Source organism: Anolis carolinensis, chromosome 1 (genome assembly GCF_035594765.1).
Source record: "Anolis carolinensis isolate JA03-04 chromosome 1, rAnoCar3.1.pri, whole genome shotgun sequence".
Lineage (NCBI taxonomy): Eukaryota > Metazoa > Chordata > Lepidosauria > Squamata > Dactyloidae > Anolis > Anolis carolinensis.
In genome coordinates, this window is record NC_085841.1 from 352,562,158 (window position 1) to 352,634,246 (window position 72,089).

Consider the following 72,089-nt stretch of genomic DNA (forward strand, 5'->3'; position numbering starts at 1 on the left):
TTCTTTATGTTAAACAAGTTCTTCTAATTTTTAGGTGAAATATTTTTTCTTCTATTTCTATTCTGTTGGTTTTCATTCTAGTCTCCGGAGCAGCAAAAGTAAAGCTCACTCCAGCTTCTACCCAAACGCTGTTTTCTATACTGAGCTGAATGGAATGAATCAGTTCTGATATAGCAATACTATATACTGTAGAATTCATGAATTTTGACACCATTTTAACTATAATAGCTCAATACTATGGAATAATGGGAGGTATAGTTTTACAAGTTCTTTAGGCTTCACTGCCTCACCAAACTACATATCCTGCAGTTGAATCAAGACCTATTCAGCAATGTAATTGAAACTTCGTGGAAATTAATGTCCCTCTTGTTCTGAACCCAATCAGATATGTAATGGCCATTTTACACTCTATAATCTGTGCCATCCATAGCCTTATGGTTGATCATATTTGTTGCCTTGATGTGTCATTTTCACCCTTCTCAATAATAGTAATAATAATCATTATGAAAAGGCAATATCCCTAAGAATTCTATGCAAGCATATTATACTTATTATAACAGCCATACTATTTTAGTAGCAATTAACTCATAATGGGAAGGGATATTAAATTTGAAACAGCAAGGCTATAAACCCTGAAGCATAATAGAAACCACATAATTTTCAAGGCTATTTGAACAAGCAAGGCTGAAATAGTGGTTTATTTCTTTTAAAAAGAAACCCCACATTTGTAAATAGTATTAAAAAACTGTTCAGCGGGTATAGTGCATGTTCAGTTCTGAAACATCTTTTTTATGGTGATGGTTTTCTACCTTCTACACATCATTTTAAAGAGGAACAGGAAACACTTGCAAGTGAGTTGAACTTCCAGGTTGAATATGATAATTTGATTTTTCCAAAATAGCAATTATATCACACATTTCTTGCAGCCATGGCATCTGGGAGCTCTGATATGAGTGAATGGTAAATCCATTGTGGATTTTAGACTGAACTTTGAAATGCCATCCAAGGTGTTGAACGTATTATGGTGCTAGGGTTCAGCAACTACAATTGCATGAATACACACACACACTGTGAATCTATATACACACACTATAAAATGAATGCTCCTGGTGGTGGCGCAGTGTGTTAAAGCGCTGAGCTACTGAACTTGCAGACCGAAAGGTCCTAGGTTCAAATCCTGGAAGCGGAATGAGCACCCGCTGTTAGCCCCAGCTCCTGCCAACCTAGCAGTTCGAAAACATGCAAATGTGAGTAGATCAATAGGTACCGCTCGGGCGCGAAGGTAATGGCGCTCCATGAAGTCATGCCGGCCACATGACCTTGGAGGTGTCTATGGACAACGCAGGCTCTTTGGCTTAGAAATGGAGATGAGCACCAACACCCAGAGTCGGTCACGACTGGACTTAACGTCAGTGGAAAACCTTTACCTACCTATAAAATGAATGCAATTTGACACCTCTTTCATTGCTATGGCTCAATGCTATGAAATCCTGGGAGTTGTTGTTTGTTGAGGCAGCAGTACTCTGGACTGTCTTATGAAACTATAGCTTCCACAATTCCATAGCATTGAGCCATGGCAGTTAAGCTGAGTTCATTCTACAGTGAAGATGCACTCTCAGACAGCTCATTTAAAGTTCACGTGAAAACACATTGTTTTCTGACATGACAGCCAATAGCTTTCTACATAACCAAGACAGCACATCAGACTCTGATAATCCTCCCTATAAACAGTGAGTGGAAAGAAATGTGCATTAACTGTTTCTGTTTGTGTTTTATACATTTATTCAGTGGCGGCTAGTAGAGATGTGCTTTCGGGACTTGTTCTGTTTCGTGTTGCGGCTTTCGTTGAGGTCCTGATCCGTTTTCATCTGACTTCCCGAAATCAGGAGGTCAGACATTTGATTTGGTTTTGTTTCTGCTTTGTAGGCTACACACCCAGGCCTTGCAGGGCCTTCAGCTGATCAATCTGAAAGGTAGACTTGGAGCCAATATTGGCTCCTGCCTGCCTTTCACTTCAAGTCAGTTTTTATTTTGTTGGGGGTCTTTCTGTTTTGTGCCATCCGAATGGATGATATGAAACAGAAACACGAATGAAACAAATAAGACATATATCATGCACATCTCTAACGGGTAGCACTTGTGATGGAGCCAGATCAATTCCCATTTGAATACATACATAACAGAACCTTTAAATGAGAATTGGGTTCCTTGCTAGATAGACCTGCCCCATTATATGTCCACACTGTCAGGTATCCATACATACACACGTGTCTACAAAAAGGAGGCATCAGCATGGAGAACTGTACACATATAGCACCTCCCGCGCAAATGGGCCATCTCCCCAGAAGCCTATGGTTCCAATCAAGATATACTACATCCCCAATCCCCTGATCTACATGGTTGTAACTCCATCAAAAAAAGAAAGATAAGATTGATTTGGTAGGACTTGTTTTTGAAAAATAAATCCTGGATCTAAGTAATCACTAAAATATTTTCTAAGTGTGCAGATTTCTTGTTTAATGATCTGTTCTAGCACCTTTCGTGGTACTGACATCAAACTGACTGGTTGCTAGTTGATCAGGTCCTATTCTTCCCTCCTTTTGAAGATGAGAATCATATTTTCTCTCTCCCAGTTTTCTGGGACCTCTATAGTCCTCAAGAATTGTCAAAGGTTATTGCCAGTCACTCATAAGAACAAAGATGCAATAGCAGAAGATATGGCGATGAAATAAACATGCAAGATCACAGAGTCCATTTCTGCTCTTCCATATTGTTGAAAAGGAATTCCACATCTCAGAAAAGTACCATAATTTTATTTCAGTAATTGAAGAAGTAAAAGGCAGGACTGTTTGGAAATGCAGTAGCATCTCACTTATCCAACACTCGCTTATCCAATGTTCTGGATTATCCAACGCATTTTTGTAGTCAATTTTTTCAATACATCTTGATATTTTGGTGCTAAATTTGTAAATACAGTAATTACTATGTAGCATTACTGTGGATTGAACTACTTTTTCTGTCAAATTTATTGTATAACATGATGTTTTGGTGCTTAATTTGTAAAATCATAACCTAATTTGATGTTTAATAGGCTTTTCCTTAATCTCTCCTTATTATCCAACATATTTGCTTATCCAACGTTTTGCCAGACCGTTTACGTTGGATAAGCGAGACTCTACTGTAACTGTCATTTCCGTCAATTCATTACAGAGTTAGCCCTCCATATTCACTGGGGTTAGGAGCACAGGAAAAAATGAAAAACCACAAATACAAACAATAGTATTTTCCTAGGAATTTCAAGGTAAGGAATTTTTACAGCAAGACTGCAGTCAGGTTTCACTGGAAGTTGGCCATAGAAGATCTAAAGATTCCAAAAGAGGTGTTTCCTCTAAGAATCTCTGACTTCTGTGGGAAGTTGACCATAGCATCACACAGAAGGACCTAGAGAGTACATTTTAATCAAATCCATGAATAATCAAATCCACAAATGTCAAGCCTACAGATGTGGGGGGACGACTATACTGCAGCAGCAGCAGCAAGTTATCACAGCCCCATCCATTTGCACTCATTGCTTCAGTCGAGCCCATTTTTGCCTCACAGGGGAACTTCACGTCCAGGGAAAAACCATCGATGGAGGAAATGAAGGTGGTGGTGAAGCCCTCTACTTGCCTCAGGAAGTAGGAGCCTCTGCCAACAGTGCCAACTTAGCTCCAAAACATCAAATCTTTGCGAATCTCTCCAAAGGTTTCAGAGGCTGCTGTTTAGATTCATAAATACTTTGGAAGGTCCCTGTCAAATTAGTAATTCAAAGATGCCTATTAATGAATCATATGAATCTCTGAATTATGAAATGAAGGTCTGAAGCTTTGCACAACCCTAATTCCAAGTATAGCAAACAATAAATTCAGGCAAATTACCAAACTGTTCTGGGAGGAGGCTAGTCTTTTTGTCAAATAAGTATTTTTAATAGTGTCATTATATTATAATAAGCACATGATGTAAAATGGCAATTTTCAGTATCTGTGGTGGAGGCTCCTTCTTTGGAGGCCTTTAAGCAGAGGCTGGATGGCCATCTGTCAGGGGTGCTTTGAATGCAATTTCCTTCTTCTCAGCAGGGGGTTGGAATGGATGGCCCATGGGGTGTCTTCCAACTCTATGATTCTATTATTCTTTCATATTTAATATGAAATCCTTTGCAGCTTTATTAGAGGATAGATCAATAGTGACCTACAAAAGTAGAGGCAGATGTGGAATGTTAGTTGAGCTTATTTTAAAATGTTCTCTAAGAACATCTGCTTTGAAAAATTCCATAGTGGAATTAAGGCCCGATTGGATGTTACATTTTCAAAGATATGATGATAACACTTCATTTTTGAAGAATAAAGATGTCTATCATTCACATTGTGTTATCTTTACTTATGAATTTACTTATGAACATGTTATATAGTTCATATAAAATTCATATCTTGCCTTTCAAAAGGAATTCAGAATATTAATAAGTTGAAAAAAAGAATTAGGGCAAAATCTGTTGTAATGTGTGTGGGACCTACTGGGGAAGAAACATGACATCTAATGACAAATTGGATGTAAAATTGTATTTTCTGTATAGAAAACAAGTTTGTTGTGCAGAAAACATAACTTTCTCTTAAGAAAAGAGCATTTCTGTGCAGAAAGTTGTGCCTTCTGTGCAAAACAAATCATTTGCTTTAGCACTGCTTAATTTCCCCACTGCAAATACTCAGAATTGAGTGAATAAAATGTTAAAATGTTTCATTATCAGTTGAAAAATGAAAGATATGGAAATTTGTACCTTCCTTTTTTGTTCTTCTATTTATTTCCGTTTTCTTGTCTCTGAATGAAATCACATTGCATTGTGCCCTGTCAAGTGTCCATGTGGTTTTTACATGTTATTTGAACTTAGTGAATATTTAATATGCCATTTCCTGACCTCAGGAATGCAGTCTCCAGCTCAGGTAAAGTATCTGGATCAGAACTCTGATTATGTTACACATGGGACTGCTATTTCACTGATACATACACACCTTAGAAATTGCATGTCTCAACTGTACCAGTTTGACAATTTGTTATCCCATGATCATTCTTCCGCATACCCTCATAACTCCACCTTACCACACTTCTTTTGTTCAATATTTTTCATTTTTATTTTAGCACAATTTTACAATTTTGAAAACAAAACAAAAGTCTAAAGTAAATATAAAATATAAAATAAACAGAACATTTGGGAATATTGAGCAGGAGGAGGAAAAGGAGGAGAATCCTGGCACCATTGCAGGGATATTGGCACAAAGGTAGACTGGACCCATCTCACCAAGCTATGTGACGGAAACATTGCAAACTATTGACAGGTTTTATTATAGCGAGGATGGGATAATCACAGGAAGAAGACAGAAAGGCAGCGGGACTCAACAGTGTCATACAATAGGAATCATCATCAAAGGTGACAGTCCAACTTCAATTACCATTTGCCTTCTTTATAAGATAGGTTATTTGGGTTTTGTCTGTCGCTACCAATTCTGTTACTTTCTGATCAAGTTTGTGGCTCAAATATCTTTACCCTTTGAGTTATACCTCAGCATTATGTTTCTTGGTCCAAGGGTGAAAAAGCCCTAGATAGATTTACTGCCCTGTTTCCCCTTCACCTACTTGTCAAGGCCATAGTGATTGAACCAGGGACTTGTAAAACCGCTTCCTATATTTCTTGTGTCATTCCACGGTCAGATGTTGGTGGGTCCCTAATGCTTTCAAAGCATTCATCACCTGCTCTGGGAAATAACCATCAATTTGGATATTTTTTATTAAAGACTTGCATGACCTGACATTGTAATTATAAGGGATTTGGGTTATTTGTCAGGTGAGTGGGAAAAGATGGACATGGAAATATTCTTTTTCATGACATAGGATTATTTAGCTGTCAAAGTACTACTGAGGTTGGCAAATCATGCTGAGTAGGACTGTGGAAACATTCTGTGTTTTTTAAAATTTTGTGTCACAACAACTTACTTCAGCAGCCCATAAATCTTACCAATGTAGTATGCTTGTGGAACTATTTACTGTTTTTCATCCTGTTTAATACTTCCAATGTGAATAAATTTTCCACTGGCTGTTGCTTCCCTTTCTTTGAAAGAAAAAAAAAACATGCAAGTATCCATATGGCTTTTACATGTTATTTGAACAAAGATTTAACATGCCGTTTTTTCATCTCAGGAATGAGATCTCCAGCTCGAGTTAAGTGTCTGAATTAGAATTACACTATACTTCCATTGTAAACTTATTTCCCATGGGTTATGACTTCCCTTTCCTTCATAGAGGAGTAAACCAGGTGATGTTAGTCAGACTGGGATTATGCAGTGAATAGGTCAGTACTATATGCTTCCATAACAGTTACGGTCCATCTTGCCTGTCCGAACATATCTCTCTTTATGAACCAGTTAGAGCGCTAAGATCGGCTGGGGAGGTCCTGCTCTTGGGACTGCCACCTTCGCAGGTGTGATTGGCGGGGATGAGAAACAGGGCCTTCTCGGTGGTGGCCCCCCGGCTATGGAAATCCCTTCCCAGTGAGATTAGATCGGCCTCTCCCTCAAACAAAACTCAAAACCTGGCTATGCGAGCAGGCGTTTGGAGAATGATAGCATCACTGAAGCAGCTAATGACAATCATAGGACTGGCACAATGTTTAAATGTTTCATGTTTATGGTACAATGTTTTGTGTGTAGTTTTTAATTGTTTAAATTTATATTTATACGTTACTGATTTAGCTATGTTTTCTATTGCTTTTTTTTGGCTTCTGCTCAGTTCCTTTGGAGTCTATTGCTCCAAGGGTACTATTGTGCACATGTGTTGCTTTTTGTCATGGCCTTGGGCCCGTACAATAAAATATTTTGATGATGATTTTCTATTGCTTTTATATGTAAATTTGGCATTGAATTTTTGCCATTTTGATATGTTGTACAGCATTCTGAGACCCCCCTAGGGGTGAGAAGAGCATGATAGAAATGCAATAAATAAATAAATAAATAACAAGTCAAATTTGACTTTGTAATTATGAATATTGCATGAAACTATTATTCCATGGCAGCCAGGTGAACAGCAATAGTAGATACATATCAGCATGAGCATCCACATTATTACACCAATCCATAGTCCTGAGGTCGTACTTCCACGTACTCTCATGCATAACCCCACCTTCCAGAAATTCCATTGCCCTATATTTTGTTTAATTATTACTATTTAAGCAATTCCATACTTATGGCAATAGTTAATTATAAAAAGCAAAAAAGAAAAACTAAATTTAAAAAAAAAACCAGCTCTGGAATAGTGAATGAGAAGAGGAAAGGGGAAATGAAGAGAATCCTTACCCCAATGTCTCTTTAGTGCCAGTATGCCATCACAGAGGTGACAAGAACATTGTGGGATTGGCAAATATTGATAAGGTTTGCCCATTAATAGCAAGGGACAGATTAATCACAGGGAGGAGGGAGATCGGCAACAGGATGCATATACCTATGTGCCATAAGGATTGTCACTAAAGGTTTGCCTCCCTTGTGCAATAAAAATACTTCATCACAAAAGGCAAATGCGAGCAATAAAATGTGACATCCATTCTGGGTTAGCCAGTCAGGGATTGTATCATGGAACAAATGAAGCCATTGTGATACATAGCTAATTAGATTTGGCAATTTATCAAAAATAGAGAAATGCATTTCCAGAAAATATACTCCTCAATATAGGTTTTCCAATGTGGCTGAAATTGTACAAACTCTTATCTCCCCCCATGAAACTACTTAGAAAGGAAAAAAAAGGCAGTATATATAAGGAATGTCTATTCAAACCATTTTCTCAATTGCTGTGAACACACGATGTGTGAAAACGCTACAGCAGGAAATCATTTGACTATCATTCATTGCACTGGATTTCGCAGCCAGAAATCACATCAATCGGAAGCATTACAATCCATTATGGTTTTAGGACCACAGGGAAATAACTGCTAGTGAGGGGGAAACATGCTTAGTAAATAAAATTTGAAGGCATCCTCAGGATTGTAAATGGGTTCTCCCCCTCTCTGCCTGTGGAATGGCACAGGGTGATGCCCATTTGCACGGGCTGCCTCTGTTCCCTCCATCATTTTGATTAAGTGAGATCAGAGGTTACAGCGGTTGCCTTTTATCAGCTGCTTATAATCTAGCAATTTGACTACGCTAAAATATTGGATTTTTTTTTAATCTGTAATTGCTCCAATTACTCAGTTCATTATACCAGGTTTTATAGGAGCTGGAGTGAAATAGTCACCGGAGAAGTTAGCAATCAAATTCATTCAACCTCTTTCCTCTCCACTCCATCCCCTTTGCATCAACAGTTTTTAATACCTTTTGCTGTTAAAAAAAATGGGATGGCTCAGCAGTTTCCTCCTCCCTCCTTCCAACACTTTGCTGGAGCTCTTCATTCTTAACATACCAATAAAATGTTGAGCATTGTATAGAAGTTGAAAGTCACCATCAAAGTTCTTTTTAACCCCCCCCCCCCTTCCCCTAGTATCAACTTGAGGAGTGTCTAGCAGTCCAGCTCTGGTGAGAAGCAGATTTTGAACCCTCTCTGGATTCTCTGGGCTGGATCAAAGTCCTTCAGTTCTACCCATCTATTTCCACACAGCTTTCCTTATTCCCTTCATCTTCCTGTTAAGTAGTAGGATGCAGAAAAGTGGAAGATTTTGACATCCCTCTTTCTCTACCACAGAATAAGTCGACCTCTGTTATTGTCTCACACTGTTGATATTTGCTCTGTTTTTGACTTACGTTACACTGTGGATTTGTTGGGTTCCACTGTAACTAGATTGCCTATTTTGGGCAGCATCCTGTTAGTGTCAGATAAACATGTAAATGTGGCTTCCATGCATGCATATCTCTTTTTGGACAGGGTTGTTGTTTATTCGTTCAGTTGCTTCCGACTCTTCGTGACCTCATGGACCAGTCCATGCCAGAGCTTCCTGTCAGCCATCGCCGCCTCCAGTTCCTTCAAGGTCAAGCCAGTCACTTCAAGGATACCATCCATCCATCTTGCCCTTGGTCGGCCTCTCTTCCTTTTTCCTTCCATTTTCCCCAGCATCATGATCTTTTCCAAGCTTTCCTGTCTTCTCATTATGTGGCCAAAGTACACCATCTTTGCCTCTAATATCCTTCCCTCCAGTGAGCAGCCAGGCATTATTTCCTGGATGATGTACTGGTTGGATGTTCTTGGGGCCCAAGGCACTCTCAAGATTTTCCTCCAGCACCAAAGTTCAAAAGCATCTATCTTCCTTCGCTCAGCCTTCCTTATGGTCCAGCTCTCGCATCCATAGGTTACTATGGGGAATACCATTGCTTTAACTATGCTGACCTTCATTGCCAGTGTGATGTCTCTGCTCTTCACTATTTTATCGAGGTTGGCCATTGCTCTCCTCCCAAGAAGTAAACGTCTTCTGATTTCCTGGCTGCAGTCTGCATTTGCAGTGATCTTTGTGGCTAGAAATGTAAATAATAATATAATAATAATTTTATTCTTATACCCCGCCCCATCTCCCCGAATGGATGCGGCTTACATGGGGCCAAGCCCAAATAGAACAATAAAAAACAAAACAATAAAACCAATCAATCAGACAATAAAAGCAAGTCATAAAAAAACCACATACAAGATAAAGTGTTAAAATCATGGATTGGGTTCAAAGAATCTAGGCCAAAGTGCTAAAAGTGCAAATATATCATGTCACCAGGAGAGGGTGGTTACTCAGCTATGATGGCTATAAAGTGCCATTATAATACTGGGGAAGGCATACACATAATGGACAACAGGTCGATCATACAAAGATCAGTCCCCAAAAGCCTCTCGGAAGAGCCAAGTCTCCAGGCTCGTCTGAAAAGAGAGGAGGGTAGGGGCCTGCCTAATCTCCCCGGGGAGCGAGTTCCAGAGCCGGGGGGGCACGATGGAGAAGGCCCTCTCCCTCGTCCCCACCAGCCGTGATTGTGAAGGTGGTGGGAGCAAGAGGAGAGCCTCCCCCGACGAACGAAGAGGTCGTGCAGGTTCATAGGGGGAAATGCGGTCTTGAAGGTAGGTGGGTCCCAAACCGTTTAGGGCTTTGTAGGTGATAACCTGCACCTTGAATTGGGCCCAGAAAATAAATGGCAGCCAATGGAGCTCCTTAAACAGTGGCGTTGAACGTGCCCTGTAATTTGCTCCAGTTAGAAACCTGGCTGCCGAGCGTTGTACTAGTTGCAGTTTCTGGGCCATCTTCAAAGGCAGCCCCACGTAGAGCGCATTGCAGTAATCCAGTCTAGAGGTAACTAAGGAAACTAAAGTCTTTTACTGCCTCCACGTTTTCTCCCTCTATTTGCCAGTTATCAATCAATCTGGTTGCCATAATCTTGGTTTTCTTGATGTTTAACTGCAACCCAGCTATTCTCTGTGCACTAGTCCAAAAGCTTTCCCTACCCAGTCAGGTCCCAGTGGCTGTTGGGTCCCAGTGAGGTGAAGGATGGAGAAACAATTCAGGTGATGAAAATGCAACTGGTCTCAGCCTCAAGGGAAAGAAAAGGAGGATGCATTTCAGCTGTGAGTGAATATTAATTTCTTCCTGCCTGCCTCCAAACGAAAACCTTTCCAATGCTAATTAAGGTGATTAACTGCAACATTCACACTGGCTTCTGACTGACAAAGAGTTCTTCTCACACCCTGAACTTTCTACAGATATATATTAACCTTCCTTGCTTAGTTTCTCCATACCTCACAACCTTTAAGGATGCCTGCCATAGTTGTGGGTGAAACGTCAGGAGAGAATACTTCTGGAACATGGCCATACAGCCCAGAAAACATACAACAACCCTGTGATCCCGGCCATGAAAGCTTTCGACAACACAGAAAACCAGCTTCTTCTTGCTTCTCTAAATTGTCGCCTCATTCCCCTCCCCACCAATAAGCATTATTAATGGTCCCTCCCAGAGTCTGAAACCTACTGCAATGAAAAGAGGACATTGAAATGTTTTTTTTTATCTTTGTATAGTTTTAATTGGTTTGTTTGTTCATCTCCTTAAAGCTCCTTGTGAGCCGGGAGACAATAAATAAAATAAAAGAATAGTTCTATCTGTAGGAAAAAGAGAAACCAAACTGCTGCAATTGCAACCAGTCCACAGTAAGTGGAGTGGAGGGCTCTGCACAACTACATTTCTTCCTTGGCTTTTCAAACCATTTTTGACAAGGTCACATCAACAGCCACCCCTTCGAAAAACAAAAGTCAGGAATTAAACATCGTTGGATACACAAAGACATTTTTCTTGCACGGTCAATCAAGCAACATCCCTCAGCCCAAGCAAGGGGAGGTGGAGCGTGAGGGAATGCCTGCCTCGGTCTTCATTAGGTCCTTCTTTTCTGTTTTGAAGCAGAGCAAATGAGGCGTGTTTGGGAAGTCAGGAGGTCTCCTGCCCTCTTCCACCTGACTGATGCGTCTTAACAGACACGTTGTCTCTAATGGACACCTCTGCTTCCCTTCACAGTCACAAGCCTCCTCCCCACCCATTAGTGCTGGATGGCAGGAGCAGAAATTACTGAGATGAGAAAAGCAATAAAAGGAGAGTTACAAATGGACTCTTTAAGTCATTGTCATGCAGGGTGGTGGCAGCCAGCAACTCCAGAAACCCCTGGTGACTCAGACACCTCAGCCAAGATGACTGCTAAGTGCCTAGACTCTCCCAGACATAGATATGGCAAAGTCTTTGAGTCTCAGGCACTTGCCATTAAAATATTTAATCATTGTTGGATGGCTTTATATCCCAATAAATTCCACATAATTTATCAGTTTAAGAGAGTAGTGATATTCCATCTGTTGCATCAACTATATGAATAAGGGAGTGAAATGAGCATATTTTTTTGTCTCCCACGCCTGAGATAATGCAAGTGACACAACATTTCTAAGGTTGAGAGAAGATCAGAAATATTGGGGAAATCATCAAAAGTCTGTTTCTCAAGAGCTGGGAGACCTTGACAAGACTGCTGAAACAATGAGAATCTTCATAGTCTAGGACTTCTTCTGCACAAAATTGGGAATAGCATGTCTGGTTTCTTGGAGCCAAACACAACATTGTTGGGAAATGCTATTTCCTGGACAGAAAATCTACAGCTGGCCCTCCACATGTGCAGATGTGACTTTTGCAGATGTGATGATTCAATTATTTAATTAATATTTATTTAATTGATGCATTTTCTCTAGAAATTTCTAGGTTCTCCAATGTGACTTCCAATGGAGGACCCGGAGACCTACAGAATCCCTGGAGAACTGAGGGTGCACCCACACTGTAGAATTAATATAGTTTTACCCCACTTTAACTGCCATTGTTGTAGATGACGGGAGAGATAACACCAAGAGAGATCCTTTTGTTGAGGCTGGAAAGGATTTTATTTTATTCAGCTGAAGACTTTGGAAGTGGAATCTCTTCCGAAAGAAAAACCAGAGCCCCGATCAAGGTGTTGACTTGCCTTTTATACATTTTCAGACAAAGAACATGCTTCTACATACATCTCGTCATCAGTATGTCACTTCACATGTTTACATACATGGGCATAAATATGCACAATCAGCATTTTTCTATCTAAGCACTCTAAAAAGCCTGTAGCAAGTCACAGATCCCAAGAGAGATCCATCAAGAGGCCACTCTTGGCCTGTCAAGCTGTACTAGGAACCAATTCACACTGGAATGTATAGAAAACAGGCCCCCCTTCTCCCAACTTGTCCTGTCAGCTTGTGCATCCCTAAAATCTAACACAGAGAGAGTCTGATTTTTCTACATTTCACTGCTTCTAATGTGCATACAATATATGTCTAACAATCCATATTTTTCAGTTCCTCATCACCATGGCCCAATGCTATGGAGTGCTTGGGGAGGAAGAGGAAGGAAGGAAGGAAGGAAGGAAGGAAGGAAGGAAGGAAGGAAGGAAGGAAGGAAGGAAGGAAGGAAGGAAGGAAGGAAGGAGGGGAAAGTGAAAATTTCACAGTGAAGACATTGTGTCTCTGAGATTTCTATATATCCCTTCAAATTCCTATCCAGCTGTTCGCTTGAACAGTTCTTCTACCAAATGGGTATCATGTTGTTTATAAGATGCTCCATATCGTCAAACAGCAAAGCAGAACAATTTGCACTACATAGGGGAAACCTGGGAGGAATTTCTAAAAAGTTGGTAATGCAGCTGTTTCTGCATGTGTCTGATATAGTGTGAACTTCAAACTTACCCAATGTAAAATAGCAGCGGACTCCCCGTGTTGTGTGTGCAGACTATCTCTCTGCTCAGCACACAAGCCACCTGCTGTTTCATGGAGGGGGGGGGGGGCAGTGGGCAAATTGCCACAAAAAAACTGGGGGTATTTCCGACAACATCAGCCGAAGCAACAGCTGCCCTAGGGAAGCACAAAGAAAACTCAAGTATACCAATTACCCATCAGCACCTGCTTTGATTGTCAAAGATGGATTCTACAGTTTGCTCTCTAAAGAGAAAGGGAAACATTAATTGTTCGTGCAATTGGGATGTGCAAATGCTCAGAGTTTGAGCAAAGTTACTTTCCTGAATTCCCCCAGCCAGCATGGCAAAGGGAAAAGGCTATTTCAAGAGCTGCAAAAGAAACCAGGGGAGCAATCTTTGGAGTTCTTGCTCAGCCATTCTGAACACAAATGAAAGTTTTCAAAGGCTGACAGTGTGGTATTTCTTTTTTTATTTTGCTTTTTGGCACCGACATTTCCCTCACTCGATCTTTGGACAAACGACAAGAGAATTAAACATCCTACTCCAGTATAAACACATGGGAATACTCCGTGTGTAGTTCATTTGCAGATGGGGCCTCTGGCAGGCAGCAAGAACGTTCATGGATTTTCAGGCAAGTACATGACTTTAAATAAGATGCCCAGATGTGTTTTACTTCTCCTCTTCCTTTTCCACTATATGCTTTGTTACAAATAAAACTACACATACAAGAAATATATCCAGGAGACTAGTTGCAAGGGGATATTGTTTAGAATCTGTTATGGAAAATCAGATATTCAGCTTCTTGTATCCCATATGGTAGAACTCATTTGTGGCAATTTTCTTATCCATTTTGATGCTGCTTTCATTTTTGGGACTCCATCCTATGCAATCCAGTGATTTCCAGTTTGGTGAAGCCCTTAGGCTTCTCTGTCAGATTGTTTGGGAGCTGTGGTTCAGAGTTTATCCCAGATTATCTGGCAGTGTAGACTCATATAGTCCAGTTCAAAGCAGATAATCTGGGATCGGATCCTGGGAAATAGGGAAGTGTAGATCCCGCCTGTGGCTCTCAAGCTGCTAAGGACTTCGCCAAATGATAAATCCTAGGATTGGGTTGCTGTGAGATTAGGTTGCTGTGAATCTTAGTATTCCTTTGGAAGGAAGGAAGACAGAATGGAGTCAAGTTACCATCAATGTGTAGCCTGCAATTAAGGGCTGTGTGGTGCACTGCTGAGCTCTAATGCAGTGTACGATAACACTTTTCTTTGTTTTGGAGAGAGGAAGAGGGAAGGCAATGGTATCCTTCTAGTTATATACATAGAAGTTGCACTGCTCACAAGGAGTCTTTATTTAATGCACAGTAATTATATCTAGCTGAGGATGGAATAAGCGGAATTGACCATGTGTGATTTTGACACATGTAGTAGTACAGTAAAGCATTGTGCAAAAGTGCATTGCCTTTGTATATTGGATATTGCAATTGAAAGTGCTGGTTGTGACCCATAAAAACCAATAACTCAGATCCAGGCTATCCAGATTTGTATAATCAGGATTATATGCTTAAACTGGATTATACGACAGTGTAGACACATATAATCTAATTCAAAACAGATAATCTGCATTATGTGGCATTATAGCTTCAGCCTTCACAGACACCTTTGGTGGGAACAAGGGGGAAGGCTTTTCTATGGCTACTTCCAGACTTTCTGTCTCTGAAAGCTGAATACTTCTGTGTTGACTTTTTGATTGGAAGTTAAGATTTTTCTATTCCAGTAAACTTTGAGAAATTATTGTTAACAAGAGAAGGGTTTTTGTGGCATTGTCCTATTTTTAGCTTTTGTTTTTTAAATGGTTTAAACTCTGGTGTTAATTTAACACTGATTTAGTCTAAAATTTTGCGTGTGTTTAACTATTTAACATTTATGTGTATTGTAATTTTTCATCCGTAGTAACCTTGCCAAGTCCTGATCTGGGAGAATAAATACAGTGACATATGAATTAATTGGATTGCACAATAATCTTGCACAGTACCCTTTTATCAGCATTTGTTGCACTTCTTTACTCCTCAGTATAGTGGGAAGCCAGTGTGGTATAGTGGTTTAAGCATTGGATTACAAATCTAGAGACCAGAGTTAAAATCTCCACTCAGATATGGTAACCTACTGTGGGAACTTGGGCAAGACACATACTCTCAGACCTAGAAAGCCCCTAGAAATTACTTGAAGGCATACAACAGAAGCAGCAACCGTAACATGTACATAGGGACTATGTAATGGGCCTCCGCAATACCCACAGAATCTCTTAGGATAATTGCAGTTCAGGTATCCTAAACTATTCTTGATCAAGCTGCTTCTTCATTTTCTCTGTATTTCTCCTGTCTGTTTCCTTTGCTCCCAGCTTTACCATCTCATCCTATGCCTTTCCTTTGTTTTCTTATGAGTATCACTGCTCAGTCTACTCCCTCAATTCTTTAAACCAAGTTCTCAGTTCAGATATTAGCCTATGCTTTGTCTCTGGACTGATTTATTCCAGTAGTCCAACTATTTGGACTGGCACAGATTATTTTCCTGCGTGGCCAGCCGCCTGCATGTGGTATGGGGCTCCTTCATCTTGATTATTTTTTATTTTTGTCACATTCATTCCCTGCATTTTCTGCCCTTGAAATGCAATTGGTTCTCTTCCTCCACCTCATCACTACAACGGTGTGAGATAGGTCAGGAAGAAAGAGACAGAGAGACACAGAGAGACTGGCCCAAATGTCAGTGTTATGGCTCAGTGGGAGTTGTGGCATCAATCTCCATATCCATACACCACACCGTAACAACTATCCAGGGCCCCTTCTACACTGCCAGATAATCCAGGTTATCAAAGCAGAAAATCCACAGTATCTGATTTGGACTATCTTAGTCTACACTGCCATATAATCCAGTTCAAAGCAAATAATGTGAATTTTATACAGCTGTGTAGAAGGGGCCCAGGACTGCCTCTTTTCCTCATTCCTCTCCTCCTCCTCTTATAGAGCATAGGACAAGTTTCAAGGAAGTTAGATTTCAATTGCTTTACAAGGAACTTAAGAGCAGTTGGACAATGGAAGCAATTACTAGAGACGTGGTGGTCTACCTTTGGACAGCTTCAAAAAATGACTAGACTGCTATCTGTTGGGGATGTTCTAAGTGCAGTTCCTGTATTGAGCAGGTGGTTGAATTTATGAAGCCTGACTATGGCCCCTTCCACACAGCTGTATAAAGTCCACATTGAACTGGATTATCTGGCAGTGTGGGTTCAGATAATCCAGTTCAGATCAGATATTGTGGATTATCTGCCTTGATATTCTGGATTATGTGGCATTCAATTGGCAATCCAGTAAGCAATGATCGAGATGTTTCACTTGAACTGCACCACACACCAAATTACATTTGCTACTATGATCACTTAGAATCTCCCTTGTTGCATCATTGCAACAAAGATAAAGAAGGAACAGAAAAGCAATAGATGTATAATAGGGCTGTGCAATCAATGAAAAAAATGTTTCAAATTTCTACAAAATTAGGGTGTGCAAGCATTTTGTATCTACAGTGTTTCTAAAGTATCATTAGTATAGATTTTGTTACTATAACGAGAGTAACGAAATTTTGTTACTTTTTCATTATAGTAAATGTGCAAGGGGGAAACATCAGGGTCTCTTTTCCCCCTCATTTTTACAGCTATGGAGGTGAAACCTTTACCACCATTAGTCCACCAAGTTTCAGAATATTTCACTTATCCACAGGGGTTTGGGGAAATTTCAAAGTTTTTATAAATAACATTTTAAAAAAAACTACAAGAGCTATCTCCTTAAATTTTCTATAGAATGACACAAGATAACAGCGGATCACCCCCCGCCCCCAATTTTCAGAAATTGCTATGGAGGGACACATCTCTCCCCTATCGATTGGGGCTTTCTGATGCTAAGCAGAATTCTGGGAAATGTAGTTTAGGGCAGAGCCTTTTGAATTCTTTGGCATAGGGCTCCTTGCCTTCCAAAACTATATTTCCCAGAATTCTGTACTTTCTCAGCCTCTTTCCCAGAGAACTCTGCTTTCGCCTTGCTGCTTCCCTCTCCTAATGGTGAGAGGCCATTAATTTAAAGAGAAAATGCAGCCTTTTGGTTTTGCTTTGCTTGCTTGTACTGAAAATGAAACTGACTTTTGGAGGCTTCCGAGCTTTCCAAAATTCAAACAAAAACGTATTCGGTAAGGGCACAGGCCATGCCCACATGTCAGATATCGCATCGTAAGTATGAATTTGATCCAAATTACGAGGACTAACGATAATTTTGCACAGCCCTAAAGTATAAATAAAACCAGACCATAAAAGGTTACTTTTTCCACCATCAAAAGAATGGAGGGAGGTAAAAAGAAGTCTTGTGACATGTTTAAGACTAACCAATTTGTTTCATAAACTTTCAAAGACTGCAGCACACTTTGTTGGAGGTAAGCAATTGGAGACTCTGGGAGTCTCTTCCAAAAAGTATTCTTCCCCCAAGCACTGCAGAGAACAGCATTCTTCTATACAAACAGCAGCTGGTTCTTAGCAAACAGTTGCAAAACTCAAAACTTCATTCTCCAACCAAATACCTGCAACTCTTTTGCTGTACATATCCATATAGTCAGAAAACTCATTTCAACTGCTAAATAAAAATGACTTGCATTTCAAGGTAATTCATTATAAGAATGGAAAGAATCTTCATTGATTTGCATTTCAAGGTAATCCATAGGAATGGAAGGAATCTTCATTAGCTACAAAAAAGGATTCCAGTTTTTTTTTTTAAACCCTCTGTTGTGAAGAATAGCAGAGCAGTGTTATTTTTCTGTCCCTTTCTTCTATTACTTATACATCCTGAAGATTTTGAAGGAAGTATTCTGGGCAGAAATAAGCCTCTTTTTTCCTGCACAAAAACTGCTTTTTCACAAATAATTTGTTTCTTGCAACAACCAAGGGCCACACTCCTGCATCAGTGTTTATGACATCAAAGGCTATTACACTGATGTAGCTATGAACTTGATATAATACTCAACAATTCTAGTGAATTGCAAGGAGGTATATTGGGGTGCCCCAGTGGCAAAGTGTGTTAAAACACTGAGCTGCTGAACTTGCAGACCGAAAGGTCCCAGGTTCAAATCCCGGGAGCGGAGTGAGCGCCCGCTATTAACTCCAGCTTCTGCCAACCTAGCAGTTCAAAAACATGCCAATGTGAGTAGATCAATAGGTACCGCTCCAGCGGGAAGGTTACGGTGCTCCATGCAGTCATGCCGGCCACATGACCTTGGAGATGTCTACAGACAACGCCGGCTCTTCAGCTTAGGAATGGAGATGAGCACCAACCAGAGTCGGTCACAACTGGACTTAACGTCAGGGTAAACCTTTACCTTTACCTTTACTCCAATATGAGTGCTTTGTGCAAGGTTTCATTACACAACTGGACCCATTGTTCAAATGAGCATATTGCTGGCTCTGTTTGAAGACATGGAGTTATGTCTCTTCTCCACTGTTGAGAAAATGAATGTTGTGAATTGTCACAACTCATCTTTACATCAAGTTGGACAACAGTGGAAGCATAGTGGGCTGTGTTAGACCCTCAAGAAAGCTTGATGGGTTGTGTTCCTCCTATCAACACATCATATATATGTGTGTGTGTGTGTGTGTGTGTGTGTGTGTGCCTCTGCCTCTGCCTCTGCTTCTGCCTCTATATATGCACCAAAATGTAGGGGACATGGGGATATTTTCAATATAGTTTTGGGCCTTCTTGGGCCACTTGAATTCCTAGAACAAGCCTTTTTTAACTACTAGAAGTGAGCAGAAGTTAGATACAGTTTTTAAAAGGCCTGTCCTAAACAAAAATTGTAAATGTCCATCTGTATTGTAACACCTGATGGGATGTGAGCCAATATCTTTCATACAAAGAAAATGTGCTTATGCAAGCATATGTATTTTAAATGTATCTTTATAAAAATATATTTTAATATGTGTATTTGTGATATTTTTACAATGCTTATGTGTTTTAATTATTCTGTAACCCACTCTGAGCCACAAGGAAAAGCGAGTAATAAAATTATTATTAATAGCAGTAGTAGTAGTAGTGAGAAATATGTGGAACCACATAATACCCAGAAAACGCTGGGATTTAATAATATTGGAAGAATACAGCACAGGCTTTTTCTCCTGCAGCAGGGAAAAATACAAAAAATATTATCATAAACATTGTCTTAGAAGCCAAAGGAGAAAGAAGAAAAGTTCAGCCCTTTAAGGGACTTTTTTCCCCGGGCCCCAGTCTCTGGAGAAACTAACAACATTTCTTGGTGCCAAATCTCTTCTGTCCATTTTTTAGTGCTATTCGCATTTTCAGACTTAGAAAATCGAAAGAAAAGCCAGTCTCCCTATTCTTTGTTACTTTTCTCCTCCTCAATTTGATGTAGCAATAAAATTACTTGGCTATAGGAAGGGGAAAAAATCTAGATCTGTCAGGGAAATCACACAACTAAACACTCCAGCCGCTTGCAAAGTTTGCTTCTCTGGTAAGTATTTTGTTCTGCTATCAGATTCCATTACGAGCCACATAGATCCTTGCCTCTCTTGTCAATTTGAGAGAAAGCTGAAAGCTTTAGGGCCTGCTGATCTTGCCAAAGCTTCATTTCTTGCTCTTGGAGCCATTCAAGACTCTTCATTTCATTTCATTGGAAACTTTAGTGGACCCTGGGCCTATTACAGCTCTGCTGTTCTTCTCTGGATCTTATTTCCAGGTCTCAGGAGAACTGGGTTTGATAGCCTTGTCTGATTACAGCATCTTTCACAGCTTTAAAGAATTTGCAAGAGAGGAAGGAGAACAGATGCGGTCCTATCAAAGGATGTGCATGCCACCATGCTCTCCATATTAGATGCACCTGTGTGAATCTTCAGAGTCCCTTTTTTTGACAGGTATGTGCTGATCTGGGGAATGTCTGAAAGCCATAACTCAGTTTGGCCCATCTATAGATTAGTGTTGGGAGGAGCAAATGGTTTTTATCCCAAGGTTCTCCAATGCCAGGATCATGGTACTTGTTTGCTGCACAGAGACACCATTTCCTAGGTAGAAAATAATCTCTCTGCATAAAGGTGGGTTTTTAATAATATAATCATAGTAATAATTTTATGTCTTACCCACCTCTCCTCATGGTGCGAGACAGGTTTTGTGCCATTATTCTTCCCAACAGAGTTTTTTTGAGAACCTGGAGTTCCTTTTCTTAACCTGTAAATAAATACCAATGAAAACTGCTATGTGTTGTCAAAGGCTTTCATGGCGGGAATCACAAGGTTGTTGTGTGTTTTCCAGGCTGTATGACCATGTTCCAGAAGTATTCTCTCCTGACGTTTCACCCACATCTACGGCAGGCATCCTCAGAACCTCAAAACCTCTGAGAATGACTGCCATAGATGTGGCAAAACGTCAGGAGAGAATATTTCTGGGACATGGCCATACAGACAGGAAAACACACAACAAAAACTGCTATGGTTACATTTTATCTGCCAGCTGGATGAGAGCTGAAATCAGTTTTCTGACTATTTGGATGTGTACAGCAAAATAGCTGCTTGTATTTGGAGAATGGAGTTTGACTATTTGCAGCTGTTTGGGAAGAAGCAGCTGCTGTTTGGGAGGAAAATGCTGTTTTCAGCAGAACGTGGGGAGGAATACTTCTTTTTGAACCATGGTTCACATAATCCCCAATAGCTTTCCTCTAGAAAAGTGTGCTGCAGCCTTGTAAAAGTGCATGCTGAAATAGATTGGTTAGTCTTAAAGGTGCCAAAACTGAGACTTAGCAATGCCCATCATTGGTGGTGATGTTACAAGAGTGATATTACAAAGGGAGTCCCTAGAATTATCATTATAGATGATATATCAAGCATCAACCACTGCTGCACAGAGTATAACCTTCAAATAAAAGAACACCAAATCTTAGAAATGAAAACATAGATGTATGCTTTTCAAGGTTCTCATCCTAAATTTCCTCCCCTTCACCCTGATGTCTGGAGAAGGCCTCGGGATCTGGAAATGCTCCTCCTTGAACTAGCCTGCAGACTTGAAATGGAATTAAGGACATCAACAGTCCTGAAATCAGACTTAGCTGTCAGTCTAGTCAGTTTCTGTATGTGGAATGAACTGTGTTTTATTAGTCATTCACTTTATTTATATTCCACCCTTTTTTTGTCCAGGGAGCCAAGACAACTCACAATTTAAAACAAATTCAGTTGAGATAAAAAGCAGGCAATGGGATATCATTACAATAATTCAATTATCAGTGACATTAAAAAACAATTTAAAATATAAACTAAAAAGACAAAATTAAAAACAGTTTTAAAATAGCGAAATTCTCTTTTTAAAAAAGGGCAGGCATCAGCCTTATTATATTTACTTATTATATCTGGCAGTTAATAAGTTACACATCTGCTACAGAAGCAGTTGGATACTTTAGTCTGGCATGAAAGTCTGGACAATAGTTTAAATTTGTGGAAGCAGAGTTATAGATTCAATGCAATTGTGCATGTGGTCTCATCAACCATGCAATCGTGCATTTCATGTTTGCATGTGCAGTTGCAGAAAGTTGGAGTTCACTAGGTGCACAATAGCTATGTAATTTATAAATGTAAAGTTACTCTCCATCTCCTCGGTGCTGGATCTGTTAATCAACTTCACTTAGGATGTTATCATATCATTCAACTTTTCCACTACTGCTGCAATAACTGCAAATTGTGCGATTGTGCTAATAATAATAGTAATAAAAGTAACACGTAATAAATAGCTCATCCGCACAATTGCTATTACAGGGCCCTCTTATTATTATTACAATTGTACAATTTCAGCATTAAAACAAAAAAGACAAAGATATGGATAAAATAAAAAGAAAACAGACAATTTGGGAAGATAGGGAGGGATAAGAATCCCATTCACTGATGTCATATAAATGCCAGCATGTTGGTATAGAAGTGGAAGCAATCCATTGCACAAATGTTAGTGCTGGAAACATAATGGGAGTAGGAGCTATTGATGTGTTTTACATATCAATAATTAGGGATAGGAAAATCATGCCGAGAAGGAAAATAGGGAGTGAGATGTGCATGGCATCATGTGATAGGGTCCATCGCCACATAACCATCATGTGAAAGGAGACTATCACAATAGGCAACATGTAAAGTGGCCATTGCCCAACTGCAATGCCATTTTGCCTGCTTCCTGTGATAAAGTCCTTAGTTCATCCCAACTTTCCTCTCCAAGGATGTACATGGCTCCCTTCTTCCTCCTCTATCCTCACAACATCACTGTGGAAGAGATCAATTTGAGAGAAAGCTAATGGCTCAAGTTGATCCATCTCCTGGCCTAATAGGAATCTGGATCTTCCAAGTACAGTAGAGTCTCACTTATCCAAGATAAATGGGCCGGCAGAACATTGAATAAGCGAAAATGTTGGATAATAAGGAGGGATTAAGAAAAAAAGTCTACGGTATTAAACATAAAATTACATTATGATTTTACAAATTAAGCACCAAAACATCATGTTTTACAACAAATTGACAAAAAAAAGCAGTTCAATACACAATAATGTTATGTAGTAATTACTGAATTTATTAATTTAGCACCAAAACATTGCAACATTTACTACAAAAACATTGACTACTAAAAGGCAGACTGCCTTGGATAATGCAGAACATTGGATAAGTGAAGCTTGGATAAGTGAGACTCTACTATACCATTTTAACGAGTTTCCCAGAAAAATATCGAAAAATCTCTGCATTGTATTGGGGTTGAGTGTTCATTTTACTGTGCATCCACCTATGGGGAATTATTTCTGCTATGCCAAAAGCAGCATCCTTCTAAGCCGGTTGTTTTCAGACGTGGTGTTTGTGATTGTTATAAATGACCCAACATAATTACTTCTCACAAAGGGGAACCCCATATTTGCTGCTAACTACCGATAGAGGCTATACCCCTATTATTTACCAAATGCATCCAGAACATTAGAGTTGGGATACAGAGGATCGGTTGACACATGAGAAGCTGGCAGAATAGGGGAGGTATCCTTTCTGATTTATTCATCAGCAGCCTGTTCTGTGAGCCCAGTGTTCAGGCTTTCTGTTACACCGACACACTTTGCTGCCCGCTATTACACGATTTTGTTTTCAGATTGTATGAGATAAGGTTACTTCGTTATTAATATATGTGTAGCCGTGCACATTTATACATATGCATAAATGTTGTATCGGTGCAAGCACACACAGCCTCTGGAAGTGTTAATAGTTAAGATAAACTAAGTCCATTATCACTGGAAATGACTATTTCTATGACCCTATTTGCAATAAAACCAGATTCAATGATATGAGAAAATTGCTAGGTTTTGGAATAATTGAACCAGGCTATATGAACCCATACAAAGGCATCATTTACAAAGTAGTTTCCTTGTCTCAAGTATTTATTCCTGCAGGAGGAAATGCTCGAGATGAGGAGTTCATACTGTTTATGTTGCTTTCCTATGTGCATTTTAAAAAAATATTGCATAATGTTTCTTGCTAGATTCCTTACAATTGGAAAGCAAAAGAGCGGATGGTGCACTTCAGTGTATTTACAGTCTTTTTTGGGCAGATGTGGAATTATTCATAAATAAAAAGACCGCCCATAATCCTGCTGGAATGCATGCCTATATTCTTCTACAAAAGCAGTTGAACAATTCTGCCCTATGCAGAATGGCTATGTTTCAATTTAGAATTTCAGAAGTTAAGTTGTGCTTGCAGTGCCAATGTGCATGCAGATGTACATGAGATGCCATATATATTACATGAACATGAGATGCACGGAGGTACAAGAAGCACCTAGTATGTGCACATAAGTGAGATGCACACTCAGCCTGTAAATGCCAAAGCATTGTTGAGAGCAACACCATTCCTAGCTCACAACTAATAGCGTGGTTTCCTTCTTCCTAAGGATGTTTGACTCCCACATTACTGATAATCTCTGAACCTGTGGCTGTGTTCCACATCAACCTGGACTTGCTTTATCTCTTGCTACTGACAAGAGATAATAGCAGACGCCCATCCACTCAGTAAAAACAAGACCTGGAGCTCACCGTAGTTCAGGTCACAAACTTATTGCACAATTTAGAATCAGACTAAAGAGATTAGGGAAAACATACAGACCACTTAGATATGATCTCATTAATATTCCTTGTGAATATGCAATGGAGGTGAAAAATAGATTTAAGGGACTAAATAGAGTCTAAGAAAACTATGGCCAGAAGTTTGCAACATTGTTCAGGAGGTAGCAACAAAGTAGGTCCCAAAGAAACAGAAAACCAAGAAGGCATGATGGTTATCTGCTGAAACATTGAAGTAGCCCAAGCAAGAAGGAAAGCAAAAGGAAACAGTGATAGGGGAGATATTCCAAATTAAATGCACAATTCCAGAGGGTAGCCAGAAGAAATAATGAACAAGCAATGCATGGAAGTGGAAGAAGACAATAGAATAGGAAGGACAAGAGACCTCTTTGAGAAAATTAGAAACATCGGAGGTAAATTTCAGGCAAAAATTGGCATGATCAAAAACAAAGATGGCAAGGACCTAACAGAAGCTGAAGAGATAAAGAGAATGTGGTGAGACTATACAGAAGATATGTATAAAAAAGATAATAATATTGAGGATAGCTTTGATGGTGTGGTGAGTGAGGTTGAATGGGCCTTAAGAAGCATTTCTAATAAGAAGGCAGCAGGAAATGATAGGATCCCAGCTGAACTGCTTAAAATCTTGAAAGATGATGCTGCTCAAACTTTCGTACAGTGGCATTTATTTCATATGCCAGTAAGGTAATGCTCAAGATCCTACAAGGTAGCTTCCTGCAATACATGGAGCAAGAGTTGCCAGATGTACAAGCTGGGTTTCAAAAAGGCAGAGGAAGGAGAGATTAAATTGTCAATATCCACTGGATAATGGAGGAAGTTAGAGAGTTTCAGAAAAAAACATCTATTTCTATTTTATTGACTATTCTAAAGCCTTCGACTGTGTGGATCATAATAAATTGTGGCAAGTTCTTGGTGGTATGGGGATACCAAGTCACCTTGTCTGTCTCCTGAGAAATCTGTATAACAACCAAGTAGCCACAGTAAGAACAGACCACGGAACAATAGACTGGTTGAAGATTGGGAAAGGAGTACGGCAAGGCTATATACTCTCACCCTATTCAACTTGTATGCAGAACACATCATGTGACAAGTGGAGCTTGAGGAATCCAACGCTGGAGTTAAAATTGCTGGAAAAAACATTAACAACCTTAGATATACAGATGATACCATTTTGATGGCTGAAAGCAAGGAGGAGCTGGGAAGCCTTATAACCAAGCTGAAAGAGGAAAGTGCAAAAGCTGGGTTGCAGTTAAACATAAAAATGGGCTTGGGCATTGGGTGGGAGACTATGGTTACCTCTTGTAGCTATACATCTAGATCAGGCCTGCACAACTTGCCAGTAGTAAGGGGCCACAATTAAAATAGGTTAAACCTTTTCAAGCCTATGACCTGTGGATAAGTTGAGGGTCATTTTGTGGCGTGTGGCATGGGCCCTGGATCAGCTATGCTTACTCCCCCCCCCCCCCCCCCGCCATTGGCAGGAGGAGGGAGTAGCATCGCGGTCACCGGGCGGCGCTTTGGTACCGATTACCGGGTCTGGTTTTGGTCGCGCCTGCGATTTGTTTCTGGATCGAGCAGCAACGGGCTGACCGATCAGCGATCCGGGACCCATGCATGGCAGCCAACCCTTGTTCCTGTATCCAATAAAATGTTGTGGCCAGTTTATACCCAAACATTTGCAATGTGTTGTGTCCTTTATTGTGCAAAAACATCAGAGCGGAGAATGTCGCCCATACTCAAGCAATAACGATGCTGGGGAAAATGGAAGGAAAAAGGAAGAGGGGCCGACCAAGGGCAAGATGGATGGATAATATCCTTGAAGTGACTGGCTTGACCTTGAAGGAGCTGGGGTGGTGACCACTGACAGGGCACTCTGGCATGGGCTGGTCCATGAAGTCACAAAGAGTCAAAAGTGACTGAACGAATAAACAACAACACTGACAAGCATACCTTTCTGATACTGAAAAGTGCCTGCCTACTGACCATAACTCATGGACTACAGAGACCTGAACTTTGTTAAAGCAGGGTATAATGGGAGTTTCTATTGGACAACGAGTCCTTTAGTATTCTGGTGCCCATTACACAACAGGTCCCATAGCAATCTGATGTCCATTGCACTATGTACAATGGGCAGGCTGTTAGGTTTATCTCCACAATAGACCTGGGGATTTAGCTACATTCCTGAGAATATTTTTGGAATAACTTTGCCTCAAAGTACCATCTTTTCCCACCAGTCATTGTACATTTCTGTTTACTGGGTTCTTATTCTCATTTCAGCTTTGCTTGAGCAGATTTTAATAGCAAAACGTGGGAGCCCCAGCTGTGATGAAGCAGCATTTATTTTTATCATGCTGAACGAGGAAGAAAATGAATCCTAAGGTAACTAATTCTAACTCTGAAGTCTTGTAAAATATTTTCAGCTTCGTGACATCTGTGTCCCAACAGAGCTTGAGAAAGTCAACCTTTTAGATTACAATACCTAGAATTTCCTAGCTAGGATATTGGGTGCTGGAATCCAGAGCATTAACTTTTCAAAGTCCCTTTAGTAAATCAGTTTTTACATCTGTGTAATTTTAAAAATTGAAGGATGTGAATAACATATACAGATTTTCTCCTGAATGATGAAGCAGACTCAATACATGGAGACACCAGTCAAGAAAATGGTCAGTCTCGGCAAGTTTTTAAAATTCTTTTGTGCAAACATTATTTTGCGAAATAAAACAACTTTTTGTGAAGAAAACTCTATTTTTCACAACACATAATCGCTGATATCTTGCATTGTTTGCACTTACAAGGTTAAATGGTGGTTGTGCTACACATCCTTTCTACTGCATAACACTTTGTACAACCTATTATGTATCCCAGAATACATATGTGCATGTGCAGAGTTACACTTGTAATACTTTACTAAAACAACTAGGCATCTAGATATCTAAATGTGTTAAATACTAATAGGATATCAGTCATTTTTTCTGTACAAAATGACAGGTGGCATCCTATTGGTGAATTATGATGTCATGTCAGATTTCTGCCATCACAATGCACTTTTGGGGTCATAGTAGAAGTAACTACCAACTATCAAATGATGGAAATCTCTGGCCATTCCTGATCACTGAAGAGTTGGCAATGGGGAATAGCAGACAAACAATCAGACATGCTTTGGAGTATCTTCCAAACAATCCATGGATGTCCCTGCAGATGTTGTTGCTGTGTGTCCAGCTATAGGAAAATGGCTGGTTGTTTATTTTATTGCCCCACCCCATCTCCAGGAAATCATCAGGTTAAAAAGGACTGCAGCAGAATAAAAATGGGCTTGGGCAGTGGGTGGGAGACTATGGTTACCTCTTGTAGCTATACCTCTAAATCAGGCCTGCACAACTTGCCAGTAGTAAGGGGCCACAATTAAAATAGGTTAAACCTTTTCAAGCCGCATATAGGTTTTGAATGCCTCGGGGTTTACAAGAAGGCAAGCAGCATGGTGGCAAGTTGCAGCCCTTTTGTGAGGAAGAATTCCATTCCATATTATTCTTGGCTCTCTCTGTCTTTTCGATGGGATGAACTTTAGCCCCATATTTTAACAGTTAGGTATTTTTTTCAGAGCTTGAAAGTAACTTCTTACGTATAATAGGTAATTGTCATTAATTCCTTTATTCTACAGGTACAACTAATTTACATGCTCATTTTAAAGTAATGTCATATTAGAAGCAAGTGAGAGAGGGAATGCTAGAGAGCATGCTTGTCCTGTTGTTTCGCTTCTCTGTTTCTTTCTTTGATCAAACCTTTTGCTTGCTTCTTCCTAAATTTAACTTGCCTTTTACAACAAATCCAACATGGACATGCAGTAATGTCTTTTCTGGGCCAACTCTGAAGCATAAAATATATTATGCAAACTTTCGAAGCTTCACTGGCTTCCTTGTTGGTGAAATCATACAAGAGGAAATGGTGACAAATGTGAGTCACAGGCCTGCATTCTGTCTGAGAGGTTGTCAGTAAAGATAGTATTGAGCAGATTCAATTTAGATAAAACCCTTATTGGCCATAGAGACAAAGAACATTAAGAAAAGGTAATAAAATTTTAACTCCTGTTAGGAGCATAAAAGTAACTTCTCTTAATGTCCCTGTTCTGTACAAAGCTAACTGGCCTTCTCTTAGTCAGAGAACACTGAATTTCTCAAGGAGTCTCTGTACTGTTACATCCAGGAAAAACCTGCAGGTAAAGCAGAAGTAAAGCCTGCAAAATTCAAGTCCCAGATTGTAGTCCAATGAAATAATTTTATTTTTGTTGGAGGAAGAAACTCTCAAAGATTTAAGTCCCAAACTTTTGGTTCCTCTGTTGTGGTCAAATTTGATATCTGAAATTCCAGACACACATGCAAATCATGGGCAGCATATTGGCTGTGCAGGTAAAATCCAAAAAAATGTCTGTATAACAGGCAAAATCCTTTTATTTTACTGTGACCAGCATGACCACCTTTAATATTGTTCAATTAATCCATTGTCTCTCTTTGTCTAGGATCCCTATTATCCACGAAGCTCCCAAACATCCACACTTGAGAGTCAACCTTAGGGGCTTTTCTACTGAAATTTAAATAATATATTGCCTCTCTCATTTCCTCTTCTAAGATGGATTGCTTTCGCTCTCTCGTTCTCTCTTTCTCTCATCTACTTTACAAGAGGTAAACGTTACTTTAGATACATTGAGATAATGAGGAAGCACATACTTTAAATTTTTAGCTGTAATAACAGCTAACTCGTTTTAGAAATCCAATACTAGTAATGAAATATTTTTTTTAAAAAATAACTTTTGATGCATTGTACAATCTTTGCAGAAGCCATGAAAGAGCAAAGTGCACAAAGGTTTCAGAAATTCTGCAAATGTCCATTTTTTGCAGTATGAAGGTCTTCCTTCAGATTCTCCAATGTAAACAAAAGTAACGGTAAGACTGAATCATGAAATACTTTACAAATATATTATACCTCCACACCTAGAGAATTAGAGTTTAGGAATCAGTATACTATGCCATTGTATATTATAGGATGTGAGCACCCACAGATTTTAATAAACACAACGAGTCCTGGAACCAAACCCCAGAAGATACCAGGGCCTCACTGTACGCAAGAATATGGACCAAACAAAATCCTTGGGCATCTCTATTTAGTAGCCTGTAAGCAGCACTTTGAAAAAGCACCCCAAATCTCATAACTTTTTGATAATAATAACTTTATTTTTATACCCCACCACCATTTCCCCAAAGGGACTCGGGGCGGCTTACATATGTCACAAAGGAGTTGAGACCTGTGAACTACAGCAGAGAACTTCAAAGGTTGCAAGCCCCTCTAAAGAAGCTGCTATCTCGGGTAATATGGTCCCTGAACTCTTAGGATTATATAGTAACAGTTTTGTCAATCTTATTATTCCTAAGGCATTCAAAAATTGGAGGCTTTATGGAAATGAACAGCATTAGCCTTCTTTACCTCCCAGAGCAATAAAGAGGCTTCATATCTGGGAGACATTTTATAGGGGAGACATTGTATATCCCCCCAACTCTTAGGAGTAGCACAAAACCAACCCTATCTACAAATAACACAAGGAAAAACAAAAGAATGTGTTCTTCCTCAGGCTATTGACATGGCAGGGACAATAAAAAAACACATTTCAACAATCAATGCAGAGCCATCTTGACTGAAAGATGTATATTTAATGATGGACGTTCCCCAGAGTTTTACTACGGTCTTTAAAACCCTGCTGAACCATAAATCTTGTCACTTCCCAACTAAAATCCTGTCAATAATTTTACTGTAATATCTGTAGGAAATTCTAAGGTTGAAGCCCCACTTTATTACTGTAATAATAGATCTAATTTGTAAAACATATAAAATGTGGTCATAACCATATTGGCATGGGAGAGATATATGATCCTTCCACCATTGAGTAGATTTTATAGATTTTAATCCAGATGCAAAATTAAGGAAAAGAAGGAAAACTCACAACAACCCAAAAGAAAGTTTTGAGCTCTTGAGCACATTTGGAGAGCAACTTTGGACAAGAGAGTACACCTCCAGTTCCTTTTTTAGCCATCAAACTGAAGAGGCAGCTTTGAGCCTTTATATACCTGACTGAGAGAATAAGATATCAATAGGGCTCATTGCAATGAAAGAACAAAGTTCTGCCCCAGTAGCAGTTCTAGGCTGTTCTAAAGGTTGTTTTGGTTCCCATACTTATAGATACAAAATATCTATATCTGTATCTAATTTAAAAACAATTGTACTATCCATAGATTATTTTTTTATCTGAAGTGCAGAATAGTATACCAGGGTCTTCTTCATAGGACACATCTGCAATGCACAGTAGTTTGGAAATATCATGATGTTACATGACTCGCCAAATAATGTGATAATGCTGAGAAAATTGAAAGGCAGTAGGAAAACTATATTACAGATTCATTGATTCAATAAATTAAGTCACAGCCCCAAGCTTACAAGACAACAGGGCAGGGTCTCTTGCACATTTCTCATTCAGTGTCACCATAAGTCAAAGACAGCTTGATGGCAAATAACACCTAGATCTTTGCCTTGAAACCTTTTAGAAGGCAAAACTGGATTTTTAAAATGTTGCCTAGCCTTAGTTCATTCCCATTGGTTCTGTGATATCAGTCTATCAGGAACTGCAGAAGTGAATTTTATTATTATTATTTACCTTATTTCTACCCTGCCTTTCTCTACCTCTAAGGGGACTCAAGGCAGCTTACATATGGCAACCATTAGATGCCTTGAAAACATACAAATGATGACTTAAAAACAATTAAAATTTGAAAATTAATACATATTAAACAATTAAAGCATTTCAAAACAGTTACATTCAGTATTAGAATCACATCATCTAAAAATCATAATCCCAGGCCGTTCCGTCATCAAATTGTACATAATTCCAGGTCTATGATTGCATTCTACTAATTGCTGAAAACCTGGATATGGTGGTTTCATAATGGTATTCAGTTAATCAGCATTGACTATTTGTATTGTCCTGATCTGGAAAGGTATGGAACAGGTCAAATCTTAGAACATTTTCTTTTGTGGATCTACATTTCCCAGACCCCATTTGCTGATTGCAGGAATCGGAGAACTTTAATACAAATGAATCCTATCTATTGCAATGGCAACCAACTGAGAACCCCTTTGGCTACCTTCTGTTGGGTTATTGTGGCAGTGTAACTCTGGGTTGTATGATTTTTTCATGCTTACATAGGGAGGTTTCCGGTATGCCTTTCCATAGAAACTTCCTCATTCCCCTGCACTGTAACATGAAACTAAAGTCTGAACTGATGGCCAGGTTCAGTTCCACCTCCCATGACTCTAAACAAGTAAACAACTGTGAGGACAGCATAGAATGGCTATATGTTTGTAAGTTTTTATTCTGGACTGGTTATAATAATTTGAAAGCTATTTTGAGTTTTGGTATTGGACAAAAGGCATCACCATCATCATACACTTTTTCCCCACCAGTATCGCACCACATGCCCTCCTTCCATATTGAGAAAAACATCATCTACAAACCAAGAGGTCAGCAAAAAGGAAAAAACCCAGAAGACAGTTCGATTCCAGGAAAAAGAAGAGATTATTGGATATGGTATGTACCATATATGAGAATAACAGCCCAAGACTGACTTTTCCTGTGACATGCTCTCACATACCCAGTCTCTTTAGAATACTTTGTAGCAGCTTCAGAACCATTTAGGGGCTCTGTGTTGTGTTGTGCTGTTCAAATTGAATATATCTGGATTGCTAATATGAATGTCACCATCTCAGTTACATTGCATCTTCCATCCTTAATCAAGTGGCAGGTCAAAGGTAAATGATAGTAAGATGCTAATGGCTGGACTGGTGGAATAGCAGTCTAACCAATAGTCTAGACCAGTGATGGCCAACCTATGACATGCCTGTCAGCACTGACACGCCTAGCCGTTTTTGCTGCCACGCTGCCACATGCAGATTGATTGGTGTATATTATTATTAATATTATTATTATATTATATTATATTATATTATATTATATTATTATTAGGGTAAAGGTTTTCCCCTGACGTTAAGTCCAGTCGTGACCGACTCTGGGGGTTGGTGCTCATCTCCATTTCTAAGCCAAAGAGCCGGCGTTGTCCGTAGACATCTCCAAGGTCATGTGGCCGGCATGACTGCATGGAGCGCCGTTACCTTTCCGCTGGAGCGGTACCGTGATCTACTCACATTTGCATGTTTTCGAACTGCTAGGTTGGCAGGAGCTGGGGCTAACAGCGGGCGCTCATTCTGCTCCTGGGATTTGAACCTGGGACCTTTTGGTCTGCAAGTTCAGCAGCTCAGCGCTTTAACACCGCCAGGGGCCCATTATATTATTACTATTATATTATTATTATATTATTCATTATTCATGACTACATTGAAACTACAATAGAGAGAAATCAGTGTGGAAATTGCGAGAGGTACCATAGATTGTTGTACATGGAAATAATGGTAGTAAATAGTTTTTGATTTATTACAATTACAATTATATATTTAGTATAGTATAATTACAATTATATATTTTTGTTACTTAAACTATATATATTGTGAAATTATGGTTTTTTTCTTGACACACCACCCGTCATGCTAGGTTTTTTGATGAATTTTGACACAGCAAGTGCAAAAGGTTGCCCATCATTGGTCTAGACTCTTGTACAAAGCAATCTAGTGGCAGCTGTTGGAGAATTAAGGTACAACATTTTGGACCACTTCTTTCAAACATGGACTAAACCTCATAATGGAGTTACTACCCCACTGACATTGGAACCACTTGGGAAATCTTTGCCAGGAAAGGCAGAATTGTCTATAAACATGAGGGAGTTCTCAGAATATGACACTCACCTTTATTTATAGTGTTTCTAGCTTGCAGTGTTTTATAAGCAAAATAGAAGGAAAGAGTGCAGTAGTAGGCAATCTCTAATTTGACTGTGTGAATCCTGCCATAATAATCATTGATCTACTGTTCATTAAATTTTAATCCCTGAGGATGCCTTAAAGCAAAGTTGGATTCTTCTGTTGATATTTTATCAACACTGTCTTCCAAGCTGTTGGATATTTCTAGTTAAAGGATGTTAGCCTAAAACAATAATTCCCTCTTTCCAAAGAGCTAGAAGCTGTAGCTTTCCATATGGTTTTGTCTGGGCTCCAACTACCTTATTACCTTTTCACTATTTATGCAGGTTAAAACTGATAGAAGATATAGACCAAACATCTAAAAGGCTAAAAAAATTAGGCTCTTCTCTAATCCTTCAGCTGTCTCTCATCCCTGAGATTTGAGAGGAAGGAGACTTTGGGGATGGGACAGTGAGAAATCCTTAATGCTGTTATTATGGATCAAGACCACCAACCGCCTCTGATATTATTGTTGTTGTTTTGCAACTTCAGGTTGTGTGACTTCAAGGGGAACCTATTACAGGGTTTTCTAGGATTGAGAGTGTGACTCGCCCAAGGTACCCAGTTGGTTTCTATGGCTCTGGAGAACTTTGATCTCCAGAGTTATAGTCCAATGCTCAAACTGTTACACCGCATTGGCTAATACTAATTATCCTGGAGATGCTGAGGAACAATGGGTTTTGCACTGGAACAGAGTTGAAGAAACAGCCCTCACCCTCATATATTGTATTTTTAATTTCTTGAGGTATTTCTAATTAATGGTGTGACCTGTTGCATATCCTGGGGATACGCTCTCAGCTGCGAGGCCTGTCAAAGTTGCCCACATCTGGTTTATAGGATGATGAATAACAAAGGCCCCATCATTTTCCTTCAGCATCTCCTCCAACTACAATTATGACACTTACCAGTTGCTCCAAACTTTATCTTTGAGGAAATGAAAGACACATGTCAGACTGGACAAAAATGAAAGCATATCATGATTCCAGAACTATCTGTGCTTCATGGTATATAGGATTTATATTTTGGAAGCACTGTAGAAGAGGAGTAAGGTGGCAAATGGCTACCCTCTTTGTTGTTTTGTTAATGTTTTTACATTTGGGACCAAAAAATCAGGACATAAATGTTTCTAAATTCATTAACAATAAAGGATAGAGGAGATAGCATCTATCCAGCTTTGTTCACATCTCACTTGGAATGCTATGTCCAGTTCTAGACATCATATGAATGCTGACAACCAGGATATGCGTTTAGAAGAAGGTGACCAAAAGATCTGAAGGTCACATCCTGTTGAAAACAGCTTAGGAAACTGGAGAAGTTTAGTTTGGAAAAGAGAAAATTGAGAGCTAATATGACAGTCATATTTAAATATCTGAAGGGATGTCATAAATGGAAGATAGAGGTATCTTATACTCTGTTGCTCTGGGGGTTGGAAATTAATGAATGTATTCGAATTACAAGAAAAAAGGTTCTACCTTAACATAAGGAAGAACTACATTACTGCATGAGCAGTCCAACAGTTGAATAAACTGCCTCGGAGGGCAGTGAATTCTCCTTTTTTGGTATTCTTTAAACATTTTGGATATAATTTTTTCTGGAGTGCTTTAGCCGTCAGTGTCCCTTACAACTCTGTGATTCTGTCATTTTCTTTGGGACCGAACAAATGGTTTGCATACAGAAGGTTCCAGGTCCAATGGCATGTATCTCTAGGGGTTTATTTCTTTTTAAGGGTTGGGCAGAAGATGATATGAAATATCTCTTCCTTTTTTATTGAAGCTGCCACACCTACTGTAGTATATTTCAATAGGTTCTGAGATGCTGCTCTGATGTCTGCTCTGATGTCCGCTTATAGCCCAACACTATAAAATATTTACTGCGAGGTAAAACTCTACTGAGTTCAATGGCATTCAATTTCTGTCTTTTAAAGACTATAACCTTGACACTCAAGTTCTGCTTTTTGTCCCTTAGACCAGCTGCTGCAGGGTTACTTTAATTTCAAATTCCAAAATGACACGTTACACCTGGAATATTTTGGTAAGACATTGAAGGTGGGATGGAAAAATATTAAAAAGACCTCATTTTTTTTTCTGCCGACACTACCATATGTATCCTGTAGAGCAAGTGATCTCTGACAAATATTATTTTGCCATATGTTAACACAAACCATCAATATGGCTCAGCAATGGATAGAGAAATGATAGGTTTTTGGCAGCATAGACATTTTTCCATTCACAGTTTTACTCCATAAATCAAGGTTTGGATTTTTTTTAAAATACTGTTCCAGGACATTATTACATGATACTTCAAATATATACTAAGAATGTATTTTTTTAAAAAAAAATCTTTACTTTTCTCATTCTTGGTATATTAGCAGGTCATATTTTCTTTTGGGAAATAACATAGAGACATGGTTATAAAACATCTTGGTTCCTCACAGCAGACTGTATTTCTTCAACAAACCTATTCACATCATCATTCATCTTAAAGCCACAAGGAACATTTACAATAACCTTCTACTCAAGAGAATTCATAAACTAATATCATCCCAATCAACAGGTATAGTTACAATATTAAAAATGAGAATCGGGTTTCCAGTGAAATCCAAAAAAATATACAGTATAACCTAAAGTCTAAGGATTCAAGATACACAACATGGGACAAAGTTGGTCCTTTCCGCTTGCAAACAATGGCAGATATTTAGGATTTTAAACATTTGGGATGATTTTCTTTTATAATTATAGAGTTGGCAGAAACCACAAGTGCCATTCAGTCCAACCCTATTATGACATGTAGCAATAAAAACAAAGCACTCCTAACATATGACCATCCAACATTGTTACTTAAAAACTCAGAAAAAGATATTCCACCACACTCCCAGGCAGTGAATTCCATTGTTGAACAGCTCTTGTTGTCAGGATGTTCTTCCTAATGTTTAGGTAAAATCTCTTATCTTGTAGTTTGAATACAAGATATTCCAGAGACCTCTGGAAGAGGAGATGGCAAGATTGCTCCCTCCTCAATATGACATCCTTTAAAATATTTAAACATGGCTCTCATGTCACCACTTAACCTTCTCTTCTCCAGGATTAACATACCAAACTCCCTAAGATGATCCTCATAAGGCTTGGCTTCCAGACATTTGATTAAGTTACTGATTTCGTTGTCTGTTCCACCTCTCTCTTCAAAATAGTGCACAAGAGTGTTAATGATAACAAACAAAACATTGAAGGGAAAATCTCTGCTAAAATCAACAAGCATTCTTATTAAAGCAATTGTTTAAAACAGGTCTCCTCAAACTTTTTAAGCCATGGGCCAATTCATGGTTCCTCAGACTGTTGGGGGCCAGACTATAGTTTGGAAAAACGTGAACAAATTCCTATGCACACTGTACATATCTTATTTGTAGTGCAAGAAAAACATGAAAAAACAATGCAGTATTTAAAATAAAGAACAATTTTAACCAACGTAAACATGCCAGTATTTCAATAGTGTAGATTTGAAGGCACACAACAACAACAATCTTAATGAACTTGACTATCTCATTAGGATTGTTGTTGTTGTTGTTGTGTGCCTTCAAGTGGGTTTATACTTAGGGCAGGGGCTGGGTAAATGATCTTGAAGGGTCGCATTCAGTCCACAGGCCTTAGTTTAAAACATTGCAACAAAAGATAAGAAGTAGCACTCAACTTGTTAAAACTTCCCTAAGTCAATTTGACTAGCTTCACTGGCTTAAACCTCCCTGCTAAGTCGACCAAGAGGAAGCCAACTGAACCTCACTTGGCAAGGAGTTCCAAAGCCCCAAAAGGCCCTATCTTGCACCTCTATACAATGACTTCCAATGATAGTTGACCCAGGGAAGCCTCTGATTTGGACATGTCTATTTATCTCCTGGTTTAACTTTCATAGTACCACCAACAGTTAATCAAATCCACAAAAGTTAATACTGCATATGTGAAGTGTGTGCTGTCACACAACCTCAAAAGAAATAGCAGAATATTTATTTGAGAGAAGATCCAAACACCAAAACGTTGGGTGTTTTTTTCCATTTCATACTATTGTTTCCAATAACTGCATAGCTGCCATACAGTTCAGGGTTCAACTGGCAAGTAAACTTCAAGTAAATTCAACAGGATGTGAATTAAAATAATCTTCCAAAATAATAGAGGATAGAGATGTAATTTTTTTTCAAAAAGTTAATATTTTACCTTTTTAAAAGTCACAGTAATTCAAATGGGACATAGCCAGGGCCGTAGCCAGAAAAAAAATTCAGGAGGGGGTTTGAAAATTTGGGGGGGGGGGGGTTGAACCCCTGACCCACCCGACCCCCGGGTTCAGACCTGTCGATATCTGCTTGAGATAGTGCCTGGAGGGACTCTTAATGTTTTACGTCTCATAGACTTAGCATGTGGATTTGGTTAACCAGTTAAAATTTATGAGTAAACCAGGTTGTTTTTTTTTAACCTGAAAAATTTGGGGGGGGGGGTTGAACCCCTAACCCCCCCCCCCCTCGCTACAGGCCTGGACATAGCTAAGGCATGTGTCTCTATAGTTAAATCCAAAATCCAGATCCAAATGAATTAGTAATAAAACAAATGTAGAATTTTAACAATAACAACAACAACAGACTGGAGTCATATAGGACTTCATTGCATAAAGAAGGCAAACCAATATAGAAACAGCACTGTCACCAAAGGGAATCTGTATCACATAACACTCTGCACAACCCATTCCCAGTCCACCACTTCCTTGCAACAAACCTGTCCCTTGCTAATGATGGGTACAACCTCTCTCCAGCCCCTGATCACACCACAGTGCCACACCTGTGCTATGATCCACAGCCAGAGTTGTCGGAAGTGTCAGAGCTAAAATTTCTTTACAGAAAGAAATTGTGAGCATGTAAAACTAGTTTGCATTACTGCCTCATTTGGCTCATTATGTTTAGAAGTGAACCATGTACATTTCCATTTCTATTGTCTGCTCAACTGGGCAATTTCCAACTAGCAGCTAGATTCTTAACAAAATATCCTTTTTGTTTTCTTTTGCAAACTCAAAGAAGCCTTTCTTTGCAATGTTAATAATGTAATCATGTCCTTTTCTGTTTCCTAGGTGGTGGTTCCTGTGACTTCATTGTTGGTAAGTTGAAATCTCTCATGTGTTAGGTAAAGATAAAGGTTTTCCCTGACGTTAAGTCCAGTCATGTCTGACTCTGGGGTGTGGTGCTCATCTCCATTTCTAAGCCAAAGAACCGGTGTTATCCGTAGACACCTCCAAGGTCATGTGGCCGGCATGACTGCGTGGAGCACCGTTACCTTCCCGCCAGAGGTACCTATTGATCTACTCACATTGGCATGTTTCCGAATTGCTAGGTTGGCAGAAGCTGGAGCTAACAGCGGGCGCTCACTCCATTCCCGGGATTTGAACCTGCAACCTTTTGGTCTGCAAGTTCAGCAGCTCAGCGCTTTAACATACTTCACCACCGGGGTTCCTCATGTGTTAACCATGCGGCAATTGTAGAACTCAGTTGTAGAACCTACAGCTACTGTTACTGCCTAGCATTCAATATGCAGATATAGATTATAACCTAGAGTTATGGATCTGTAACTGCTCTGTATTCAGTAAGATGTTGTAAGATTAAAGTACCTTCTAGTCCACAATAACAGCCAGCAGCTGAATCTGTTCAGATAGTGATGGGATGCAAGAAGGATAACATTTTCAACTCCCCTTTGCCAGTGAGTGAGCCTGAGAGAAGGACTTGTAGCAGGGATCCTGCTTCTGATTGCCACAGCATCTCTTGTAGGTGAAATGAGACGAAAATATCTCCTCCACTGCCCTGATCAGAAGTTGAACAAACCATTTTTTAGTCCAGTCTGGCTATTAGGTTGGACTACAGCAGGGGCCCTCAAATCTTTAAGCAAAGGGCCATTTCACAGTCCCTCAGACTACTGGAGGTCCAGATTATAGTTTGAAAAAAAAAATGAATAAATTCCTATATACACTGCACATAGCTTATTTGTAGTGCAACAAAAACATGAAAAACAGTAAGGTAAAGGTTTTCCCCTGACGTTAAGTCCAGTCATGTCTGACTCTGGGAGTTGATGGTCATCTCCATTTCTAAGCCGAAGAGCCGGCGTTGTCCTTTGACACCTCCAAGGTCATGTGGCCGGCATGACTGCATGGAGCGCCGTTACCTTCCCGCCAGAGCGGTACCTATTGATCTACTCACATTTGCATGTTTTCGAACTGCTAGATTGGCAGAAGCTGGAGCTAACAGCGGGCGCTCACTCCGCTCCCCGAGTTTGAACCTGGGACCTTTCGGTCTGCAAGTTCAGCAGCTCAGCGCTTTAACACACTCAGCCACCGGAGGCTCCTCGAAAGAACAGTAGAACAGTTAAAATGAAGAACAATTTAACCAACATAAACTTATCAGTATTTCAATGGGAAGTGTGGGCCTGCTTTTAGCTGATGAGATGGGATTGTTATTGTGTTTCTTCAACTTATTTCAGACTTAGCATGACCCTAAATCGAAAGTTAAAGGCAGAGGGTAGGTAAATTAAGGTTCCCTTAATTTGGGACCCTGGATTAGAGGTTAGAAGTCAAGTAAGTAGGCATATTTTTTGTTATACATATGACTAGGGCACATCCAGACAGCACTTTAAAAGTATGAGCTCCCGCATTTTAACGTGGGGTGTCCAAATGACACCCCATGTAAAAGTCAATGTATTTGGGGCTGGGCTGTAGGTGAGGGCTGGGCTGGTGAGCAGCCTGCTGCAATGACCATGAGGTCATGAGTTCGAGGCCAGCCTGTGGCGGGGTTAGCACCCCTCAATTAAAAATAAAAAATAGCCCCTGCTCGTTGCTGACCTAGCAACCCGAAAGATAGTTGCATCTATCAAGTAGGAAATAAGGTACCACTTATAAAAGTGGGGAGGCAAGTTTAACTAATTTACGACGTTAGAATGAGGAAGTGCCGTCTGAGTGGATGATGAAGCAGCTGCTCCCCCCTGTGGCCAGAATCGATCATCCCCTCAGGAGAAGGTTAAATTGCCTCTGCGTCTGTCTGTCTCTGTCTCGGTTCGATGTGTTTATGGGCATTGAATGTTTACCCTATATGTATATAATGTGATCCGCCCTGAGTCCCCTTCGGGGTGAGAAGGGCGGAATATAAATACTGTAAATAAATAAATAAATAAATTTGGCACAAAGCAGGCAAACCCTGCTTTGTGCCAAGTTAATTTGATACTGGAAAAACCTGGGTCTTCTTGAAAGATCCGGGTCAAATCCAGTGTGGTTGCTGTGTGGACTGCACCTTTGGAAGTTCTGGGACTTCTTAGGGGGCTGTCCATATAGCCGTCTTGCGGCTATAACTACCTCCCAGAAACCCCTTAAAAGGGGGGGGGGGGAGAAAGCAAAATAACTTACCTGTCCACCATTAAACTGCTGCCAGAGTTCTCCTGCCACATAGAAATGATGTGCCAGAAGAAGGGGGGGGGTCGCTCCTGCCTCCCTTCTTCTGGTGCATCATTTCTATGTGCCAGGAAAGCTCCAGCAGTAGTTTAATGTTGGCCGGGTAAGTTATTTTATTTCCCCCCTTGTTAAAGATATTGGGGAGTGGGTGTGAGTGTCTCGCTGTCCTCCTGGAAGTTTCCAGGAAGGCATGTGCCCCCCCCCCCGAAAAGCATGCACTTTATGGCGCATATGTGTACTTTAACCCAGGTGCAATCGCATTCAACAAACCCGATTGCTCCCAGGTTAAAGGGATATGTGGAACCACCCTTAGTAGCTGATGCAGAATATCAAAAGCAGATATTTGCTATAGAAATAAAAAAAAATTAGATCAGAATGGGACATAATATAAAAGATGCTGAGCTATGACTCTGGAACCCTCTGGTTAAGTTTTCACTCTGCCATGAATTCATAAGGTGGGTGCCTCCTTCTGGGCCCTTCTACACAGTCCCTATATCACAAGATCTGATCCCAGGTTTTCTGCTTTAAACTGGATTATATGAGTCTGCACTGCCAGATAATCTGGGCTAACCAAAAAACCTGGGTTCAGATCCTGGGATATAGGATCTGTCTGGAAAGACCCTCTGTCTAACATTAGGACCAGGTTAGCACGCCAGTTGAAAACCACAGCTTTAGCATTGAGAACAGAATGTCTTCCCACGACCAATTAAGAGACAGAAGCAATTTCATGACGTTTGTTTCAAACGCTAGCAACATCAGTACAAAAAGATCACACTGTACAAGTGGAATAACATTTGAATCAGCCGTTGCAAGAAGGTGTTTGCCAGCCAGCGACAGGCTGACATTTATTCGCAGACGGCACAAAGAGAGTAATTTTAAACAGCAATCGATTTAACAAAGAAAATGGAAGCCTGTTCAGAGATAATTTGCAAGCGGAAAGACGGGCTTTATTCAAGATGAATAAATCATTTGCAGCAAATAGTTCTCCCTGACTCTATTAGAGAACATTGATTCGGTTTCTTGGGTGCTTTAAAATGATTTGCTCTTAGCATTCTACTTTCTCCCCTTACACTTTTTGATACATTATTATAGGTTGGTTGCTTGCCTTTATGACTCCTACTTTCCTCCATGTTGCCTCGGCATGACAGCTTAATTGTTTACCATGAATTCCGTCACGAGTAATAGCAGCTAATTTAAATAGGCCAAAGTAAATAGTGGACCTTTACCCATAATAATATAGGCCAGGCTATTTTATTTTGTTGAGCTTTTCTTTTTTAGGAAAAAAATTATCCTCTTACTGCCTGTGCCCATATACCAGACAAATGGCTACATTTTGCACAGTATTTGTAAAAAATGATTATTATCCAAAGCGTGCATCGGGTGTTCGCTAGCACTTCCCATACTGAAATAGCTTTACATAAAAGAATATTGTTATTATAAAACAGTAACAAAGCAACTTGCATAAAAATTGCCACACTGGGTCAGGCAAATGTTCTGTCTAGCTCAGCTACCTGTCAGCAGATATTGGTGTGACAGTCTATCTCCTATAAGTCACATGTTTATTTACTTCACACATTTCTTGAAATGATAAGAGCATAAGTCACTGCCTTGGGCTGAGTCAGACTGACTATATCAGGGTGGGGAACCTGCAGTCTGGAGACTATTTTATTTTATTTATTTATTACAATATTTATATCCCGCCCTTCTCACCCAACAGGGGACTCAGGGCAGCTTACAATAAAAACTACATGGGGTCCCATAACCCCACTTTTGTGTGACCAAAAAAAAACCCACCCACCTCGCAAATTATTTTTCCCAGAGCAATTTTGGAATGTTTTTCTTCTAAAAGTTATGCCAAGGTACATACCCTATTAACATGCATGGACCAGAAGTGGGGTGTGGAGGGGAGGCAGAAATTATCCTAGCATATCCACAGATTCTGCATACATAGATTTAACCATCAGATATTGTTGCTGTCGTTGTTGTAGATATTATGTTTATTATGTTTATTTATGCCCCGCGTTTTCTCTCTACAAAGGAAACTCAAGGTGGCTTATATTAAAAGCACTTCAATAAAATTTGCAAATATACAAACATTAAAGCAGATCAACAAAAAATAAAAAAACATCAATCTTGATTTTTCCATTTTATATATATTTTTTCATTTATATATAATTTTTATTAGTGCTTTCAACGTAAAAAATAAAATAAGATCAAGTTATGGCATTCATAGGAAAAAAAATACAAAATATCAGTGACAGGAAAGAAAGAAGAAGAGAAGAAAGAATACATAAAATAAAAAGAACAAAAAAGAGAGAGAAAGAGAAAAAAAGGGAAAAAAGGAAATAAAATTGACTTCCATCTTTTGCACAGTATTCTGCATAGAGGAAATTTCACATTCTTTTTCTCAACCATCTCTAGTGTCTCTATTTTACATATTGTCTATTATTTACATACTCAGTTACTTTGCAGACCTTTTCCTCAAACTCATTTTAGTTAGATAATCACCTTATATTCCTCTTCTTTCAAATAATTTTTAACCAATTCCCAGCTTGTCTGTTTTTTTGGCCTGCCTTGGTTGTTTTTTAATAGGTATGTTAGCTTATCCATATTCATTATTTCCCAAATCTTATTTATCCAATACCTTGTTTCTGGCGTTTCTTTCTCTTTCCAGTATTTGGCAAAAGTCATTCTTGCAGCAGTAGTGAATTTTTCCATTTTATATAGAGGCATCATTTTACTATGCCATTATATATAATGGAACCTGAGCATTCGTGGATTTTGGTATCCATTGAAAGATGTCTTGGAACCAAACCCCAGCAAATACCAAGGGCACACTGTTCTTGACATAAGTTTCCAGACAAGAATTTGCTTCCTTTTCCCTTAGTTTCTTGATTCCAATGGGAGAGGGGATCTGTGATACCTGTGCCAAGTGTGTCATAGTTCTTTTCACACACAGGCCATATCAGAGGCATTGAAGGGTCTCCTTCAACATATGCAGGAGATATCCCTCCTTTATGTGCTCACCAATGTTGGAGATCCAGTGACACAGAAATACTGCCTATAATGGTTAGACCCTTCCACACCCACACAGAGAATCATGTGTTGGAAACACAACTTTTGGGGACTGCAACTCCCAGAATCCCCCAGCCACCATGATCAGTAGTGAAGAAATCTGGTGAACAAAAATAACAAATCAGAGACTTAAACAGAAAAAGTAAATGAAAAGCATAGACTCATAGAATAATAGAGTTGGAAGAGACCACATGAGCCATCTAGTCCAACCCCCCGCCATGCAAAAAAAGCACAATCAAAATATCCCTGACTGATAGCCATCCAGCCTCTGTTTAAAAGTTTCCAAGGAAGGAGCTTTCACCACACTCTGAGGCAGAGAGTTCCATTGTTGAACAGCTCGTACGGTCAGGAAGTTCTTCCAAATGTTCAGGTGGAATCTCCTTTCCTGTAATTTGAACCTATTGATCCTAGTCCTGGTTTCAATAGCAGCAGAAAACAAGTCTGCTCCCTCTTCCTTATGTCACCCTTTCACATATTTATACATGGCTATCATGTCTCCTCTCAACCTTCTCTTCTGCAGGCTAAACATACCATTTTTTAAGATGCTCCTCATAGGGCATGGTCTCCAGACCTTTGATAATTTTAGTTGCCCTCCTCTGGACACCTTCCAGCTTGTCAATATCTCTTTTGAACTGCAAACCGTGACTGCATATTAAAATTTGAACATTTCTGCTGTTTTCATTAGATACCTCAAAGAAGCTAAACCCATTAACCATCAAGAGAATTGTTCTGCATTTTTCAAGTTATGATGATGATCCTGTGATGTAACAGTCCCTGTATTGACTTAGAACATTCTGAAGTTCTAGCCAAGAACCAACTTTCCCAAGCACTAAAGGCTCTGTCTCTGAGAGCAAATCTTTTATCATCCCTAGGAAAGGTAGATCTAAAAAATCCCAAACGTCACTGGAACATCACCATGAGTCCTAGCACACTTTTATTTATTTATTTAGCTTGGAAGGTCAGGATATAACCAGTTCATGTTACAACCAAAAAAGTAAGCATATCAGTGAGCATAAAGTGATTTTCCAGAAATCAAGAATTATTTAAGCTGTGCCTGACTTTACTAAAATGTATTGGGTGGAAGGGGAGAGAAAAAAGAATGGCAAGCAGGATAGCCAAGTACATGCATTAATTATGGTAATCTTGTTCTCGTTGTATATAATCAAAACCTTTTAACGCTCTTATTAGATTCCATCATGGTTATTCCCTCTCCTTTAGGAGGGGATCTACATTGTTGCTATTTAACCAGTGTGTGCCAAATAGCCTTATTCAAGGGCATGGGGCCAGAACAACACATTCGGTGACAGAGCTGGGGTCGGGGAATTTGCATGGTTGCCACACAGCTGCAAAGCGAGGAAGCAATTTATAGCAGAAATGTGACATGGCCATCACTTTCCTCACAACTACCATGAACTCCATGGCACCCCCATCCCTTGCCTACATTTTCTGCCACTGGGACTGGATGTGTTTACAAAATGACCTTGTAATGTTTGGTACAACCAGGTTTGGTGCAACATGGAGGAAAACAAGCAGCACTGGATAATGCTTCAGAGAGACAGGGACAATAGGTTAAGCCTCATCTTGTTGCTTCTTTAGGACATGCTAAACCCTCACGCCACTTTGCAATTGTTCTTTTCATAAATAAGTTACAAGCACACTTTTCTTGTCTATCAGAGAGCTCAAGATGAATGAGTGACAAGATGTGTAGAAGAGGGAATTGCAGTAGGTGTTATGTGTCATGTAACCAGAGGCATATCTACATGGCCCAGTTACTGTGGGGCTGACATAGAATGGCAATATTCCGGACCAGCCTTGGGGATGGCTACACTATGTTGTCGAAGGCTTTCATGGCCAGGATCACAGGGTTGTTGTATGTCTTTCGGGCTGTGTGGCCATGTTCCAGAAGTATTATCTCCTGATGTTTCGCCCACATCTATGGCAGGCATCCTCAGAGGCTGTGTAGCATGGATAATATATATACAGATATACATTTTTTCCTTTCCTCACAGATATATATTTTTTCCTTTCCTTGCCTAGTTTATCCATGCCACACAGCCTCTGAGGATGCCTGCCATAGATGTGGGCGAAACGTCAGGAGAGAATACTTCTGGAACATGGCCACACAGCCCGAAAGACATACAAGAACCCAATGGCTACACTGCCTGTCTCCATCCCACGGAGTCCAGCCCATCTACAAGCCCAAATCTGCCTCAGTCCCCAGTGGTGCAGTGGCTTAAACCCTTGTGCCAGTAGGACTGCTGACTTGAAGGTTGGGTTGCTGACCTGAAGGTTGCCAGTTCGAATCCAACCCGGGGAGAGTTTTATGGATGGGCTCCCTCTATCAGCTCCAGCTCCATGCAGGGAGAGTTTTATGGATGAGCTCCCTCTATCAGCTCCAGCTCCATGCAGGGACATGAGAGAATCCTCCCACAAGGATGGTAAAAAATCAAACCATCCTAGCATCCCCTGGGCAATGTCCTTGCAGACGGCCAATTCTCTCACACCAGAAGTGACTTGCAGTTTCTCAAGTCACTTCTGACATAAAAAAAACATCATAGTGATGGGCCATGGACCTCCAGTGACCTCATGGCAATCCCTGGGAAAGCAGGATGGCAGCATTGATCTGCATGGATAATGGGCCAGTTCCAAATCAGAACCGCCCCCGCTGTTCTCACTTGCTCCAAAGCTTTGGAGAAACTCCAGGTCATTCCACAACATGGCTGTGTCCATGTTGAGAGTTGAGATGGCTCCATGGCATTTACATCACATAAATGCCATGGAGCCAATTTTTGCCCACTGAGGAATATAGTGCCCATGTAGATGATCCTCAAGGAACAAGCAATGCCTGCCAATATGCCCCTTCTATATAACCAATAAAGGTACAATAGCTCATATAAATTTTCACTCAGGCAACCCTACAGTCATTACTCTTCAAAAAATAACTTACTGCAGATAATCATGTTACTTCTTGTAACTCATTATTTCCCAGCTTTGGCACAGCCCTGTCAATCAGACTGATTGGCAAATATGGGAGGGCAAAAAGTGTTTAACTATGTCTGTGGGAACAACATTCTAATTTCTCTCACTTCCTTCTTCCAACGCTCCTGTCTCTCCTCCGCTCTGGTCCCAGCACCTCGGAGGCCATCAAGCATTTCGCCTTTGTTCCTGGGGATTTTCCTTTTTTGCATGATTCTGCTGTTGGCTGCAGGTTTATACTACAACAGCAGGAGGCACAAATTCAAAGTCTTGGAAGAAGTTCACTCCCAGCTTGTTATCGTCATCTTTCAGATCAGACACGTTGCTTTGAAATGTTGGACTTGGTTTGTGAGGCAATAGACCGCCGTAAGCAGGGAGCCATGCCGGGCTGAAAACAATGGGCTACTTTATGTCTGGTTGCATTTGAAGAAATAAAGGCTGCTTTTTTTACTAAACATAGAAGGAGTGGTTGTTGTCTTCTTGTAGAATAACAGAGCAATCCACAGTCGCTGCTGCCTCCTTCCTATATTAATTTGGTTTCTGTATTTCTCTCTGTACTGCACTTCTCATGCACCTGTCTCAGTACCAATTACGGGTCCAAGGAATGAGAGACATGAAGCATTATGTATTTTACTTAAGCTGTTTACCAATGCCTCTGAGGCAAATTCTAATGAACACAAAACACTAAGAATATAAAATACATAGATAAAAAATATTTTAAACTAACTGAGAATTCCTTTTAAACCATTTTAAACCAGCCAATGAAAATAGCAACAGAAATCAAACCCTTTCCTCTTCCTCAGTGATATAGTAGACATTTACAAGGGTTGAATGAAAAGTAATACCTCCACCTTCGTAACTCCTCAACAGATGGCAGTACTGGTATGTGTCAAGTACTGTCTTGTTCAGTAGAGACTCCTCTACAGTTCCATTTGGCAGGAAGCCTTAGTATTGAATGGTTGTGTTGTTAAAGTGCGAAGTATGGAACCCTACACAGATGGTCAATCAATGAGACTTAAGCAACGTGCAATCATTGAATTCTTCACAGCAGAAGGTGTCACCCCAAAGGAGAATGCAAGCTGTTTATGGTGATTGTGTTGATGTGAGTACTGTGTGTCATTGGGCGAGTAAGTTTAAAGATGTCAAGGTGGGAACATCTGACTTGCATGACAAACAAAGAATTGAACATCCTGTAACAACAACCACCGAGTTTCACAAGCAAAAGGTTGACAGATTGATTCAGAATGATTGTCGTATCACTCAGAGAGAAATTTCAAGCATAATTGGCATTTCACAAGAACGTGTGGGTCACATTATTGCTTGGCTTGGCTATCGGAAGATCTGTGCACGATGGGTACTGTGAGATGCTGGTTGCGGAAACAGAGTGTCAACTTCATCCGTGACAGCTTCAGAAAACTTGTTCATCGTTGGCAGAAATGTATCCAATTGTCTGGTGATTATGTGGAAAAGTGAATAGTGGTAGTTAAAGAGCACATTCTAAGGATTATTTCTACGTTTGATTTATTAAAATATTCCCATCCAAACCGAAGTAACGAAGGTGAAGGCATTACTTTTCATTCAACCCTCGTATATAGTCCTAATCTACTAATCAGAGCTCCTTATTGTGTGTGGAAAAAAAAATAGTTTTTTAAATGCATAATAAAAACTTATGGAAAAAAATAGCTAGAGAAATTTCAAAGGCTCAAGATTTTCTGAAGTTGAAAAGAGCCTGATTTCCTTTAGCAGGGAGTTCCATAGTTGGGATGGGGGTCATATTTTGTACCTCTTTCTGGGTTCTGTAAAACCTACCATAGTTGAATATACTATAAACCCCTTATTTAAAGACTCAATATTCATGCTTTTGCTTACTTACACTACAAAAAAAAAAATCCCGCCTGGAAGTGCTTGTGGGTCTCTATGGGTCCTCTAGTGTTATTCTATGTTATGGTTCCACCCTATGTATCGTAACAAATATAGGACTTGGTATTATCTTGTTTCAGGTATCAATGGGAGGTCTTGGGTCATATGCACCATGAATACAAGGGTCCATAGGCTTAAGACCTCAACAAAACATAGCTTCAACCTCAATGGATAGGAAAGACCATCATTCACTGGAAAAAGGATATATGAATGTGTATTTTGTATGCTGCTCAGTTTCGTCTTTAACAACCAAAGAAAACGAAGATCAAAATGTTTTGCTTATATGTTTAGTCCTGTTAATTAATTGCTTCAATAAATATATACAGTAGAGTTTCACTTATCCAATACTCGCTTATCCAACGCATTTTTGTAGTCAATGTTTTCAATATACAACGCTTATCCAACGGATTATCCAATGCATTTTTGTAGTCAATGTTTTCAATATATCGTGATATTTTGGTGCTATATTCGTAAATACAGTAATTACTACATAACATTACTGCGTATTGAACTACTTTTTTTGTCAAATTTGTTGTCTAACATGATGTTTTTGTGCTTAATTTGTAAAATCATAAACTAATTTGATGTTTAATAGGCTTTTCCTTAATGCCTCCTTATTATCCAACATATTCGCTTATCCAACGTTCTGCCGGCCCATTTATGTTGGATAAGTGAGACTCTACTGTACATATTTAGATGACTGATGGAGAGAGAGGGAGAGGGAAAGCGAGAGAAATAAATAAGATTGATCAACCAATAGAAGACAGATAGACAGACAGACAGACAGACAGACAGGTATTCTACTCTTGTGTTACAATGTTTTCTTTTTAAGGAGTACACTATTATTTCATTCCTATTCATACTATATTGTTATTAAAATTTATGTTTCACCCAGCAACAAATATTCCGTGAGAGGCTTAGCAGAAGAAAATACAACATTAAAAATGCAAACCAACAGAAACAATAAAATGCCAGGAAACAAATATCCCTTCTAGCAGACATAGAATGAAAGGATTGGCAGCTTCCTCAACCAGCATGAGGTGAGCTAGTGAAGGCCCATGAGGCCCACCAAGCAGAAACCACTCCTCTAATGAGTGCCCCTGAGCAAACGCAGGAATGAAAGCACATGCTTAGCATGTGCTTGCCTGGCTCTGTTATTTCGGATGGGGAATTCGCATGTGATTGACTCTACCTTCCATTCGAACAACATACCCTCAGTGGGGCTAGTCCCCCAAGGTCTACTGTGGACTAATGTGGTCCCCTGGCCTCCCATCATTGTCCATCCCTGAACTAAGACATGAATAATACAACAAATGTATAATATCCAACATAGCTGTTTTAGCAAGTTTGCTGTGCAATTCTCCAGCTCTCAGAATTAAGGCCAGTCCAGGTGCTAGTAGAACTTTATCTTCTCCATCATAAAGGAGGATATTGGCCAAAAGGATCAAATTATGTCTATTTTTCCTTTGTCTTAGCTGGGCTTGCCTAAAATATAGATCTAATTCTCACTAGAGAAACAGTGACTGCATCTACACTGTAAAACTAAGACAGTTTGATACCACTTTAGCTGCCATGGCTCAATGCTATGTATGTAATCTTTTTTTTTATATTAGGAGCAACTTGAGAAACTGCACGTCACTTCTAGTATGAGAGAATTGTCTGTCTGCAAGGACATTGCCCAGGGGACACCCGGATATTTTACTACCCTGTGGGAGACTTCTCTCATGTCCCCACATGGGAAGCTGGAGCTTACAGACAGGAGCTCACCCCGTTCCCTGGATTCACACCTCCAACCTTTCAGTCAGCAGTCCTGCTGTCACAAGGGTTTAACCCATTGTGCCAACAGAGGATCCTATGTGCTCATGAAATCAGTAGTTTGGTGAAGCACCAGCATGCTTTGGCAGAGAAGGCGAAAGACCATGTAAAAACACAGCTCCCATGATTCCATAGCATAGAGCCATGGCAATTAAAAGTGGTGTCAAACTGCTTTAATTCTACAGTGTAAATGCACCCTGTGTCTTGGCTATGCCATTCATAGCTGGCTGAGATTAGCATGGTAGTATCTTCCCTTGTAAGGTAGAAAAGCTGGCAAGGGAAAGTTTTCACTGTTGACATTATTTCACCAGATGAATTGCTAGCTACGTGTATAGAATCATAGTTAGAAGAGACCACAAGGTCTATCCAGTCCAACCTCCTACCATACACAATCAAAGCACTCCCAACAGATTGCAATCTAACTTCTGTTTAAAAACCTCCAAAGAAGGAGATTTCCTCAGACTCCAAGGCAGCATATGCCACTTTCAAAAAAGCTCTTACCATCAGGAAATTCTTCCACGTGTTTAGGTGGAGTCTCTTTTCTTGTGGTTTGACTACGTTGTTCCATGTTCTAGTTTCTTGAGCAGCAGAACACAAGCTGTCTCCCTCTTCAAAATGGCATTCTTTCTAATATTTGAACATAGCTACCATACAACCTTTAGCCTTCTCTTCTCCAGTCCAGCTCTCTAAGCTATGGTTTCCAGACCTTTGACCATTTTGATTGTCTTCCTCTGGACATGTTACATATTCTATACTAGTATTGATCTGTCAAATCTATTTTCATTAATGTCTTCATTTTCTCACTTTCAAGCCATTTGAATGTCTGTTCCTTGGTTATTATTTGTGTGCTATGTTGAAATAGGTGAATTACTGCCTACAGCACATTTGCTTAATTGAGACATGGATGAATGGCATTTGAATTGTTCATACATGTGCATACTGCTAAACACTGTTTTAAAAATATTGCGGGATGAATGACATGCATGGAAATGTACACGTTTCTATCTACTACTTCATTCAAGCCCATTCCCAGACATTATCTGACAATAAATGTTACAGACAAATCCAGGTAGAACTCAGCAAACAAAGCTTTATTGTGAAGCTCCTTTTTAGACTTTTTATACTCAGCAAACTTCCCTTTGCCTCATTTTCTGTCTAGCAGAAAGGTTGGTTTTTTTTAGCATCATTAACATTGGGAAGATGATGGAGAAACACAGACCTATAGTGTTGGGTATGTCAACATGTCTGCATCATGGAATGCAATAAAATGTGAACTAGTAAAGAATTGAATTCTACACTGTGTATTGATGTGCCTTCAAGTCACCTGTTGACTTATGGTGACCCCATGATTTCACAGGATTTTCTTAGACAAGAAATTCTCAAAGATGGTTTTGCTGATTCCTTCCTCTTCTATGTAGCCTATATACTTGGTCTACATTGATGGTCTTCCATCCAAGTACTGAGCTGATCCTGCTTGGCTTCCAAGATCATATGGATTCTTCACCAGACTATCCTATAGTATAGTAGCTTTGCAAGCCTGGTTATGACAGTGAATGTAAAAAGCAGAATCTAATAGTGAGCATGCACAAGTAACAAAGCAGAAAAAAGGAGGAGGGAAGATAAACTTGCATTTTGGAAAAAAAATCTTCAAGCACTCTCCAGAAGATTCAAAACATTTTTCTTTTGTTATACAAGACCATCTGAAGTGCTTTTTTATTTCATTTGCGCATATTGTTAGTTTTAAATAAAACATTTGTTTAAACATGTTGCCCTGCTCTTTTGTATGTGTGTGTTGCCCAAATTTATCTGCATTCTTTCCCTGTGGTTTCTGCCTCTGGTATGTTTTTGTTCAGCTGCTTTCTACAATGAGACCTACCCATATTGCTAAAGAATGCAGATTTACTAGCAGAAGCCTACAAGGCTTTGTTGCTGGTGCCTGGCTGTCTTTTATTTTACTACAACAATGTGTAAATAGAAAACTTATACAGTATGGCTCCCATATCTGCAGAGGATAGATTCTTGAACTTCATGACGGTATGTGATATTGTGGATAAGAGCAAAGCTTATTGAAATGATGGATTGCCAGCTCCAGAATACAATAGAATCACATTGGAGTTTCTGGTGTGAGACGCGACTTGCGGTTTCTCAAGTTGCTCCTGACACGAAAAAAAAAAAAACATTGGATCTCCTAGGAAATGCCTAGATAGGTCATATTTTATGAGCCATGGGCAAATGAAAATTCAGGTTCCACTACTGCAGTTAAGAGGACTGTATTGTTCTTAAACAGTAAAAAAAATGCAATTATGTCAGCATCAGTCTCAGAAATCCACAACTCCCTCTAGTGATTCTCTATATACTGAGGAAGCAAAACATACAAAGTTAGAAAACTCATCTGAGTACAGATGCCACTTATACAACATTTCTATTATTGAAGGCTTTCATGGCTGGGATCACTGGGTTGTTGTGCATTTTCCAGGCTGTATGGCCATGTTCCAGAAGCATTCTCTCCTGACGTTTTGCCCACATCTATGTCAGGCATTGTCAGAGGTTGTGAGGCTATTATACATTTATCCCTCCATTTTTGCAGGTGTCCTTCTCACAGTTTGATGACTTACAAGTGCTTTTGACTTCTTACAGCACCCTATAGCCAAATCCCATTGACTATGTGACACTGCTATGTCAAATCAGAGCACAGGAAGTATTTATCCCCTCCCTCTGAAATCTTTAGTATGAAAAATACACCTGCTGAAGGGGGTTGGGAATTCAGCACCTTGGAGAGACACCTTAACAGCCTGAGGATTTGTTCTCAATTACAGAGGCATGGGATTTGGGTGAGAGTGCCCGGCGTTTGTTGTTGTATGCTTTCAAGCAATTTCCAACTCATGACAACAATAAGGTGAGTCTAGGTTTTCCTGGCATGATTTGTTCAGAAGATGTTTGCCATTGTCTTTCTCTGAGGTTTAGACAGTGTTCCAGTAAATGATCAGCTGGGAAGCAACCCAATTGTTGGACTGTCCTCAGGACCTATGAGTTTCTCCAAAGGGAAGACTGAAAACATCATTAAGGACTGACACCAGCCTCAGCTGAATTTGCATAAAGACGCTCTACCCTCTTGTTCCTTTTCAGGATTAATGGAAATTAAATAGGTTGTAGGTCAAATAAAGTAGACCTTGATCTAACCCAGCTTTCTGTATCTAGCTTTGTAATTCTATGGTTGGTCATCGAAAGGCATAGGAAAAGGAAAAGTATAGGAAAGTAGAAGGAAGACAAAATTCATCCTCGCTTTAGGGAAATATAGACCACTGTAAAAGGAACCTGGAAACCCGCCTTGAAGACCAAACTTGCTCCATTTTTAATGATCATGTTTGCTTGTCTAAGTTAGGTTTGCACTTGAATTTAAGGCCTTTTTGTCCTCAGTAACAAAACACACGATTTCATTGGCCCTTGGGCATGATGATACAATTGTCTATTAAAAGCACGTCTCTTCTGATTATAGTTGAACGAATTACATGACAGTAATTCAAGAAAACCTATTATGGGGGTATCCTTTGGGGGAGAGGTGTTGGGGGATTAGATTGGCTCAGCAGCAAGTACATTTAGCCTTCTGAGACAGAGCTCTGAATAAATTTTCAGAAAAAGAGGTACACAAAGGAGGAAACACATTGCAAAAGGAAGGAGTGAGGTAGACAATACTGAACTAATATATGCAATTTAATTGCATGTCCACACTTAGAACCATAGAGTTGGAAGAGACCACAACGGCCATGCAGAATGAACACACAATCACTCTTGAAAATTGTCATCCAGATTCTGTTTAAAAATCTCCAGCAAAGCAGATATTTTGGGGATGGATTTTTTTCCCTGAGTTATATGCAATGTTGACATTTAAAGGAATGGTACCATTTTCCACATATCCACCTGAAGAGATAGGGAACAGGAAAGCTTATCTGTGATCTTTCACCTTCACTTTAAAAGAAATACCAAAACCACAAAACCTTTCAGACAATTTATTAATATATGGCACCAGATCAGAATCCCAATGTGCTTTTGGAGACAGGGAGAAACATTTAATAGAAAACATATTCATTAATTATCACCAACAATATGTATTTTAGGCAACCCTCCATCCACACAAAAACAAAGAAAATACAGTAGTAATATGGCCTTTAGTTCAGATCAGGAGAATATTCCTTGCTACATCCGTTTTGCCGCAGGAATACAACTTACTATAACAAAAGAATAACTACAGTTTGCTGCACAGAGAAAACAGTTCCCTCTTCAGTTCCATATGAAATAAGTAGGAGTGTGCATTTAATATTTTTAACTAAATTGTTGTCCAGTACATATCATACTATTCATGTCCAACTGAACAATGAATAAACATCCTTAAAAAACAATGCAAGGCTGGAATGTACATTCAATGAGTGCTGGAATAAATGCAAAATCTATTTCGTAATCTCAAATTCTTTCATTTTTAAAATTTGATTGATTTATGTTGAATCTATTTCAATATCCCAGTTCTAAATCTGAATGCAAGTAGACAAAATGGAGTCAGATTCCCACAATAGAGTTATATTTTCCCTTATAAATGTTGAGCCTATTAACAAGTTCAAGGATTGAGGGGGTGCCAAATGTTCTGCAAATACATGAAGTATTTCCAATATTTGGGGTCACTGTGTTCCCATCTCAGGCATTTAAATTTTATTTTTCTGTTTTGAAAGTGAGGACCGAATTTCAAAATTACATATTCACTGAAATACTTTCTAAATGGTAAGGGCTGCCAAAATGTTTGATAAGTTGTTCCATTGCAAGTAAAACCTTTTGCATCTATTTTAACACTTTATCAACAGTTTTCCCATATGTAAATGTAAATTGGGTTCTGAGAGATACACATCACAAGAATAGATTGAGTAATCAAAATATTCATCTTCCTCATTGTGAATATGCAATAAAGACTCAAATCAGCAGTAAAGGACCATCACGTTTACACTGGTTTAGGTTTAATGAAACAGCTTTCCTTGCCTAAGCTCCAAGGCTTAATCTGACACATCTCCAATGAAAATGGATTCCAAATGGTAGCGCTTGCACAGGGAACAAAGGTCTAAAACTTTGTAAAAGATCTCAGATTGCATTAAAAGCTTGGTATATTTGTGAAGTCTTGTATCCGCTTTAACTACAATGGCTACTTTGTATGGAATTCTGGAATTGGTTGATTTTAGTGGCTTGCAATAAAATCAGTTTATACTACTTTTTACAAGTGGAAGGGGAGAACATTCAAGGCAACACAGGCTATATTTTATCCCCCACCCAACATACTGTCAGAATTCTTGGGAAAATATTTTACATTTATAGTAGAGAAATGACCATGGTTAGTACTAACCAAAGTTCCATCTATAACATCAGCGAGAATTATCCTTAATCCTGCAAAGAAATGCCAATCCCAACATTCAGAGGTGTGCAAAATCCTTTAGATTGTAACAATCATTCCTGGTAGTTTAAGCTAAAGAGAGAAAATATCCCTGTTCAACCATGAATTGACTCCTCAGCTATTATTTTAAGCCTAGAGCTGTGCTCTTAGAAGCAGTAATCTTATAATGATTTCACACACTTTATGAGAGAGCAATATCACAAAGAGCACTACTAAAGTTAACTATATCACTAAGTTTCTAGTTGCATATATGAAGAAGCAGGCATTATATATCAACTGCTTACAAGGCAAATTGTTCACCATTGCCTCTCTGACTACATTTGAGCAAGCAATAAATTATATATTTTACATGCAAACCTCAAAGCTGATGCTAAGTCAAAGTGCACTTGGTGATCTCTTGAGAAGATCTACAAAGCACACTTAAGATAATGCAATGTCCTATCCACCCCACCCACCCCAAATCCCTTGATAAGCTAAAATGTTTCTAATCGTCTATCCTCATAGGTAGCTTCTAGGGTAATTTCTATTAGGAGCATAAGTTGTTTACAAAATAAAATAAAGATTGAATCTGAAAAAAGGATAAAAGTACAAAAACAATCAGATTTGCACATTTTCTGCTTGGCCACTGATTGCAAGACATGTGTTTCAACAAAAGGATCCTTTGGCCTTTTGATTATGGGGTGATTTTTCCTTTTGGCAAACAATGAGTCAGGAATGTTTTCCAGAGATCTCATTTTTTGGAAAACATTTCATGATTTTTCTTATTCAGTTTTCCATTTTCTAAAATCCCAGACTATGGTATCATAGAGGAGGGATTTTTTTCCAGTTATGAATGAATGTGGCAGTTAGTTTCAGCTCTGCTGAAAAAACGAAACTTCCAGGGACTATGTTCATATTGTAGTCATGCATAAATCTGAACATACAGGCAAATTATTGAATAACCAAGATAATACTGATAATTTAGAGAAGACCAGAACTGCTTATTCACATGACTGGACAACCGACCTATTACTTGAACATTTTTAGCATGTCAGCACATGAAACACTTTCAGCATATGGCCACAATGATCAAGAGATCAGGGCAGCATTTGTTGAAAGCTGAATCCTGTGTTTCTAATGTGGGGCTTAGTCTTCCCTGTTCTTTTAAGTTGGTCTTGTGCCATGGAAGCAGTAAGAGTTGGACTTACAGAGCTGAACTTAATTCTTGTCTAAGCTAATAGTTCCACTTTGGTTTCCTTGAATTTTGGACCTTTATCCTAATGTTCCTGGCAGCTTGTGATTCTGGGAACTGAAGTCAAAAATTCCTGGAGGACCAAAGCTTGGGAACCATTGGTTTAAACCAGTAGTGTCCAACCTTTGATGCTCCAGGTGTTTTGGACTTCAGATACCAGAATTTCTGAGCACTGGACCAGATGGCCAGGGCTTCTGGGAGTTGGAGCCCCAAAAACCTGGAAGATCAAAGGTTGGACAGCACTTCTTCAAACCATGCAACAGATTCATACTGAGATATACCTCCAGCACGAGTCTGCAAAGTTTGCAATCTCTAGTCCATCCACCCACTAGATTACATGAGCTTTCAGGTGATGGAGGTGGGAAAACACATAAACCCCATCACCAGAAAAACAGCATCCTTGGATCCTGCACTGAAAAGCAGAATATAAAATAAATACACACATACATACATAAATAAATATATAAATACCAAAATACCAAAATCAATAAATAACCATGCATGATGCAGACACTCTAGATAGCCTACTAAGTGGATATTTGATTTGCACAATTCCCAGCCTATGCTCCTTCACTTTTGGGGAGAGGGATAGAGTGCCCATATTATTAATAACATTGAGTTACAGCCAGATTTAGTTGTGCTTAGAGAAAACACACAAAAATCAATGGTTCTTAAACTAATTCAGACTTACTTTCTTTCCTGATTTCTGTAAGTCTCCTCTAAGTACTGTATCCAATCCTACGTCCGCAAAACAGAATTGAGGACACCTGAATGGGTGAACTAAGCTTCTCTCTTCAAATATGTCGAGAAGGAATATAAGCCATCGTCTCCAATTCTAAAACCAGTCAGATACTCCAAAGTAAGCAAGCTATTTATCACAATATTATGAAATTTTATCAAAGAATTGTACACAGTTTACTGTTTATGGATTGGTTCACGCTTGTATGTTCATCACAGCTTAATTGTAGTATCAATGCATGGGTTGCATCTGTAAATGAGTAATCATTAATTAATCCCCAAATATACCTGACGCTAGCAATAATGGAATACCTTTTATTGGACATAAATTTTGAATATTTGACAAATTTGTCTAGCAATTAAATGAAATGTACATGCCTTTGTGAACCATTCTTATGGGTTGCGTCAGTTGGGACATTCCTAAAGGTAACATATCTTTTAACAGGGTGCATCATTTCAGATTCCCTTTCTTTTCTTAAAGCTTTCAAAAGCATGCCAATAATATTTTTCAAATCCTCACAGTCTAATTACAAAACCTAAAGCCTACAATGGTTATCTGCCCATTAGATCATGCCACTTTTCTCCTCCTGGAAAGAAGTTCGTGAAGAGGATCGTCCTAGCAAAAGCTCCTTCTCATGAATCAGACTATCCAGAAGGTCTTCTTGCCTGTAGTTGTGATAAACCTTCAAAAAGGCCAAAACTGTAATTCCTAGCCAGGTCAGCCAGGCAGCCCAGAGACCAAACTAGATGAGAGAGAGAGAGAGAGAGAAAGAGAACATCACAATAAAGCAATTCTAGGTTGTACTTCAGAAGTGTAGACACTTTTTTTCAAATAGTTATTTTCTAAGTGAGTTTGGGAGGGTTATGACAGAAGGCTCTCCCAAACACCAAAGAGCTTGCTTCTCTTGCTCACTTCTTTTTTGTCACATGCTTGGAACTATCTCAAAACAAACAAACAAACAAATAGTATTCATTCTGAGACTGGGTGATGAGATAGCCTCACTGATGATAACCAAAGCCAATTCAGAATGGGGGCAGTATGTTCCCAATCAAACAAATAAGATACCACATATTGGTCAAGATAATGACATGGCATCATGAAGCCAATGAGGAGTGACTACACAATGCCATACCTGAGAACAAACCACTTGAGAAAGATTCTTTCTACACACATCTTTTTGAACCCACACTCCCAACAAGAGATACAAACTTCCCTGGAAAAGTATCCATCACCCTGTTCTGCATTTGCTTTAATGAAGAGTAAAAAGGTAAAGGTAAAGGTTTCCCCTGACATTAAGTCTAATCATGTCCGACTCTGGGTGTTGGTGCTCATCTCAATTTCTAAGCTAAAGAGCCAAGATCATGTGGTCAGCATGACTGCATGGAACGCTGTTATCTTCCCGCCGGAGCGGTACCTATTGATCTACTCACATTTGCATGTTTTCGAACTGCTAGGTTGGCAGAAGCTGGAGCTAACAGCGGGCTCTCACTCCGCTCCCGGGATTTGAACCTGGGACCTTTCGGTCTGCAAGTTCAGCAGCTCAGCGCTTTAACACACTGAGCCACCGAAGGCTCCTAATGAACTACTCTAATGAAGAGTAGACAAATATTATTCATAGATATGGCAATATAGTCCCCCTGCTAAACCTCCCTGTTTATGCCAAAGAGGTAACATTTCAGCTGCTAGTTTTTCCAGAAATCCCAAGCTTCAATTTTAATATGCTTATTCATATTAATATAAGCTTATTAAAGCTTATTTAATAAGAACCCCCGATGGCACAGTGGGTTAAACTGCTGAGCTGCTGAACTTGCTGACTGAAAGGTAGGCGGTTTGAATCTGGAGAGTGGGGTGAGCTCCTGCTGTTTGCCCCAGCTTCTGCCAACCTAGCAATTCAAAAACATGCAAATGTGAGTAAATCAATAGGTACCGCTCCGGCAGAAAGATAATGACGCTCCGTGCAGTCATGCCGGCCACATGACCTTGGAGGTGTCTACGGACAACGCCGGCTCTTCGGCTTAGAAATTGAGATGAGTACCAACCCCCCAGAGTCGTACACGACTAGATTTAATGTAAGGGAAAAACCTTTACCTTTATCTTAACTATTCATTATAAGAGGCACTGAAAGATAAATAAATTCAGGTTTGTCTGTGTGTCCAAATACAGAGACTGACACCAAGATACAGTGTTACTTTTTCATTTCTGGAAGTTATTGGTGCATCCATACTGTAGAATTAATGAAGTTCGACACCACTTTAACAGCCATGGCTTATTGCTATCAAATCCTGGGATTTTGTGAGGTGCCAGCATTGTTTGGCAATGAAGGCAAAAGACCTTGTAAAATTACAAATCCCATGATTCCATTCAGTTGAAGTGGTGTCAAACTGAATTAATTCTACAGTATGTGTAAATGTACTTTAATGACACTGCTATCCCGTACACAGAAATCCAGGGCAGTCCAAAGCATTTCTGAAAGCTGTCTTATATGGAATAATAAGAAAAAAAAGGGTATATGTATGTGTGAATTGACATCAGGTGAAATTACGTTCAAAGGATGATATTTCAGTGTGTGGAGATAGACTAAATAACTTAAAGATCTTTTCCAATGTGACAATTTTTCAGTTCAATGAACAGAGAGGCTCTGGGCACTATGGTCTGACTTACCTGTGTGATGGCAAACTGATCATAGAATGCTGAGTTTTCTAAATTCAGCTCAAGATCTATATCCTGTAATTCTTCACAGCTGGAGGGAGAAGGCAGTTTGGATGAAAAGGAAAGAAACAAAAATCATTTCAGCAATTCCAAATGACCTTACTGAGCTTCAGCCGAAACAGGCCTCTAAATCCTGTTCTATAAAGCTTCGTTTTCTAGCAGCAATACCCCACTGCTATATATAAGACCACTGGGTGACAATGCCTTCATTACAAAACAATCAGTCTGCTATCCTTGAAAACACAGACAAATATTACAGCCTTACCCAGAGTGTGCCATTAAGCTAGACAGAGCTTTCTGCAGTTTCATCTAAGGAAAGACATAACAAAGCAAGGGCCAAAATGTCAACCTCCCTTCTAATGCTTTCCCAAATCTTGTCATTTTTTCCAATTTCCTGGAGATTATGAGCAAGAGAGAGATTGTGTGAATCTGCCTTCTGGAAGTCAGGTGAAGGACTGCCAAGGTCTTGCAAAATGGCCAGCAAAAGAGTGGCGAACACACATGATGGCCAACATATTCAAGACTTGTGTCATTCAAGGGATTTTTCAAGTGAGCACAACTTGAAAAGACTTGGTAGGAGAACATTCTTGCTAGGGGCAAAAAAGACCATTGTTGGGGTCAAGATTCTCAACACACACAAAATTCATCTTGAACATCCTGAGATTCACTACAAGACAAAGGACTTTATCACACCAGCCTGTTGTCCCATTGCAATTACATTCCTTTAGCAAATGGAAAAATACATAATTGGAATGATCATTTTCACATCTCACCATTATTTTGCAAGTCTGGCACTTTGTTGATGCAGATTCCCATAAACATTTTTCCACAGTCTTGCTTCCTACCTAACACATGTGCACTGTGGTTTTTGCCTGTTTTTCATCCTCTCCCATTTTGTCACAACCACACATTTTACAGTCCTAGCAATCTCCAAGACTTTCCTCCCTGCTCAAAAAAATTCCTCCCCATTGTAATACTGGGACTGCAGCAGAATGAACATTATTGTACAAGGAAGACTGATGGAAGGACAGCTATGTTGGATTCATTAATGGATATTTTTTCCAGTCAGTGAATAGAGACAATCCAGTCATGATTTAAGCACAATACAACTACAAGAGAGGTGCTAAGTTCCACCCAAAAGCACTTTCATTCTGCCATAATTGCACTTTATCAGCCTTGTGTGATAAAATCCAAAGTGTAACTTCCTTCAAAGCCTCAAAACATTGTGACACCTGAGGTATATAAAATTTGTACAAGTCTTGCATACTTTTAAAAAAAACAGAAACCCCTTGAAATAAGTGTACAATAATAAGATAAGCACACCCTTTGGTCAGTGAAGATCTATATATAAAAGACATGGACTAAAATGTATACAAAAATGTGTATTTGAATGCCAAAAATACATAAAACATGGGATGAGAATGCAAATGAGATTTGGGAAAATACAATGAAATCAAGACTGGGATATTTTTTTCAATCTCTCTTTGTTTCTGGAGGTTCTCCTCAGTTGCTGTATTGTTCTCTCCCCCGCCCCCCAGAAATAGCATTTTCTAAACACCAGATGCTCAAACAAGCAACAGAAAAAGATTGTTGCCATCATCCTTATTTGTGGACTTCTCCAAAGCATCCATGTAAAACAGACCTCCAAAAAAGGTGAATAAAAAGCATTGCTCACAGAATTTGCATCCCTTCACAACAACAAAATAATACAATGAGGATCAAGGGATAGTTAGTACAGGGCCTGGAAAACCTAGACTTTGATTGTTGTTTATGTGTTCATTGGCATTGAATGTTTGCCATTTTTGTTATTTCTGTAAACCGCCATGAGTCCCTTCAGAAAGAGAGTGTGGGTTATAAATAAAGCTTCTTCTTCTTCTTCTTCTTCTTATTATTATTATTATTATTATTATTATTATTATTATTCTGTATTAAACTTTAAATTACAATTCCCAGCCATGATGAGGGATTTGGAAGTCATATTTCTAAAGGACCTTCTTTGGCTTTAGGGTTATAACTCCAGCTGAAGTTATTATTTATTATTTTTATTTACAATATTATTATTTTTATTTACAATATTTATATTCCACTCTTCTCACCCCGAAATTGACCTTACAGTTGTGCTAGAAGACCTAGAAATTCCTAGAGAGGTGTTCTCTTAGGTTAAAAAATAATTTTGAAAAACATTGTATTAATTGAGATGGATATAATAATACCAATAGACAAGAAGTGCAATAAAATTATTATTTTTTATTCCAGTTTTTCACTTTCATGGATATGGTGCCTCTAACTCCAGTGAATGTGGTAGGCTGATTTAACAGTATTCTAAATAGGACAACACTAGATCACTGCTTGCAAATTTCCAAAAAATAAGAGGAATTAGAGTAATGGGAATGTACAAAAGAAAACAAAATCCATGGAAAGCGCTCACAACTTTAAAAATGTTTTCAATAAAGGTGAAAAAAATATATATCAGCACTTCCCCTTTTATTATGTTCCACCCACAAACCGCCCACAGTCACTTTGGCACTAACCCAACAATGTGTTTTGACCCACAATAAAAACCCGTCTTAGGAGCCTCCATTACCTTTTGACATCACAAGAGAAGACTTCAGAAGAAGGGAGTTTTTGCGGGGTTTTGGTTTCAGGTGCTCCAGAGCAAAGTGTTGGTAAGAAAGGATCTGCCTACAGATTTTGTTTGTTTATTGATTTTAAACAAACAACTTGTAATTTTACTTGGTGCTGTGAAAAATATCCAGGTTTTTTGAGGTTTCGGAAGGCCTCTTTCTCTCTCTCTCTCTCTTCATTCTCTTTCTCGCCTTTCCAGTGTGGTCAGCCATCTTGGATGCTTATCCGAACATTCGATTTGTCAATCAGGGTTTTTTTCACCAAAAAAACCCAGAGAGCACTTTAAACCGAATATTCGAATAATCGTTGCAGCCCTAAACAGAACATTCACTAATGGCATTTTACAACATATGACAAGGTGAAACATAAAATTAATGCTTTAGCAGTGTAATTAATCTATATCATATGACATAAAATGTCACTTTTTATCTACTGCATTATTATCAAGCACATATTGGATTTAGAAACTCCAAATAGATATTTATATTTCTAATAGGAAATGAAAAGTGATAGAATAACCTGGAAAGCTGTTGGGGTTTTATGCTACGTAACATATAGTAGAAACATTTCTCTGCCACCAGAAATTTGCTCATGTCAGTTCAAATTCAGAGCTTGAAAAGTTACTTTTTGGACTCTCTGAATCCACAAATAAGAATAGTCCTTTGTTATAGTAACTGGAGGATTACAGGTATTGAAATGCAAAAAGGTAACATCCCATGCTCTGTTCAAATGTGAGCCAGGGCAACTGCGCAAACCCAACCCAACCATTTTCTCCCACTTGTAGTTTTGGATTAATAACATTTCATGCTTGGGATTCTGCACTTTGAAGCAAATTGTAGGTCTCAAATTCTTAAATTCCATTTTCATTTCTAGAGATCCTTAAACCATCTAGATTTTGTTGATATCAATACCAGATAGGAAAAAAAATCCTTAAAATAATCCAGTTATGTCTCCCATGGGGCAAGATTGGGCCACCATTCTCAATAAAGAACTCTACAAACCCTGTTTCTCTAAATCAAATAGAAAGGAGATATTTGAAAAATTACAACTCTTCCATCATGATGTAGTCATCTAGTTTTTAAAGGCAATGGATTTTAAGAGCATCAGAATAAGGACAAGTAATTTATCTTACTTTGGCAGGGGATACCTTTCTGGAACAGAAAAGTCTTAAGGGTATAATAATAGAAACATAGATTTGGAAGAAACCACCAAGGCCATCCAGAATTATATAAAGATTTATAAACCTTTGACCATTTTGGTCACCCTTCCCTGGACACTTTCCAGCTTGTCACTATTCTTCTTGAATTGTGTTGCCCAGCACAGAACATTGGTATTCTGGGTATATTTTGAACAAAGCAGAATAGAGTAGTACTATTACATACCTCAATCTAGACAACCATAGTCCTATTGATGCAGCCTCGAATCACATTGGCTTTTGCAGCATTACATTGTTGACTCATGTTCAGCTTGATGTCTACTAAGACTCCTATATCTTTTACACATGTAGTTTAATAATACATTTCTGTACTGGCAAAGAATTGGATGAGATGGCACTTAGGATCCCTCTGAAATCTATGGTTCTAGAATTTTATGGCTATAGCTCCCTAAATCCTCCAACTGGGCATAGTACCTAGGAGCATGGGGGAGTCATAGCCTGAAAACTCTTTTGTCAGCCTTGCTTGAACAATACCTTTGGAGACAATCTCAGGGATATATTTCTTCATGTTTGTTTTCCTTGTTCTCATAACTGTAACTTTTGTTTCTTTCTACTGATATCCTTTTAGGTTGAATTTTTTTTTAAAAAACACACCATAATCTCTATTTTCAGTACTCACCTATTTGGCATGCTTCCTTTTTCAGTAATAGCATCACACCACATGTTGAAGCCAACAGTCACAATAGTGCTGGCGATAAAGATGATAAATACCACAAAGGCGCTGACCAGTAGATTCAGGAAGGCATAGAAAAAAGAGCTGCAATAGAAATTGGGAATGGGGGGAGAAAGGAAGAAACTAAGCACAAGCCTTCAGAACTTTCCCTACGCCAGGGATGAGGAACAGGTGACCCTGTAAATGTTTTTGGAATACAACTTTCACCATCCTATTATTAGCTCTGCAGATTGAGACTGACAGGTATGGACTATATTATCTAATCCTATTCTAGCCCCGTTTATTGAAAGATTGTGCCACATGCTACAAGATATATTGCCACACCATGCAACATATGCTCCTCTATTGTTGATGGATATCAAGTCTACTTTGACTTATGATGACTCTGTTAATAAGAGATTAGATGTCACCCTGTTAGCAACAGCCCTCCACAGGTCTTGCAAACATAGGTCCATAATTTCCTTGCCTGAATCTATCCACCTACAATGTGGCCTTTATCTTTTCCAACTGCCTCCCCATCTTCCAAAATATTATTGTCTTTTTAATGATTCATGTGTTCTCATGATATGTCCAAAGTATGGTAGTCTCAGTTTTGCTTCCCAATGTAGACAACCAAAACAAGAACTACATGCACCATATGTTGCTTAATCCTAATAAAATGGGTTCAAGAAAAATGACCATCCTCTTTCCAAATGTATAGTGAGTGCTCCATAACCAAGAATTCTGTATCCATGCAATCAACCATCCATGGCTTGAAAAAAATTAAAGTTTCAAAAAAAAACCCAACAAATCTTGATTTTGCTATTTTATTTAAGGGACAGCATATTACTACACCACTGTGTATAACAGAAATTGGACATCTGTGGATTTGGGTGTCCACCTGTGTGTCTGTGTCATGGAACAAAAACCCCAGTGGGTACCATGGCTAGTACACCAAATCATCTCCACTACCACTATTTCAGCCAATGGCATAGAAACCAGAAAATCAATGTGCAGAAGAAACATTCCCTAACATGTCCAAAATATCCCAAAGCTGTCTTTGGCATCAGCTCCTTAGACCCTGAAATGCCCTAAAAGCTAAACACTCATTTCATGCTAAGACAGCAAAATTCAAATACTGCATTCCTTGTTTTGTCAGATCGCTAGTGACATATTTAGGTTTAAGAAGCATTTGCTTTCTCCTTTGCCTTGTTCTAACTGAAAGACACTTCAACTTAACCCATGTTTTGATCTCACTTTGCCTTTAGAAACACTATAATATCTCCTTTTTTAAAAAAAGGTGGTTTGAATTGGGAACCTTTCCTTTTCATTAACTAAAGTGAAGAATTTGAGAGGGAGGAAAATATACAGTAATATCAGACCACGAATCCAAGAGTGGCAACTATTACACCATACATACTCATATATAAGGTGACTTCAAGTATAAGTTAAGGACAGGTTTTGGGGCTGAACAGCAAAGAGAAAAGGGTCCTGCAGTCAAGTCAGATGTTTGTAAATCAGGGACTGCTTTATTGTTGTGTATATATAAGGGTTTAAATTATGATTGTGTTTGCAAAATGCCTTCATATTCCCCATGTCTATGTATAATTGAGACAGTTGGACAATGAGGAAAGCTAATGGGAAGAAAAACAACTTATTTGAAATGTGGTGCTGGAGAAGAGTTCTATGTATTCCATGGACTGCTAAAAAAACAAATTAATCAAGCCTGAATGTTCCCGAGAAGCCAAAATGAGAAGACATGACTCACTAGAAAAGACAGCAATGCTTGGTAAGAGACAAGGCAGTCAGAAAAGAGGAAGACTGGATTCCAGATGGATGGACCCAGGCAAGGAAGCCAGATGCCTGAGTCTGCAAGACCGGTGCTTGGCAGCGGATTATAGGGTGACTTGGAGGTCTTTCGTTCATGGGTTCACCATAAGTTAAAGTCAACTTGATGACCGTTAACAACAGCTATGCAATCTAGAAAGATGTACTTCACTTTATAAAAGAAAAAGAGACTGTTTTTTTGCACACACTCCTTGCACAAACCAGAGAGATGGGGAGGAGGGGAGAGAGAGACACGTGATTCTCATTTTGCTTTCATGTAGGATTCAAAATTGCAGTGACTGCCAATTTTTCAGCCTCTGTTCCTTGGCAAAACAGACAATCTAAGCCTATACAGAACATTACTGTGCAATTAATTACATTGTTCTATGTCTAATTTCTGGTTTTAGCATTTTTATTATAGAAATAACATCAGTTTGACAGTTTCTATGTAATCAAGATATTGATTTGAAAATGTGATTTGAAATAGTTGTTTTGTAGAACTGAAGGTGCCATATTGCTGCATGGATAAGTTGACTCAGATTTTGGGGCTGATTTTCTATTTAAAATTTCTAGATGAGAGTATAGGATACTTATAATCACAAAAATAGAATGGACCTCATGAGTCATCAGATCCAATTCCTACTCATCTCGCAGTGGTTCCCAACCTGTGGGTCCTCAGGTGTTTTGGCCTACAACTCCCAGAAATCCCAGCCAGTTTACCAGCTGTAAGGATTTCTGAGAATTGAAGGCCAAAATATCTGGGGACCCACAGGTTGAGAACCACTGAGCTAGAGCATCCCCAGCAGGTTAAAACATACAAAATAATACCACTGAAATAGTATTTAAAAGAGAGTTTTAAAACCATTTCAACACCAAAAAGATAAACAGCAGTGTTAAAATAGTACATTTAAAACTATCATGCTTTCTTTCTTTAAAAACCTTCAGTTCGCAAACGTCTATTGCTCTACCTCCCATAGCCTAGGGCAGTGATTCTCAGCCTATGGGTCCCCAGATGTTTTGGCCTTCAACTCCCAAAAATCCTAACAGCTGGTAAACTGGCTGGGATTTCTGGGAGTTGTAGACCAAAACACCTGGAGACCCACAGGTTGAGAATCACTGGCCTAGGAGCAGCTACCAAGAAGGCCTTCTCCTGTTTCCCAGAAGCTATGTTTGTGAAGGTTGTGGGGTGGAGGGAAAGCTTCCCTGAAGATCTTAGGAACCTGCCCAGGCAGACACGTATTTGTTTTTACTGTGTGCTTTCAAGTCATTTCTTACTTATGGCAATCCTAAGGAGAACCCTAAGGAAAGGGTTTTCTTGGCAAGATTTAAACCCTATGAGGAGCGATTTAAAGAGCTGGGTATGTTTAGCCTGCAGAAGAGAAGGTTGAGAGGATACATTATAGCCATATACAAATATGTGAGGGAGCAAGCTTGTTTTCTGCTGCCCTGCAGACCAGGATGTGGAACAATGGCTTCAAACTACAGGAAAGGAGATTCCACCTGAACATCAGAAAAAACTTTCTCACTGTCAGAGCTGTTCAGCAGTGGAACTCTCTGCCCCGGACTGTGGTGGAGGCTCCTTCTTTGGAGGCTTTTAAGCAGAAGCTGGATGGCCATCTGTCGGGGGGGGGGGGTGATTTGAATGAGATTTTCCTGCTTCTTGCAGGGGGTTGAACTGGATGGCCCATGAGGTCTCTTCCAATTCTATGATTCTATGATTCTATTCAGATGGGCTTTTGCCTTTGCCTTTCTCTAAGGTGGCGAGAGTGTGGTTGCCCAAGGCTAACCAGTAGACTAATAGGGTTGCCTTAGCATAAGTCAGAAGTGACTTGAAAGTGCACAACAACAAAACAGACTGACTCTGCAGAAGATGATGTCTAAAAGATTTGAAATGTGAATCAGAGATCGTAGGGCTAAGCAGAAGGATGTATGTTTAGGTAGTTTCGTTTTGTTTTTCCCAAAAGAAAACAAAAATGGCTCTAGGGAAATGTTTTTGGGAAGAAAATCCCAATAGCATGGTGCCACTGTTCATAAGGTTCTGTTTCTAGCTTGAGGAGCCTTTCCTTCAAGAGTAGTACAGAAATATTTTACATCAATAATAATAAATCATATTACCACTTGTCTAACAACAGGAGAATTTAAAAGAGGGTCTCTGCGGCTGAACGTAAAGTCTGGATGTTTTCATGAAGTAGCCTTTCTGCCCCTGCCCATAGCTTCATGGGCCAGAGTAGGCTTCGTAAATGAGACCCTGCTGATGTTCTCCATCTCCGCCTACACTATCCAGTATATGTTGCAGTGATTCATTTTTCTTGGATAAAGCCCTCTTCATCCAAGAAAACTTAGGGCATGCCGAGCTTAATTGCAACACATCTAAAATGTCAGATTTACAGAATATGTCATTTTAGCACTGCTCCATTTCTGCATCTCCATGGAGATCGCTTGCATGTTCTATTATAAACTCTTGATTGAGCTTTTCCTTCCAGACATCTGGAACTGTGCAGTCTGCAGACAATGTTGTCACATGTGTGGTCTGGCTTTATGTTCTCTAATGACTTTGCTTTGGGATAGTCTGGGATGAATCCATAGGTTAACTGAATGGTGTCCTAGGCCTAAGTTGCACAACTAGGTCACTCAAAAGTAGGGAAAAAGTGGATGATGGGCCACATGCAAGGACTTTCAACACATCAAAGATTTTTTATCTAGAAACCTCTTCCACACATCTATCAGAGAATGTAGAATGCAATTAGCAAATTCACTATATACCCATCTGTTTGCTGTGTGGCAAGGAGAGACCTTTTTATAATAGAAGAGTAACCCAGAACTTGAGATCTATTAAATAAAATTTTCTTGTGGGCCTGAAATAGCCTGGAGAAATCTAAAACATGGCAAAATTGCACCATCACTCCAACTGAGGATGCATCTACACTGTAGAATTAATTTAGTTTAACTGTCACGGCTGTAGACTCCAGTGATTTGTACTCTGGTGAGGCACCAGCACTCATGACAGAGAAGTCCGAAGGCCTTGTAAAACAACAACTCTCATAATTCCATGGGCTTGAACTATAGGTACACCCTTAAAAAGCAAATAGTTTCAAAAATGAAGGGCATGGGTGCTCTCCATAGTTCTTCTTTTTCATGGTTACTCAAATACGTATAAAAATGTCCTTCTTAGTTGCCCCTAGACTTTGGAACTTTTTACAGAAAGTGATTCTTCTACAGGCAAGTGTTTTAAATAAACCTATGACTTATTGCACTGTTCCTTTCCTATGACTTTGTGTTTTGATCTCTATTTTTAAATAATTATGTTTTTCCCTTTTTCATCTTTTCTATGATATTCCTTCTTTGTTTATGTGGATGAGATGTTTTGATTGCTGTTAGCTATCTTCAAGTATTGTTTTTAAGAAAATGCATTATGTGTATGAAACCAAGAGGGCTAATGTGATACATCAGTCTGGGGGAGGGACCAGAACTTGAGTTGTCCACTTTCAAATCCGCATGGAGCCATAAAACTCACTGAGGCCCCTCCTACACTGCCATATCAAATCCAGGTTATCTGATTTGAACTAGATTATATGGCTGTGTAGACTCATATAATCCAATTCACAGCAGATAATGTGGATAATTCAGATAATTCAGGCCAGAGTGGTTCACAACCTCACCCACACTGATCTGCCCAGATTGCCATGTTTCTGTCCTATAAAATACTGGGGGTGGTAAGGTACAGTATAACCCCCTGAAGGCTATGCCTAGAAGGTAACATTAATGATTTTCAGGGCTTGAGTCCCATCTAAAAGATATCTCATGATATATGCAAATCTGAAAAAAAAATATAACACTTCAGGTCTCATTATGGCTAAGGCATGCTCGACCTGTATTGAGACCTTTCAGAGGATGCATCTGCACCAACCACTTAAAGAGGAAGGGCCTCAGATCAGCTCCATGGTGGCCAAATGCTGCATGGAGCTGATCTGAAGTAATGCAAGGCAAGTCTATATTAATATGGTCTTGACTCATGTTCACCAAAGTTGGCAAATATCACCAAGTTTGGGTCCATGTAGACCAGGCATGGGCAAACTTCGGCCTCCAGGTGTTTTGGACTTCAACTCCAAAACACCTGGAGGGCGGAAGTTTGCCCATGCCTAGTGTAGAAACTTGGACCAATTCCAAGGCCAACCGGACACAGTTGTTTATATTGCCAATCCATGCCTCCTGGGCTTAGGAGGCCTGAGAACATGGAATAGCACTTGCTATCACTTCCCATTCTCTGTAGCCTAGTGGTCTCGGGCTGTGAAATAGGTCTTACCGGTTGGCCATCATCCGCAGTGACGTTGGCCAGGGTGGCATAGTGATTGGAGAAGGGAGGGAGGAGAATAGCGATGATTCCTTCTCCCTCCTTGTTGCCGTGTCCCTTTGCTGACATCACTGTAGGTAACAGCTGACAGAGAGGGAAACATGTGAATTTAACCTGCATTTTACCTGTGTATGTTTGTGACATGTATTTTAATCAGCGTCTTGTTTCCTCTCTCTGTTTCAACTATGTTGTACCCTGCCTTGGACTGCAAGGAGAGTCGGGTAATAAATAATCATTATCATTGTGTTCCTGTGAATTTTTCGAACTGTATGGCCATGTTCCGGAAGCATTCTCTCCTGACATTTTGATATAATCTATGGCAGGCATCCTCAGAGATTATGAGGTGTTGGGAACTAGGCAAGTGGGGTTTATATATCTGTGGATTGTCCAAGGTGGGAGAAACAACTCTTGACTGCCTGAGGCAAATGTGAATGTTTCAATAGGCCAGCTCAATTAGCATCGAATAGCATGGCAGCTTCAAGGCCTGGCTATTTCCTGCCTGGGGAATCTTTTGTTGGGAAGTGTTAACTGGCCCTGATTGTTTCTTGTCTGGTATTTCCCTGTTTTCTGAGTGTTGTTCTTTATTTACTGTCCTGATTTTAAGAGTTTTTCAATACTGGTAGCCAGATTTTGTTCATTTTCATGATTTCCTCCTTTATGTTGAAATTG

The 72,089-nt window shown here is 39.4% G+C and overlaps 2 protein-coding genes across 6 annotated transcripts in view; one reads left to right on the plus strand and one right to left on the minus strand.

Annotated features, from left to right (window-relative positions):
- Positions 1 to 20,057: 20,057 nt before the first annotated feature.
- Positions 20,058 to 47,366, plus strand: c1h14orf180 (chromosome 1 C14orf180 homolog). 5 transcript variants are annotated; one of them, XM_008104838.3, is made up of 5 exons: positions 20,058 to 20,226; positions 26,727 to 26,828; positions 31,953 to 32,076; positions 38,499 to 38,525; positions 47,062 to 47,366. In XM_008104838.3, the coding sequence occupies exons 2-5, from the start codon at positions 26,817 to 26,819 to the stop codon at positions 47,265 to 47,267; spliced, it is 369 nt and encodes a 122-aa protein (XP_008103045.2). In that variant the 5' UTR covers positions 20,058 to 20,226; positions 26,727 to 26,816; the 3' UTR covers positions 47,268 to 47,366. The 5 variants fall into 5 exon arrangements, with proteins under 5 accessions (XP_008103045.2, XP_062824612.1, XP_008102994.2 ...); XM_062968542.1 differs by lacking the exon at positions 20,058 to 20,226 and adding an exon at positions 26,402 to 26,475; XM_062968541.1 differs by lacking the exons at positions 20,058 to 20,226; positions 26,727 to 26,828 and adding exons at positions 27,358 to 27,729; positions 29,705 to 29,807.
- A 7,269-nt stretch (positions 47,367 to 54,635) lies between these two features.
- tmem179 (transmembrane protein 179) overlaps positions 54,636 to 72,089 on the minus strand; it is a 19,963-nt gene continuing 2,509 nt past the window's right edge. Inside the window, exons 2-4 of the mRNA XM_003214305.4 lie at positions 65,210 to 65,347; positions 60,702 to 60,780; positions 54,636 to 58,782 (exon numbers count right to left, since the gene is read on the minus strand). Coding sequence (XP_003214353.2) covers positions 58,603 to 58,782; positions 60,702 to 60,780; positions 65,210 to 65,347 — 397 coding nt within the window. The 3' untranslated portion in view covers positions 54,636 to 58,602. The remainder of the gene's footprint in view (positions 58,783 to 60,701; positions 60,781 to 65,209; positions 65,348 to 72,089) is intronic.

Coding starts and splice junctions, on each gene's coding strand:
- c1h14orf180 (XM_062968541.1), top strand. CDS start 27,632: ATGGATGTCCCTGCAGATGTTGTTGCTGTGTGTCCAGCTATAGGAAAA. Junction 27,730..29,704: donor CATCTCCAGGAAATCATCAG/GTTAAAAAGGAC, acceptor ATTTCCCCAAAG/GGACTCGGGGCGGCTTACAT. Junction 32,077..38,498: donor AGAAGAGATTATTGGATATG/GTATGTACCATA, acceptor TCTGTTTCCTAG/GTGGTGGTTCCTGTGACTTC.